The 72,089-nt window shown below is 39.9% G+C and overlaps 3 protein-coding genes and 1 long non-coding RNA gene across 4 annotated transcripts in view; 1 reads left to right on the top strand and 3 right to left on the bottom strand.

Moving 5' to 3' along the window:
* The window catches only part of rras2 (RAS related 2), a 45,628-nt gene extending 42,241 nt beyond the window's left edge, over window positions 1-3,387 (bottom strand). Inside the window, exon 1 of the mRNA XM_003225325.4 lies at window positions 3,067-3,387. Coding sequence (XP_003225373.1) covers window positions 3,067-3,171 — 105 coding nt within the window. The 5' untranslated portion in view covers window positions 3,172-3,387. The remainder of the gene's footprint in view (window positions 1-3,066) is intronic.
* Window positions 3,388-22,168: 18,781 nt separating this feature from the next.
* On the bottom strand, window positions 22,169-50,128 carry copb1 (COPI coat complex subunit beta 1). Its single transcript, XM_003225324.4, has 22 exons — window positions 49,950-50,128; window positions 45,103-45,252; window positions 43,199-43,428; window positions 42,191-42,360; window positions 40,689-40,803; window positions 39,041-39,133; window positions 38,163-38,300; window positions 36,771-36,890; window positions 36,072-36,179; window positions 35,708-35,854; window positions 34,740-34,885; window positions 33,486-33,582; window positions 33,008-33,168; window positions 30,603-30,723; window positions 29,729-29,956; window positions 29,395-29,574; window positions 27,297-27,441; window positions 26,638-26,757; window positions 26,263-26,408; window positions 24,251-24,340; window positions 23,043-23,198; window positions 22,169-22,494 (listed from the first exon to the last, which is right to left on the bottom strand). The coding sequence occupies exons 2-22, from the start codon at window positions 45,191-45,193 to the stop codon at window positions 22,435-22,437; spliced, it is 2,862 nt and encodes a 953-aa protein (XP_003225372.1). The 5' UTR covers window positions 45,194-45,252; window positions 49,950-50,128; the 3' UTR covers window positions 22,169-22,434.
* A 53-nt stretch (window positions 50,129-50,181) lies between these two features.
* On the top strand, window positions 50,182-52,945 carry LOC134295382 (uncharacterized). The gene is made up of 2 exons (XR_010001932.1): window positions 50,182-50,327; window positions 52,451-52,945. It is a non-coding gene; the product is annotated as an uncharacterized LOC134295382 (long non-coding RNA).
* Window positions 52,946-53,923: 978 nt separating this feature from the next.
* On the bottom strand, window positions 53,924-65,483 carry psma1 (proteasome 20S subunit alpha 1). The gene is made up of 10 exons (XM_003225323.4): window positions 65,349-65,483; window positions 61,961-62,005; window positions 60,799-60,900; window positions 58,763-58,866; window positions 58,094-58,182; window positions 57,190-57,260; window positions 55,857-55,986; window positions 55,560-55,639; window positions 55,130-55,234; window positions 53,924-54,271 (listed from the first exon to the last, which is right to left on the bottom strand). The coding sequence occupies exons 1-10, from the start codon at window positions 65,349-65,351 to the stop codon at window positions 54,215-54,217; spliced, it is 786 nt and encodes a 261-aa protein (XP_003225371.1). The 5' UTR covers window positions 65,352-65,483; the 3' UTR covers window positions 53,924-54,214.
* Window positions 65,484-72,089: the final 6,606 nt, after the last annotated feature.

Here is a 72,089-nt window from a genome sequence, read left to right as displayed (position 1 = left end):
CCAGACAGCACTATCTATAGAAGCTATACAAAGTCTGAATGGTAATCTGTGAACTGTGGCTTCAGCCATGCAGGAATAAACTAATTATCTCCATCCACTGGCAAAGATCCAACAGAAGGCCTAACAAAATAGGATTACAATTATTCCAACTCCAGCATTTTAGAGAAGGCAAGCTATTCAGAGGTTCGCTAGGATGCCACAACAGTAGAAGAAAGCAGACACTGAAACTGATAAACAAATCCAACATTATGTGTGGCTAGATAGCCATAAACAGTCTTTTAAATCAAACCAAGACTCAAATGTAAATGGATACTTTTATGACTGCACTTTGGCTCTCATTTTTAGCTTTATTAGTCTGGCACCCACAATGACATCAGAAGAGAGCCAGAACACAACGGCTTTCTGATACATTTACAACTCAGTTCTATGAGTGTTTTACTCCGAAGCAAGTACCAATGTGTTCAATGGAGCAGACTCCCAGGAGCCTGGAGACAAGTTTATACAGATGGTCCTCTGTATCCACAGATTCCATCATCCATGGCTTGAAAATATTCCAGAAAATCCAAAAAGAAAAGCTTGATTTTGCCTTGTTACATAAGGGATACAATTTTAACATGCCATTGTATATAAAGGGGCCTGTGCATCCATGGATTTTGGTATCCACAGGGTCATGGAACCAAAAACCCAGCAGATTCCAAATGGCTCATTGCAATCTAAAATATGGGTTTACACTGTTACAGGATAAGCAGCAACATTCCAAAAACTCTTAAATGATCAGTAATCGAATATGGCTTCTGTATTAATAATAAGACAAAACAAACATTTGACTTTACATAGAAGATAGAATTGTTTACCAAGACAATCAGATCTAAGAGTATATATAAAGATCAGTAACACAATGCCTAACAGCTGCCACAAAGCGGAACCTTACTTTTTTTTTTTTAACAACCTCAGCCAGTTTTGCTTTTGGGTCCAGACTATTTTAAAATTAAAGGTTTAATGAAAGATTTATACCCACATAGACAACAAATACATAGTGCCACCAACCCCATATCAGAAAAATAGGAGATCCAGATAACTAAACAAGCTTTTATAATAATAAATAATAATAAAACTTTATACCCCGCTCCATCTCCTGAAGGACTCAGGGCGACTTACACTGGGACAAGCCCAAAACAGTATTACATCAATAAAAACAGTAGCACAATAAAATCACAGTATAATAACACATCTTACAAATGTTAAAATAACTTAAAAAATAGACAGTAATCCCAATCAGTAGTCAAGCACCAAAGGGCACGGGCTTTTAGGCCTCAAGGTGTTTTGGAGTAGCATTTAAAAGGGAGCGAGATTGTTTTTCATTAACCCTACAGTGTAGATCAGCTTAAGCGGCTGAGGGGGAAAAAGAAAGGACCCGAGGCCAGGAATGGTGGGAGTTGAAGTCCAAAACACATGTAGGGTCGAAAGTTTGCCCATGCCTGATGTAGTGTATCAAGCCACACTCACTCCCATCTCAAAAGAAAGCAAAGGCTCTTCTGAGCAAGCCTTGCCAGGGAAGCCCTGCTATAGGTTCATCTTAGGTCGAGAGGACCCGAAGGCACACAATAAGAAGAGGGTGAGGGGAGAGCTCTCTTCAGATCTAAGGGGTGGGGTCTAAAAAAGAGACAAGATTGGCAAATCGCAGAGCTGGCTCGCCGGTGGCCAAATCTGGAGGGCGACAAGCGCCGCTTTCCAGAGGAGGCTGGAGGACCTGTTGCGAGGAAAACTCCTGGAAAGGCCGCCGACGCGGGTGTTTCTGTACCCACGGAAATTCCGGGCCACGCGCGGCGGAAAACTCCCCCCGCCCCCGGCTCCGCTTTCTCAGGAGGAGGCCACACGGATCTGGAAAGCCCTGCCCCGCCATATAGTGCCCCCGATCCAACAGGAGACCAGTGGGGAGTGTTTGCGTGGGGACTTCCCCCTCAGGCAGAGTTGGGGCATCGAGGGGCATCGAGTCCGTATATGGCAAGCATGGGCAAACTTCGGCCCTCCAGGTGTTTTGGACTTCAACTCCCACAATTCCTAACAGAGAATTGTGGGAGTTGAAGTCCAAAACACCTGGAAGGCCGAGGTTTGCCCATACCTGCTATATATGGGGAGAAAGGAGGGATAAAAAATAAACACATAAGAAATATTGAGGGGAGGCATCTATGAGGGGGAAAGTATCCCTATGTCATGATACAGTAAACAAATATCAATATTGAAAGGGAGATATGTATGAAGGCAGCTAAAAAAAAGCCAATGGGATTTTGGCCTGCATAAAGTCTAGGAGTCTAGTGTCTAGATCAGTGGTTCTCAACCTGGGGTCCCCAGATGTCTTTGGCCTACAGCTCCCAAAAATCTATGATTCTAAGGGGAGGAGGAATACATGGAGAGAAAGGCGGGATCAAAGGAAAGGAAAACACAGAGGGGAGAAATGTATGCGGGTGAAGGCACGTATGGGGTCTTTACTTCGGAACCAAAGCGGGATAAAGAGGAAAGAAAGAGAAAGATTGGAGGGTGAAGGCATGTAAGGAGTCCCTATAGCACAGGCATGGGGAAACTTGGGCCGTCCAGGTGTTGGGGACTGCAACTCCCACCATTCCTCACAGACGCCTCAGGCCCTTTCCTTTTCCACCTCAGCCGCTTAAGCGGCTGAGGGGGAAAAGGAAGGGGCCTGAGGCGTCTGTGAGGAATGGTGGGAGTTGCAGTCCCAATACCTGGACGGCCCAAGTTTGCCCAAAGCCTGCAACATAAGGAATGTTGGAAGGAGAAAGGCTGTATGGAGAGAAGAAAAGAAGGAGAAAAAGGAAGCAAAGAAAGAAAAACACTGGAGAGGAAGGCATGTATTGGTGGGGAGAGGGGAATCCACGTGTAGAGTGGCATGTTCCCACCCTAGAGAGCCCAAGAATAGGGGCCTCTCCTCGCAAAAGCGCGGGCTCGCCTTCCTCCTCAGGCCAGGGAGAAAGAGGGGCAGGCAGGCAGGCCTGCCTTTCTTGGAAGAGGCCCGTTCCCCAAAGGAGCAGGGGAGGAAGGGGCCCGCCTCACCTGGATGAACTGGATGGTGAGCGCCGACTTGCCCACGCCGCCTCCGCCCACCACCACCAGCCGGTACTTCTCCTGCCCCGGGCCGTCCCTGCAGCCCGCGGCCATGGAGGAAGAGGGCGAGCAGGGGGAAGGCCCGGGAAGGGGGGGCTCCTGGGGTTGGGTGGCCTCGCCGCTGCTCCTTCAGCCACGGAGGCCCAGCGCAATGGGAGAAGCACCGGCAAGCCAGTCCAAGCGGCTGCTCCTCTTCCTCCTCCTCCGCGGCGCACAGAGTGGAAGCCACGGGCGGCCCCACTCGGGCTGCACTACAAATGGCCGTCCAGGGGAGGGGCGTGGTATGCAAATGAGGGTGGGTATGCCTCTCTTGGGCGGGGAGAGTGGGCTTGTTGACAGGCGGGGAAGCAAAGGCGGGGCGTGGCGTGCGTGGACTGCCCTGGCTCCCTACTCTGCCACCCTGGGTTTGGCGGCTTGCTGAGGCACCACCGCTCTTGGGCAAAGAAGGCTCAAGACCAGTGGTTCTCCACCTTCCTAAGGCAGTTCCTCATGGTGTGGTGACCCCCAGCCACAAAATTATTTTCGCTGCTACCACAAAAGAGCACTACCATAACCTTATGAATGCCCAAGGGCTTCTCTCGCAAATCCCACAACAACAAACCAAGGAGGAGCTTGCAGCACTGCCCAGTCTGGAGGAAGTCAGCAATACCATCAGCCAACAAAAAAATTAACAAAGCCAGCAGACCTGATGGGATCCTGCCCTTGGTTTTATTGTTCTTTTGATCTTGTTTAATGTAGTGTATATTTTCTTTTATTGTTGTTGTTTTATTGTTGTTTAATATGCTATGATTTGTTGTTCTATTATATTTTGTTATATTGTATTGTTCTGGGCATGGTCCCATGTAAGCCGCCCCGAGTCCCCGTTGGGGAGATGCTGGCGGGATATAAATAAAGTTTATTATTATTATTATTATTATTATTATTATCCCTGCCGAAGTCTTTAAAGAAGGTGGACCTGAGCTGACAAAACAACGCCTTACTTACTTACTTAGGTGATCCCTCGTAGTTCAAGGATGATGGTCCTCCATGTGTAGTGTCTTGGTGGTGGATGCGTAGGTGGTTGTGGAGACCTATTCTTGACCCGCATGTTCTTCCACAGAATCATAGAATCATAGAATAATAGAGTTGGAAGAGACGCCATGGGCCATCCAGTCCAACCCCCCCGCCAAGAAGCAGGAAATCACATTCAAAGCACCCCCGAAGGCATCAGTTTCCAGGCAGAAGGCGGTCCCAGTCAGGGTTGGCTTGACATGCCTTCCTCTTGACATGTTTCTCCTTAAGCCCTCAATTTGTGCATCTTCGAATTCTGCAGCACTGCTAGGCACAGCTCACCTCCAAATATCCACCCAGAGGAAAAGTGTTCTTATCATATATCAAGGAAACTACTGACCGCATAGGGAAGCTGATGAAGAAACACAACCTAAAAACTATCTACAGAACCACTAAGAAAATCCAACAAATGCTATGTTCAGCAAAGGACAAGAAGGATCCTCTCACCTCTGCAGGAGTCTACCATATACCATGCAGCTGTGAACAAGTCTACATAGGGACCACCAAGCACAGCATTGCCCAAACAGGAATCAAGGAACATGAAAGGCACTGCAGACTAACTAAACCAGAGAAGTCAGCCATAGCAGAGCACGTGATGAACCAACCTGGACACAGCATATTATTTGAGAACACAGAAATGCTGGACCATTCTCACAACCACCATGCCAGACTACACAGAGGAGCCATTGAAATCCACAAGCATGTGGACAATTTCAACAGAAAGGAGGAAACCATGAAAATGAACAAAATCTGGCTACCAGTAATTTTTTTAAAAAAAAACTCTAAAATCAGGACAGTAAATAAAGAATAACACTGAAAACAGGAGAATTCCAGGTATGAATCAATCACGGTCAGCTAACACTTCCCAACAAAAGATCCCCCAGGCAGGAATCAGCCAGGCCTTGAAATTGCAAGGGTATTCAATGCTAATCAAGGTGATAAATTGCAACATCCACACTTGCCTCCAACAGACAAGAGTTCTTTCTGCCTCCCTGGACCTTCCACAGATATATAAACCTCACTTGCCTAGTTTCCAATATACCTCACAAGCTCTGAGGATGCCTACCATAGATGCAGGTGAAATGTCAGGAGGGAATGTTTCTGAAACATGGTCATACAGCCTAGTAAACTCACAGCAACCCAGTTGAATAAAATGTTTGCTGAAACATGCTGAACTACTCTTCTTTTCTATGGTGTAGGCACCTATCCCCTTTCCCCGAGTTACTTCTGACCCTGGTTCAAAATTTTGTTCCAAAGACATCGTGCCCAGGAACACATCTATTTCATTAACAGCAGTATATATGTTCAGGGTGGCTAAAGTATCTTTTTGGAGTCCTCATCATACATCTTCATTTGTCTTGATTATCCCAAGCTTGTGGTCATTAGCAGTGAGGATATTATCTTTTCCCTTCACTTCTTCTTGGACTCCTCACCACAACTTCATCCAACAGCATCTGGGAGTAATATTGTAGTCATATTTCTCCAGAATGTGCCCCAAATGTTTACAGCATGTTTTTTTTTTTAATGTGCTTCTGTCTCACACAATTGTCATGGAGATACAAGATTCCTAGCATATTTAACTGAACAGAATTGTGTCTACTAGATTGATCCTTTAAAACACGAATAGAAGTGATCTGTGCACATAGTAAGGCAAGCTTGGGGGGGGAACATTACCTGCAGTCATAGAATCATAGAATAATAGAGTCGGAAGAGACCACATGAGCTGTCTAATCCAACCCCCTGCCATGAAGGAAAAGCACAGTCAAAGTATCCCTGACAGATGGCCATCCAGCCTCTGTTTAAAAGTTTCCAAGGAAGGAGCTTCCATCATACTCCACGACAGAGAGTTCCACTGTTGAACAGTTTGTATGGCCAGGAAGGTCTTTCTAATGTTCAGGTGGAATCGTCTTTCCTTTAATTTGAACCCATTGTTCCTCGTCCTAGTTTCAAGGGCAGCATAAAACAAATCTTCTCCCTCTTCCTTATGACACTTTTTCACATATTTAAACATGGTGATCATGTCTCCTCTCAACCTTCTCTTCTGCAGGCTAAACATACCCAGTTCTTTACTCCATACTCTCACAGGGCATGATCTCCAGACCTTTGATCATTTTATGACCTTAGGCTGAGCAGCTGTTGGTGGTGCTGTTGAAGCACAGCAGCTCCCTCCACTGTCAAGGCACAGCCGTGACAAGCTTTCCTTCTCTTTCTCCAGTCTGAGACTCACTACAGCAGTCTCTTCAAATCCAGGAAATATATTCAGGATGGCCATGTTGACCATACAGCAGAATAAAACAAAACCCAAAAGGAACCACTCTTTTGTGGGTTTTGGATTTTGTTGTATTTTTCCTACATCTGTGACTCTCAATCTTTGTTTCTCAACATTTTTGACACTAAGAATCCCATACAGTTGACCATGCTGGCTCAAGTCCAAAACAATGAAAGTTAAGAACTCCAGCGACTACTGATTGGGATTGGAAAATAGCTCCGTCCCCATCCAGCATCTTGGAATGAGTGCATATGGTGCTTCAGCAGCCACACACTTGACCACTTAGCTAATGTTATCAGCTCACACACATTGCTTGTAATAGAGAGGAGAGAGATGTCCTCCTTCTTTCCATTAGCAGCAGATGGCCATTGCCAACCACATTGAACATTTGTACAGCAAGGCAAGCCAGGGAAAGAGCAATCTTGCACTAAGCCTGCAGATTTGGGCCAATGTTATCAAAAAAGTTCCACAAAGTAGAGGAAAACATTATGGGGAACACACCAAGGATCATCTTATACAACAGCATGAAAACGGTTAATCCTGATAGTGATTACTGTTATGGGAAGTGTACTCATTATTTGTGTTGAATTCCTTAGAAAGTACAATGTAGTGCCAGCAAAACCTGCTTTTTAAAGGGATAGATTCTATCTAAGTGATTTATGGTTGCTTGCGAAAACAAATATTTCTTCTTTTCTGCCCCAACACAGCATTAAATTCTGTCCTTTAAAAACGTGATGCTCAACATCTTTGTGAAAATTGATTTTCTTATATACATTCTCTATTATATACTGCCGTTGAGTCCCTTTAGGGGTTCACTGTTATTAAGATCAAGATTTTAGATTATGATCCTACTGCAATGATAGGAAAACAAGAGGCTGCCTTAGAATCAAGGCAATAAATCAAAAATTGGTTTATATAGCTCAGTATATACAGTATAACTAACAGGAGCCCCTGGTGGTGCAGTGGATTAAATCGCTGAGCTGCAGAACTTCCTGACAAAAGGTCAGCAGTTCAGATCCAGAGAGCGGGGTGAGCTCCAGCTGTTAGCCCCAGCTTCTACTGACCTAGCAGTTCGGAAACATGCAAATGTGAGTAGATCAATAAGTACCATTCCAATGGGAAGGTAACGGCGCTCTGTGTAATCATGCCGGTCACATGACGTTGGAGGTGTCTATGGACAACGTCGGCTCTTCGACTTAGAAATGGAGATGAGCACCAACCCCCAGAGTCGGACACGACTAGACTTAATGTCAGGGGAAAACCTTTACCCTTTTACTATATAGTAACAGCATTGGTTCTCCAGACCCAAGCAATATTAAAAATAATATAAATATTTGGCACAATTTAGAACCATCATAAATAATGAGCTTTGTAACTGACTCCAGTGGAATGTGGAAAATATTTGATGTGTACAGACCTGGCATTGTTTCAAAGCCTAACCAGAGCAGGAGCAGAATAAGGAAAACGATAAAGGTCAATGTGCATATCTAAGGCTGCAATCCTATGCAGCCTTAGTCCTATGACAGACTATACCATCGCTACCCAGATTTAATATACAGCCCTTTGAAGCCCCTCCCTCACATGGCTGTTCTATGCCTCATGGGAAGCAGGGAGAATCAATGAAAAATGTGGCTATGTCCTCTTAGATGCAAAATATTGCAGCAACTCTGAGAACATCTGAGATCTTCCAGGGGCCTTGCTTAATCATTTCACATCTGACTTCAGGGACATAGCCAAACATTTCTCCAATCCTGCCCACTCCCTGTGGGGGGCACCCATGGTGTGCCCAATCTAATGGCAGTAATATCAAGTGAATGAGCCATAAAGAATTAATCACCACAGGCAGAATTTCCATATCATACAAGATTGGGTCTAATGTAACATTAAATAATACAAATGGTAACTTCATTTTTGTTGAGAATCGTAAAGACCTAAATAAACAAGTGACAATATCCCATGCTATATGTATGTATGTATGAAACAAAGTTAGATCTTGGAAGATTGAAGTGTATGCTGTAGTGCTGTTTCCAAATTTATTTATTTATTTGCAGTATTTTTACCCTGCCTTTCTCACCCGAGGGGACTCAAGGTGGCTTACAAAAGTTGGCAAAAATTTAATGCCCAAAACACAGTCATTAAAATCAAAACAATACATAGAAATCAATTAATAACACTATTAAAACACATTATAAAATTTTAAAACATATATATAATTGAAATAATTCATCCGTAACCTCGTGCGTAAACCTTGATTCAGACCATGTCGACTCAAATGTTTATTCATTAAATGCTTGGGCACATAACCATTTCTTTAAAGCTTTTCTAAAGCCCAGAAGAATCGGGGCTTGTCAGATGTTGCTAGGGAGGGTCTTCCACAGCCGGGGAGCCACCATCGAGAAGGCCCTGTTCCTTGTTCCCACCAGCTGTGCTTGCGAGGCAGGTGGGACCGAGAGCAGGGCCTCTCCGGATGATCTTAGGGTTCTAGATGGCTCATAAGAGGAGATACGTTTGGACAAAACCAGCACTTTGAATTGGGCTTGGTAGCATATTGGCAGCCAGTGGAGCTGGCTTAGCAGGGGGATGGTACGCTCCCTGTATGCCGCCCCAGTTATTTATCTGGCTGCCACCCGTTGTACTAATTGGAGCTTCCGGACCGTTTTCAAAGGCAACCCCACATAGAGAGCATTTCAGTAATCCAAACGGGATGTAACCAGAGCATGGACCACCGTAGCCAAGTCAGACTTCCCAAGGTACGGGCACAGCTGGCGCACAAGCCTTAATGGTGCAAATGCTCCTCTGGCCACCACCAAAACCTGGGGTTCCAGGCTCAGGGATGAGTCTAGGAGAAGATCCAGACTGCGAACCTGTGTCTTCAGGCTGTAATCCTATACCCTGTTCGGCCTTGTGACTGACCAGGAGGATCTCTGTCTTGTCTGGATTCAATTTCAATTTGTTCGCCCTCATCCAGTCCGACACAGCAGTCAAGCACCGGTTCAGGACCTGAACAGCCTCCTTAGTAACAGGTGGAAAGGAGTGACAGAGCTGGACATCATCTGCGTACAGATGACACCGTACCCCAAAACTCCGGATGATCTCTCCCAGAGGCTTCATGTATATGTTAAACAACATGGGGGACAATACCGAACCCTGCGGGACCCCACAAGACAGTGGTTGTGGGGCCGAGCAGGTGTCCTCCAGGAAGGACTGGAGCCACTGTAAGACATTTAAGGCTCACTGGAAATTGCCTTCCCAAGTTCACCTTGTGAGCTTCTGAGGATGAGAAGGAAGATTAAATTAAGTCTCTCTATACCAGAATTTCTCAACCTGAGGGTCGGGACCCGGGGGGGGGGGTCATGAGGGGGGTGCCAGAGGGGTCGCCAAAGACCAGCATTTTCTGTTGGTCATGGGGGTTCTGTGTGGGAAGTTTGGCCCAATTTTATCATTGGTGGGGCTCAAGGGGCTCTTTGATTGTAGGTGAACTATAAACTCCAGCAACTACAACTCCCAAATGCCAAGCTCTATTTTCCCCAAACTCCACCAATGTTCAAATTTGGGCATATTGAGTATTTGTGCCAAGTTTGGTCCAGATATATCATTGTTTGAATCCACAGTGCTTTATGGATGTAGGTAAACGACATCTCCAAAACTTAAGGTCAATGCCCACCAAACCCTTACAGTATTTTCTGTTGGTCATGGGAGTTCAGTTCCATCATTGGTGGAGTTCAAAATGCTCTTTAATTGTAGGTGAACTCTAAATCCCAGCAGCTCCAATTCCCAAATGACAAAATCAATCCCCCCCCCCCCAAAAAAACCCCAACAATTGTCAAATTTGGGCGTATCGGGTATTAGTCCCAAATTTGGTCCAGTGAATGAAAATACATCCTGTATATAAGATATTTACATTGCGATCCATAATTGTAGCAAAATTACAGTTATGAAGTAGCAACGAAAATAATTTTATGGTTGAGGGTCACCACAACATGAGGAACTTGTATTAAGGGGTCATGGCATTAAGAAGGTTGAGAACCACTGCCCTAGACTAAGGATGTTTCCAAGTAACAGCTTCTTATTGTCTTGCTTCTTTCATTATTATTTGTGTGTATGGAAAGATCTAGATGCTGTTATACAACCTAAATAACCAAAAGACACCAGAGAGACAACCCAAGGAATCCACAGTTCTGAATTGTAAAACCTGAGCAGGGCTGTTGAAGACAGAATGGTTTGGTGGTCTCTCATTCATGTGGTCACCATAAGTCAACAAGCAACTTAAAGGCACATGTACACATACTGCTTAGTGATTAGCACCTCCTGAAATTTTCTTGCTACCTGCTTAACCTGCATTAGTTCTAAATAAATAGACTAGTATATAGATTCCAAGGCTATGTCCTCTAAAGGAAATTAATACCATTTATGGTACCTCAAAACTCTCCTGAATATCCCATAATTCAGAGAGAGAGGGAGAGAAGGGGGAGATGCAGATGACAGAAATTAACCTCACTTGCCTTTGAATTTGAAACAACTTTGAGGATGGATAACTCCAGGAGGTCACAGAGCTGATGACTTGATAACACTTCAGTGCCACCTAATTTAGCCATTGAGCTGCCCATTATGTTCATAAGGTCTCTTGGCTTAGATAGCCTTCTAATTCCCTATATGGCATCTCAGTCCAGACATGGCTTCTTGATCAGAAAAAATACATTTTCTGTGTGATTAATATTTCCTTCCATTTCTACATCTCTCCCACACAATTGGCAGAATGGCTGTTGATTCGTGCCATTACAGAAATAGTAGATGACATCTGTTGGTGTAATTCATTTAATTGATCATTTCTCTTGTTTTGAAGAGTATATTTGAAATCTCATCCCTGCAAAATTAAATTTTAATGGAGTTCATCTTCAGATGGCTAACATGAGTTCAGGGAAACACAAGGAGGAAGAGTGAAACCTTACTTCAAAGTTATCTTTCCAAAGCCTCAAAATTAGTTAATATACATTACAGATTCTTTAAAAATGGATTCTTCTTCTGTTTCTCATTAGTAACATTAAATTTATTATTTGTTACTTTTAAAAACTTCTGAATATGGCAGTACAAGAAACAGCATAAGCTGACTTGAATGCCACCATTTTGTGAGAACATATCCCTTAAGAATAAAAGTAGTTTTTAAAATTACAGATAACCGGCCAAAAGAGTGACGTTGTCTTTGTTACGTTGCAGTTGTAGTGTGATGTAGTTTCACCTTCATTATTGGGCAGGAGGATGGGATTAATTACAAATAATTTGTTATTTGTAAATAGTTCGATCTATGTTCTGTTTTAAAAGTGGCATATTTTAACATATTTTGGAACAAAACATCCCCTGTTAAGCTTCTGTCCATTCCAAAGTAAGATAAAATGATCAGGAGTCATAACTATGGTGCAATGTCTACTGATCCTGAATCTCCAACCAACCTTCTTCACTGAATGACCTGGGGTCCTAAGAGGGGAAGTCAAGCACCTTCCCTTCAGTTTCTCCATACTGTGCACAATTTGATATATCTGTATTGCATCCTTCTTTTTTTTCTGGGCTCAAAAGAAGCAAACACCATACCCTTTCCTCACAGAAGACACGTTTGAACCCCTTGATCACTTTGGGATCCAGATTAGGATCAAAACCTTAACCTTACTTAGAGTTTACATAATAATGTGCAAGCTTCTAGGATCTCAAGAATTCTTCATTGCACAAGATGGTAAATAAAACAAAGCTATGAGAAAAGGAAAGAAAAGGGAAGTATTGCTGAGATTCAATATTGGAATTTATACCTGGTTGCAATCTTGAGTAAGAGGAATTTGCCATTTTGGTTGTCCTTTCACACATTTTTTCTGAGACTTAGCAGCAAGAATTGTACATAATATTTCACATGCAATTGCACTACTGGAATATTGATACTGATACACACACACACACACACACTATATATATATATATATACACACACACACACACACACACACACACATACATACACACACACACACATATATACATACATACATATAAAGACACATACACACACACACACACACACACACAAACATATACAGTAGAGTCTCACTTATCGAAGCTAAACGGGCCTGCAGAAGCTTGGATAAGCGAATATCTTGGATAATAAGGAGGGAATAAGAAAAAACCTATTAAACATCAAATTAGGTTATGATTTTACAAATTAAGCACTAAAACATCATGTTATACAACAAATTTGACAGAAAAATAATGTTATGTTGTAATTACTGTATTAACTAATTTACCACCAAAATATCATGATATATTGAAACATTGACTACAAAAATGGCTTGGATAATCCAGAAGCTTGGATAAGTGAGGCTTGGATAAGTGAGACTCTGTGTGTATGTGTGTGTGTGTGTGTGTGTATCCTAATAACTAGAAAGCAACCAATATGTGGTGAATGCATGCATTCCAAGGAAGTCAAAGGGGTTGTACTACCTCACAATTTTTTTTTTATCTAAAATAGCATTTTTGCACCAGAAAAAAAGTCCAAAAGGGGAAAATGACTGGATGTCATCTTATAGCACAGATTGATTTTCTTCTGAAATTCTTTGTGTTACTCCATTATACAACATATGTTTGCAGTGTGATCCACAGTGCCTCTTCCTTTACTGAATCCTTCTTGGACATCTGGCATCATTCTTGGTCCATATTTGGTAAAAGTATTTGTTGTAGAATGTCAGACATCGCTTTGTATTGAAGATTAGTACAATGTTCCTGTGGTTTTATATATATATATATATATATATATATATATATATATATATATATATTATATTATTTATAAGTGAAGTAAATTCTATCTTTAAAACTCAAAGTGGCTCTAATGGTATACCATCTGTTCCTGGTGATTTATTTCTTCCAGGTGCTCCATTTCAGTTTTGGTCTTGGACTACTCTTTCCTTCAGCCATAACCATTGACCATACTGAGAGGGACTAATGGGTGCTGCAATCTAGAACTTCTGGGGAGCTCCAGAAATATCAGCTTCTAAGGAAAGAGAGTACACCAAAATCTATGGCATATTGCATTTGTGTAGGAATGAGAGAGATTCATCAATAAGAAAAAAAGCAGCACTGAAGCCAATACAATAAATTTTGCTTCAGAGAATATATTGTTCCAGAATAAATCATTTCAGTTTCTGCCAATATTGTCACTGGCATCCAAAATGGTCAATTAAAAACTGCTTCTTCATTGCCCTCCAGTTTGCTCCTACAGTCCATGGGCCAGTCTCCTAAGAAAACCATAAGCCTTCTATGATAAGATCATTTGGCACCTTGCCTCAATGTAAAATTATCCCTTATTCTTCTTCCATTGATGATCAGTCTCATAAATTGCTGGTAGGTGTATTTTCACTGTATGGTGGTGTGATAGTTAGTAATAGTACAAAAATACTGATGTCATTGTGAAGAGATCATTCATACCCAGTAGTGGGGAGAAAAACAACTTGGCGTATGACAGAGAGTGAACTACATTGTAAAAAGAATGCAGTTTGACACCACTTTAACTACCATAGCTCAATGGGGGTTACAAGATATTTAGTTTTCTCTGCCTAAGAGTGCTGAAGCCTCACCAAGCTACATCTCCCATGATTCCATAGCATTGAGTCATGACAGTCACAGCAGTGTCAAACTGCATTAATTCTCCAGTGCAGCTGCACCTACAGTCTCATAACCAAATTAACTATTCTAGATCCTAAGCAATTTTAATGCAAAACATAAAATATTGATATAAGCACCAGGAATGTTCTGGGATTCTGATGCCCTTTCACCTATCGTTTTAGCAAGCTGAGTTTCACCCAGCCTTGCATTAGAAAGGAAATAATTGGACAGTTTACAAGGATCTTAAAACTAATAACATCTCAAAAACAATAGTTTCACTTCCTCGCTAGTACTGTACAACCACATAATGGGCATATAAAAAGCACGGTATATCAAAAATGTACTTTATTTAACACGTTTCACCTAGATCAGACTACATAATTCATTGTTTCCCAATGAAGCCATATTATACAACCATTATCCGTTCATGTTCAGTAGTCTCATTCAGAATAGTAGTCTGTACTGATTTATGTTGTGCTGTTTAATGTTGCTTTTGAACGCTTCTTGATGTTTCCTGTCCCCTCTGTATCCAAATACACTCCTGGCTTAAAAAAAATACAACTTCAGTAGAAAGGCGGCACATTTCAATTCCTTTGTGCTCATCTTGCTTCTGAAATGGCCTGCGATGTTAGATGCAAATGTATACAACCTCCTCTCATTTCTCCCCAGATGTTTTTTTCCAGAAGAGTTGTAATCCTCAGATAACTTCCAATTTCTCACTTAGTATCTTATTTATGTTTTAAAATATCTGTAGAATAATAGTAAACTAAGCCACCATGGTGCAACGGTTTGAGTGTTGGACTACAACTCTGGAGACCAGGGTTCAAATACTCACTTGGTCATTGAAACGCACTGGGTGATCTTTGGCAAGACCTTTGTAGCCATGAGTGCCACACAATACTTCTCTTGATTTCATGTTCTAAAAAAAAGTATGTAATTCCATGAGTCAGTATCCCTATACATATCAAATCACTAGTTCATGTTGTTAAGATTTATACTGGCAGTTTTATGTAATCCAATTAATTCTTTTTATGGTCTGGATTTCTAAGTCATGATCAGGTGACATCTCAGAAAAATAAGCAGCTGAATAAATCCTTTTTACCTCTGAGGAAATTGTTGCTCAGTAGTAAAACTACTTTGCCTTTAGCAATGTTCCCTATTAAGAGCCCAATTGAAACCAATGGGGATAAGATAATGTTCGATGGTTTCAGGCTGCAAAAATGCACATATGTTTTGTGATTTTGTTTTTCACCCAATGCCATGTAGACCACGAACAGAATCTACAGTACCAGCAGTGGCCAGTTGTAGGTTCACTATTCCTATGCAGGCCCATCATTTTCAACTCGAGGTCCCTGGCCTGTACTTTCAGAAGTTGCTTGACAGATTTGAGTCTAATAGGGGAATGTTAGCTGTCTTAAAGTCCTAGTTTTGTGGAAAAGGTGAAGTATAAATAAAGAGGAGAACAAGTAATTGTTGTCGTCACCATGAAACCATCTGCCTGAGACTGTGCTCTGATTCATTATAAACAGTTTCATGGGAAACTGAATGCTTGTCTCATTATTACAAACACTAGTCTCCACTTGTGGATCATTTAAAAACTTTTAAGGACAAAACTAGGGTCATGATGAATTATTAAGCAGACAGTGCATTTTTAAAAGAAGTAGAAGAAGGAGATGAGAATAAGTGGAGTATAGTGATTTGAGCACTGGACTACAACACTCAAATCAAAGGGCCTTTCCACAAAGTCCTATATTCCAGAATATCAAGGCAAAAAATCCCACAATATCTGCTTTGAACTGAGTTATCTGAATCCATACTCAGATAATGTGGGATTTTCTGCTTTGATATTCTGTGATATTGGGCTGTATTGAAGGGCCCAAAGAGAGAAAGACACCAATATCATCTTTCTCTCCTTTTCTCCATTATTCCCCTCTATTTCTGGCTATTTTGCTTGTCGCTACAAGGCAGCTATCCATATGATGATCTTGTTGCTCAGACTGTCAGGACATGCCAATGAATGGGTGATACAGGTAGAATCTCTGGCTCCTACACAGCTTTATAAAGTCCCATATTTTGTGCTTTGAACTGGATTATACAAGTGATATTACATCAGTTCTGGGTTTGCTTAAGAACAGTTTTCAGCAAGGAAATTAAGCGATTTTGTGTGTTGGGGAAAACTACTTAGCCATGGTTTGGGAACATTTTAGGTGTTTTAAAGGCAAAGTAAGCATTTTAAACAAAAGCAGGGTTAGGAATGTGTAATATACTAAGGGCCCTCCCACACAGCCATTAAACCCAGAATATCAAGGCAGATAATCCACAATATCTGCTTTGAACTGGATTATCAGAGTCCACACTGCCATAAAATCCAGTTCAGTGCGGATTTTATACAGTGGTGTGGAAGGGGCTTAAGTCACCAAAAAAGGACTTTGTTGTGGAGTGTCTTTAAATAATTTGCTAAGCCTTTGCCTTCCTCTGAGGCTGAAAGAGTGTGACTTGATCAAGGTCACCCAGGGTCCTTCCACACAGACCTATATCCCAGAATATCAAGACAGAAAATACCATATTATTTGAGTGTGGACTCAGATAACCCAGTTCAAAGCATATTGTGGGATTTTCTGCCTCAATATTCTGGGATATAGGGCTGTGTGGGTTTCCATGGCTAAGCAGGAATCTGAATCTTGTTCTCTGGAGTCATAGTCCAATGTCCAAGTCACTACACATTGGCTCAAGTCACTACACATTGGCTCGCTTCTCTTTTCACATCCTACCTCACACCCCTTTTCAGTAGGGAGCACCTTTCTGGGTAAGTATCTGAGTAAGGATGAATGTATATCCACACCTTTTTTAGAATAATGAACAAAAATCAGCTCAATAACATTGTGTGTAATAACATATCTGGGATCTTTCCCTTGATAGTTGAGCGTTAATCTAAATTAAATTACATTGTTATAGGAAATCACAATTTCTGCTTCTTCAAATAATTGTCATGTGAAATGAGCTACAGCAGCGAGTGTATCCCCAGGGGGGAGAATTCAATTTAGTGACCCTATTATGAACCAGGACAGCACAAATAGGAAACCACGGTATTCATTAATGAATAGAAGCATTCGGAAACAAGGGGGCTAGCACCCGTTTAATGAACACTGATGCCATCTCAGGCTAGAAGCTGCCGAGAGAAATTTAACTGGTGAATTTAAATGAGAAGCAGGCATTTAAAGGTATGACTATTTTAATAAAAAAATATTTTAAAAACATGAGTCCAATTCTGAATACGGTATGGCCTCCATATCCACCGGACCAGTATCCACACCCAACAGAATATGTCCTCTTTAGGCATTTTCAATGTCTCTATTGTTTTCTTGGGTCAGAAGCCCTTCGTTTCAATAAGATTCACTAATAGTTGCAGTTTTGTATATTCATGCAAAGTCCAGGAACATACAGGGGTTGCACTGTGCATTCACTTGGTATAGAAATCAGGCTTATAGTCATGCATATGCATTGGAAGGATGTTGAGCTACCATCTGCAACCTGCCAATGGTTTAGTTAAAGACCCTCTTGATCAGACTTGTCATGCTAGTACCAAATAAAATTTTCCAGTCTTTGTGCAGTACAGCCCATCTGTAGCCAACAGTCCTCTGTATAAGAAGTGAAGACAGTGGTTCCAGAAACAAATCCTCTCCCATTTACTCTTTCCCCTAACCAGCATAATTCTTGATTCATCTTGTCAGACTGGCACACAGGTGCCCATATAATGCTGAGTAGCAAGTACCCAACCCCTAGCACATTACTTTTCTTCCTGTTGTGGTTGGTGGTTACCTTGACTCTGGCATGCATTATCCCTTGTTGCTCGTTTCCTGTTTGAGCATTTTCACGGCTTCTATTCTCCTGCACATGTAGGAAGCAATTGCTTAGGACCTACCACACAGCCATATAACCCAGAATATCAGGGCAGAAAATCCACAATATCTGCTTTGAACTGGGTTATCTGAGTGCACATTCAAAACACTGTTTTGAATCCCAGTTCAAAACAGAAAATGTGGGATTTAATTCAGCTGTGTGGCCATAGTTGGAGGTGTTCTGAAACCCTTCTGTACAGTCTCCTCAAAGTGACTTTCCACTAGGGCAGGTTTGGTCAAACTTCGGCCCTCTAGGTGTTTTGGACTTCAACTCCTACAATTCCTAACAGCCTACCGGCTGTTAGGAATTGTGAGAGTTGACGTCCAAAACACCTAGAGGGCCGAAGTTTGCACATACCTACACTAGAGTGTTATCTGTTACAGACCTCTTGATTTTCATTGGCATTTCATTGATAAAGTGAGTCAGTGGGCAAGAGGAGAAGCTGAAGGTTCAAATTCCCACTCAGTCATGGAAAACCATTGGATGACCTTGGGCAAGTCACATTCTCTCAACCTCAGAAGAAGGCAAAGACAACCTCTCTGAAGATATCTTGCTAAGAAAATCCCATGATAGCTTCAACTTAGGCTCACCGTAAGTCAGAAAAGACTTGAAGACACACAACAAGAACAATAAAGTCCAATGCTAAGTTCCACTCAGCGCATACAACAGAACAGACAAAAACATGCAAATGCCCAAACAAACAGAAAGATATTGCGCTAGTGCTCAAACAATGGTAATGTCAGGACCAATTGCATATCCAGTCAGAAAGTATTTCAAATTGAAGTCACCCTAGCTAAAAAGGTGTTCTCCCCTGTTGACATATAATGTACCTGACGTACTTAGAGAAAGGCCTAACTTGAAGATTTCATGACCTGGTATACATTAATCTCACTGAGGATCATATTCATCCTACTCTTCAACCACACTTTTAGCAACCACATACCAGGTATGCCGCATACAGCATCCTTCCTTTTCCTTATTTGAAATGTGACGGTGTGTGCTTCAAAGCTTGCAAACTGCTACCAACTTTTGTTTTCAAATAAAGAAAACAGTATTTACAGACAGCCCCAGTGCTTCAGATTTTCCTTCACGTCTAAAGATTTCTGTAACACATTTCGCTTACAATCTGGTATCAGAGTTATAATAAGGAGCAGTGCAAAACTGAATCATAGAAGGACAATGTGTTGTGTGTCATTGACCTGTCTTACTTCCCAAAGTAACTAATTTTGGAGAAATTGGAATGCACACCATTTTAATGATAAACAGAATATTAACTAGTTTCACTTGTGATTTTAATTTTAAGTGGTTACTTTAGAAAGCAATTTCCCAGTCTCTATTTAGAACTAGGAAGTGTTTGCAACTGGTATGGTCTAGGACAGGGATGGTCTGTAGGTCAGTATAGGTTCATGAGACATTTAGAAATTCGTGAGACATTGCTGGCCACACAAAATTTCCACGGAGGAAAAAAAAAAAACATGTTGCCCATGAGCACAAATATGTTTCCAGCCCAGTTTTCTCACACACCTCTATACCTGGCAGACCACACCACTGCACTGAAATGAAACCAGAAATAATACCGTTTTCTTTTGGGTTGATTTGCAGCTGGATTTTTTTTATGCATTTGGGTTTTTTGGGTGTTTGTTTTTAGTTATCAGGTAAGTGGGGGAAACAGAACCACTGCATCTTAAAGGCAGGTTTTGAGGTTTCCTAGACATTTAAGAGACACAAATAAACCAATCATTAAATTTTTCAAAGTGGTTTTGTGGCCTGGTGGACTTTTCAAAAGTCTGAAAAATTGGGTTGAGGTCATTCCTCACCCCAACATAAAACAAGCAACCCATGCAGGGGATTTTTTTTTAAAAAAAAAAAGGACTAAAGAACCACTGTTATTGCCAATTATTTTAAAGCAGAGAATGGCATCCTCTTTACAACTTGTGCAGCTTCTCTTTTTCCATCCTCACTGCTTTACAGAACCATTGCCACCATATTACCCAAAATGTTTTATTTTGGCTGATAACAGAGAGAAACCTTTTATAAAAGAAACACTTTATGTTTTTCACATACATTGAATACATTTGAATTCATCATCTCGGGTACACGTCTTCACTTCTCTCTTTAAAAAAAGTCTGGTACTGTGCATGTATCCTTTTCCATAAATAAATAAGATTAATGTCTTCATCTGCTCCTCATGGCAACCTGCTGATAGAACAGGTTTCTTTCACATTCCAACACATCATAATTATCCTCTCCGAAAGTGAGTGTTCCCATGACAACATTTGCATTTTATTATTTAAGAATTCACAAACCTTCTTAAGCGAGAATGTGTGTAGTATGGGTAAAAAGAAAATTTAAACTTGCCATTTATGGAACATGAGGCACGAAATGCCAGGTGCAGCTATCTGAAAATAAAGATGTACTAGTTGATCTTGGTAAATACCATCCATTTTTTAAAAATTCATATTCATTGCATGATAGTGTTAGTTTGTTTTCAGAGTGCTGAAGTGAATGTATAAACTTTGATAAAGGCCTGCAACTGATATAATTTTCATAGATCCAATGAATGTACAATGTTGCATTAAAGTAATAAAAGTTTTTCAGGCATGCAAAGCAAAGTTCAATTCTATTATTTTCTTCATTGTTGTGTGTACCTTCAAAACATTTCTGACCTATGGTGTCCCTAAGGCAAATCTATCACAGGGATTTCTTGCCAAGATCTATTCAAAAGAGGTTTGCTATTGCATACCTTGAAAGTTGAGAGTGATTTTCCCAATATCACTCAAGACTTTCATGACCAAGTGAGGATTTGAATCCCAGTCTCTAGAATCTAGTGCCCAAAACACAAACCAGAGTTATAAACACAACTCTGTATGGTTTAAAAACATTGCTTTTACATATCTTTAACCTTTAGGGGCATTTGAACAGCAGGATATTTGAAATGTACATTTAAATAATTCTTATCCCTTGCCAGAGACAAGAATGGTATTTTGCTACATAGCACTAAAGAAAACCATCAAGATTCAAGACTCTTTCAGTACAACCCAGAATTACTGTATATTGGAAGGATGCACCACACAATGGCACCACTTTAACTCCCATGACTCAATGCTATAGAATCCTGGGAGTTATAAGACACCAGAATTATTTGGCAGAGAAGGCTAAAGATTTCGTAAAACTGTAAGTCCCATGATTGCACAGCACTGAGCTATGGTACCTAACGTGACATCAAACTGCATTAATTTTACAGTGTAGGTGCAATTTAAGAGACACAGTCTTTTCCTTCACAATTTACTGTGTTAATTACTAGGTTCAGTATCAGCACCTAATAATCACATGGATAAAGGCTTGGTATCAATATATCTCAAGAAGGAAGAAATGACCTTCCAATGTGGCAGAAACGTCTCCTTCTTTTTACAGGGTCTCTCAGCCTGTCGAGCATATCTGATAAATCAGATCATTGTCCAAGCAAGCTTACCACATTTACAATCTAAGTCTCTAAAAGGTACCATAATACTGCCATCTTTTATACACAAGTACCATGTTGCTTCAACCCCATAAAATACCCTTTTAAAATGTGAATCCAGTTGTAAGACCTATGATTTTGTCGTACAGTATGTACACAGTATTCAATGGTTGGGGCGGTAGATTTTTTACTGCAGTATGAATGTATAGTCCTAATTCTTATTTTCATTTGATTAGCAAAAAATATTATTAGTGTATGCTTTAAGTTTGAAAGCATACTGAGTGCAACCATAAAGGAAAAGGATCTACATTTCACTGTATTAGTGTTACCACTTTGTAGCCTCACTCATATGGCAGAAGCCCAAGACGAAAGAGCTACATTATAATGACACTAGATTTAGAGAGTCTTAATCTGCTTGGGAAACATATCTCAACAAGAAGGGACTTACTGGTTCACAGGGATACTTGTTCATTTCAAAGGGGAGAGACTCCATGCCCAGAAAGTATGTCATGCAGGCTGTCTCTCTATTGAGGCAAACGCATAAGTCTTTCAAGAGCAGAGCTGTGTATACACCACTCCAAGCACCCCGAATGGAAGGATGTCTGAAAAGAAACACCCTGACTGACAGTCCAGTGAGTTTCACCTTCCTCAATAGTAAAATGAAATATTTTTTAAAAAATCTAAATAGTCCAGAAGTAGCGTGTGATTGAAACAGTCAGTCTAGTAGACAATTTGTTTCTGTTATTTTATTGAAATAGGACATATAGGAGACTAGACAACATGACTTCCAAGAGCATTGGGGGAAAATGCTGATTTAAAGTTTTATCAACACTGATCTTGGAGTGATAAGTAAAACCTACAAATTATTTGCTGGAATGCATTCAGCACAAGAAGATCAGCTTCTACAACCAAAGGAAAGAGAAGAATACAAGATGTTCTGAATCCAACAAGCAAAATTCCAAGCGCTTAACTATAATTAATCAGAAGAATCTTAAATTTATACATTTGTTTTCTTCTGCGAGAGGTTGATTTTGTCACCAAGGCTTAGTGCCATTCCCTGTAAAAAGAGATGAAACAGTACAGTATTTAATTTCATTTCGCAACAGGTAATATTCAACAAAATTGTATCTCCATTTAAACATCTGCTCTGAAACAACTGTTATTCATGGAGCCAAGCAGGATGTTTAAGATTAGTACTGCAGGGTGGCTTATATTCATAAGTGGTGGTTCTGACCTGTAAATTGTTTAGGTGGCCTGAAAGTTTATAATATGATGGAATATCTTTTCTGTAGAGGGGCTCATCCATCCCCTAAGGTAATTTACTGGGGCTTTTCTCCAATAGCCTCTTCATTTTGAAGCCCAGAAAGGTCACTTACTTAAGACAAGGCCTCTCCAGTGGTGTCCTCAAAAATATTTGGGCACTTTTCTGGAACTGCCAGGATAATTGACTGAGATCAAAGCACTAATTTACCCTTTTACATTGGAAGACAATAACCAGAACACTTGCTATAGCTATCTTAATGTAGTGGTCTTCAATCAAAAACTCCAAAATGGGGTGGGATGTTCACAATTTAAAAGGAGGAGGTTAACAGAAAGCACTGTTACCTGACTCTTTGCACGGATCCTTATGTGTCCTGTAACTGGCGCATCAGGTCCAAGATGAATTGGTTTTTCAATGCTGACATTTGCAAGGGCATCTTCTCCGAATATGGACCGTGCATAGAGATTGGCAGCCATGAAGCCACAATAACCAGAAAGAGCCTGGAAAGATAAGATTTCAAGATTTCCAAACCTTCATTTTGTAAAGGAGTTTTTCTCTACAAGCACCTTAACACAATTCTGCCAGTTTTGTGTGAGAAGAGCAGTTCCTGGGTTTCCTGGCCTTAAACTGCTCCTGACTCTTTTTCTGACAGAAGAAAGGATGTACATTTTCTGGAAACCTTCAGAGTAGCAATTCATAGCTTGTAGGTCCTTTACAATGGATTTCTGAGTGAGGTTTTTTGTGTGTGTGTTTGGTATTTTAATAGTCTGTGTAGGCCCTTTATGTTACTTGGATAGAAAACTGGTCCATGGGCGTGCTGCAATTGCTCATTCCTCGGTTCAAGTTTGGTCTTTTCATTGCATAATTTTTTAATCTCTCTTTCTCTCTCAATGTTAAGACATAAACATACACAGTATATGCACTCCATGAAGAGCAAAAACCACAAAATTATAACCATAAATATCTGAAGGGATGTCACGTAGAAGACAGAACAAGCCTGTTTTCTGCTGCTCCAGAGACTAGATTGCAATGGGTTCTAACTCATAAAAACGATTCCACCTAAACATCAGCAAGAACTTCCTGACAGTAACAGTTGCCCAATAGTGGAATAGACTGCCTATGAAAGTGGTGGACTTTCTTTCTTTGGAGATCTTCAAACAGATGTTGGGTAGCCATTTGCCAGGAGTGCTTTACTTTTATATTTCTGCATGGCAGAGAATTCAACTAGATGGTCTTTGCAGTCATTACAATTCAATGATTCTATGAACTCCCAAACTTACTGAATGTTAATTGTGTTCAAAAGATACAGAAAATACTTAGTGGTTTGGATGTCATGCTGATTTCCCATCTTCTTTGGAACCCTTATCCTATCTCCAAGGTTATGGAACCATTTTCTTTCAAAGGGGAGTGCAGCAGAAAGCTGGAAAATCCAGTTCTATAACTATAACTCCTTCATAGAAAGTGAATTAGCCACTAAGGCAATGTCATCAAAACAATTGATTGTATTTGTAGTCTGAAACTGGATTTGTAATTTAGTAGTAAATGTGCTTACCTTTTCTGGGGTAAGGCATTTCATATTAGTTGACTTCAATATATGTTGTAAATATTCATTCAGATCCACTATATTTGTATTAACCGTAACCTTCAAAAAACAAAGAAATACAGGGACAATTATCTTTCCTAACTTTTTTTCTCTCTCATAAAATTAAATATTATAATATATAGTACAAAGAGTTGTCCAGAGGATACAATATATAGTATAGAATACAGATATTTGTCCAGAGGATTTTACAAAATCATAAATCTGAGCTATTTATTTACTATATTTATACCCCACCCTTCTCACCCCGAAGGGGATTCAGAGTGGCTTACAAATCCCAGAGAGAATGAGTGAAACAACATTTAACAATATTTTTGAAATGACCTAAATAGCACTTGCGGGGTAGCTATTACCCTACAACACATGCTGAGACTCAACAGCTAGTATTCAATGTATACTAACTATAATTCAATAATTACATGTGATTGTAATTCCCTATAATATAGTTCCCAATTCCTTTAATTTGGTTTATCATGAATTTATTTTTCAGCATTTTGAGTACAGATAACAGATGTGATGCAGTATTTTGATATTTCATGTATAAAAATACTACATCAATGATTTATACTAACACCTAACTTTTTAGTTTCTGCATTGTAGTATTTTTCCTATTTTATATTATGAGACTGTATACATTAAAATACTATACACAATATACAAGGTGTTTCAAAATTGTATATTTCCCAATGGCAATATATTGCAATTACATAAAAAATTATGAACCATTTCATGAGTTTTCAACTTTTACTAACCACTTTGAACCAGAAACAAATCTAGAATTGGAGAATATCTCAATAGGCCATGTGTTGTAGGGTCACCATCTTGTGAATGGCTGAGCCTGGGGGCTGTTTGTGCACTTGGAGAGGCATCTAGCAGCAATCCTTTAAAAATCTATGCTCCACCCTTTCAAGTGGTAAGAGTTTCATTCACAGGCAGTTTGTGGTTGCAGAGATATAGTGATTTCATATATTTTTCCTATTCCAATTCTAGTCTGAGAAACTAATATGTAAGCAGAAAGGAGTAATGTGAAGCAAACCTACCTCTCCCTCTCCCTCACACACATATACACACAAACTCTGTCCTAAACTCTATGTGTCTCATTCTTAAATGTTACAATTTATTTAAATGGGACCACTTTTATGTTGAATGTCAATTCCATAACAATTGCACATAAAAACTAATGGGGATTTCTTTTGTAAACGTAAAATTGTCAGGAAAGAACAGAGAAATCCCAAAGGTCTGTGGCCACATTGGCACTTTGCAGATCTCTGAGGAGCTGCTTCTCTCATTTCAGCCCTTCACTACTAGAATTCCTTCCTCCCAAAAGAAATTGGATTACATTTTTCACAACTGTTTCACCACATTTTCCCCATGCTGTTTCAGGACTACAAGAGAGTTTATGTAACAAAGCAGTAAACCAGACTCCACTGGCCAGTTTACTTCCGTGTGAACCAACAGGGCCTAAAACAGTGGAGGATTCTCCAAAAATCTTGCACATAATTTTTTGGAACATTGCTTTTGCATGGGATAATAATTGCCATGTAGGGCTTCGGATGTTGGGACTACAGTTCTATAGACCAGAATACCTGCTTGGTCACGAAAAGCCATGTGGGTGACCTTAGGCAAGTAACACTCTCTTAGCCTCAAAGTATATGGTTTTAAACAAAACTTGTACTGATCAAAACTGATGGTTGGGCTTGTCAGGAGTAACTTTCAAAATATTTCTACAAAGCGATTACATACAAGAGCAGAGTGACACTTAAAAAAAAACCCCAGTATGTTGGCTCAAATGGAAAGGCTGTATATGGTGTTTGATTTGTTGAGGATGCTGCTGCAGATATTCCATAGAAATCTGCCATGGAGGGTAACGACAGCTGGCAACTACCCCAACAAATATTACATAGTAAAGGTTTCTTTAAAATATTCTTATTTTAAAAGCCAGTAATCATAAATAGAGAGCTTACTTTGTTTTCCCACTCAAATTCTGCCCACATCTGACGGAACTCTGCATCAGTACAAGTAGCAGGCTGGATGTAATCCATTATATCGATGTGAATGTCACTCAGAACGACACAGTTTCTGTCACTGGCTGCTCCAGAAACATCATACACTAAAATATAAACATGAACATGACATTATCAACAATATTAAGGTTTCAATTTGAATCAAACATATACATCTTCCAATTTAGCGCAAAAAACACCATTCTCTAATGTTTTAAACCCTGCATTTTCAAAACCTTTCTTGGATTCCATTTAACCCACTCACATCCTCACAAGAAGTTAAAGCATCAGACTTTCAAAGTTCCTTGATTCATGCAAAATAAACAAGATGCTTACCAATATTACCAAAAATGATTCCATTCTCTGTAGAAGCTACCTTCACATTGGCCTTGATATTGGCAAAGTCATGGGGGGCAAGTGTCAGAGGAGACGGTTTCTCTACAAGCTTCAAATCACCTGTTTAAAACGGTTTACGTGTTAGTCAAGGAAACCACTGAATGTAAAAAATGACTAATTGTACAAAAGAAAGCCAGTATGGTGTAGTGATCTGAGCACTGAACCAGGATTCCAGGAGATCAGGACTAGAATCCTCAGTTATTCATGGAAACCCACTGGACAATCTTAGGCAACTCACATTCTCTCAGCTGAAGTAAAAAAACAAAAAAACAAAAAACAAAAAAACAACAATGGCAAACCTCCTCTGAATAAATCTTGCCAAGAAAACCTAAGTACAGGGTTGTCATACACTGCAGTCAACTTGGCCATACATAAACAACAGAACCAATTGTCTTGAATACTGATCAGAAATTATTAGGAAGACCGGGTTCACATTCATGGATATCCACTGGTCAACCTTTGGCAAGTCATGCTCTCTGAGCTTTAGAGGGGAAAGCTATGGCAGACCTCTTTTGAATAAATCCTAGCAAGAAAAAAACACTAGTAAGCATTTTCTTATGGTACACAACAATGACAAAAACAAAAGTATTGTTATTTACCCAATGTAGCTAATTCAAGAGTGCAGTTCTGCAAAGTATCGCTGGTTTGATTGACCACAAGCACATCCAATACTATATCATATTGGTTGACGTGAACATAAGCTTCAGCATAAACTGGATCTGAGAAACCTGTCAACTGAGTCACCTGCCAAACAAAAACACAGTTTTAAGCTGCAATCACACACATCTGTGATGAGAATATCCTAACTGGCCTTAATGAATGAATAAAGTAGATGTTTTTTCTGTGTATTGCTTCTTTAACAGCTAACACTCTACTGTATTATTTACTGCAGCCAAACTGCTGCAATTTAACACTGGACGTCTGTGTTTTTCCAGCCCTGTTTTACCAATCTCCCAGTGCTGCTGCTTGCTTAAAAAACAACAAAAACTACAACAACCCTTCAGACAAATGACAAGGAAGGAAAAGGGCCTGGAGATAGGTAAATAGGAGATTCTTTGTTAGGTAAATTGTGCTATTAATGTTTTATGAAAAATCTGCAGTAAAGGGAGGAACCAACTCAAGATGCTTAAAAAAACCCCACATTTGTTTTATTTCAAGCTAAGGATGGTGCACCATGGTCAGTTTTAGTTTGCAGCCTTCTGAAAATTAATTTTACCTAGTTTGTCATCTGCAGATATTTGCAAGTATGCCAACTTTCTTTCACTTAACAGTGATAAAAGAGGCCTTTTGCTTGGGTTCCTTAGTCAACAGAGATAGGGGTATAGACTGAGTTGAAGACCCCTGCACCTTTGGCTTTGTCTGTATTCCTATCTCTATGGGCTAAGAAGCACGAGTGTGCATCCAGCAACTTGGTGCCGCCATCACCAACCCCCTCTTGAATCACAAGGTCACTGAATGCAGTTTCACACAACAGGGCGTGGCGGCAGCAGCAATTTGTCAAATTTCCTCTCCTGAAGTCCGAGGTTCTTGTGGGAATGTGAATGTGGTAAACTCAGGCTTAAGGAAAAGTTTGGAGGTGGCAGCAGTTCTATGTGCTTTCCCCTCCTGAAGGGCAAGGTTGTTGTGTGCAGATTGATGAGGTGGCCTTGAGTTTTGGAAGGGGTGGCCCTTGGCGTGAGCTATGCTGAGAGGAACCCACACTTAGTGCTCCCACCAACCTTCTGGAGCCCCCAGGGAACCTTGCCCCTGCCTTTACTGCTTCTCACTGAATTTGCAGTTTTCCCATTTTTACAGATTGTGGCTCATTAGGATCTCCGAAACCTTTATCGCCTCAACACAATAGTGACCTTAGTTCTAAGAAAATCCTGAAACATGCTACTTAGAAGCAAATAAACACACACACTTTAGTTGCTGATTATTGTGTTTAGGAGCTGGGAATTTCCGAGATTCTTTTTGCTTTAATGAAACTCCTGAGATGCCCTGAAATAAACCTGTGCAAAACCATTTTGGTTTAATCTTTGGATAGAACATAGATCCCTTTTTAGCTTCTTCAGATGTAGTTCACCAGTTCTTAGTGCTTTTTTTTAAAGTATCCATTATCAAACAGCTGCTTAATAAATATTGAAACTGAAAAATCATTATTGAACATTGTTTTATTCTCTCCAATGCATTTTTTCATTTAGGTAAATAAGCCAGATTTAAGTTCTCCTACACTCCAAAGCAATTAAGAGTATAAATCCCCAAATGCCATTAGTTTCTTCAGTACTGCAGGCAAATGTTCAGGGAAGTATTAAGCTCTAATGGACTAAAGTGTCATAATTCTAATATCATTTCCTTGCTTTTTCTCAGTAAAACCATTTCTATTCACTATCTTGTCCGTTTTCTTAATTCAAAGGAAGTATTTCTGTTTCCAGAGTTTCCCACCTAGGCTTTCATTATTGATTGGTAAAGATAACAAAAATCCTACAGGAATCTAACTGGTTATAAGAATGTCACCAAAACATAGGAGGTTTCGTAAATTTTCTAATGTTGCAGTACAATGCAAAGGTAGCAGTGAAATGTTAACTACTTGCTTTCTTTGTTGCATAAACTATATGGCTGCATTATGCAAATTTTAACTATGTCTTTATTAAAGAAATCGATGGAAAGTACAAATGACTGTAAAGTGCTTCTGGGAAGAATTAAACTTTGCATCACCTTGTTAAGCTTGGATGCCAGTGGATCAGCAGCTTCTTTTCTCTGAGTATTCCCCATAGCTGCTAACAGACTGAGCTGAAACTGATCCTCCTTTGAGCTCATTTCATTTTTAGCAGTGAGCTGCATAAAAGAAATGGGGTCATCTGGCTGAACTGTCACATTCCTCTTCTCAGACTCTTTCTGTGGTAAGGGGAAAAAAAGGTATTTATTAAGGTGCACTCAAGACATGTAACAAAGTGAATCTTTTATTCTTCTCTCAAGGATTGAACCCAGCTCCGTCAAGAGTCAAAATCCTGGAAAGGTCCCAAGTGCAAAGGTGCCTTTGGGGACCTACCTTCTGTGAAAGCTTCTCCTCTTCCAGTTTGGCAGATAACATGTGAGAAAGGGACTGCCTACACTCCTTGTTGAAAATGTCATTCATGAGAGGGGAACATTCTGAGAGCACCTTGAGGCACAGAGAAATCCGATCAACATCATCATCTGTAATTGGCTTCTTGGGAAGAGATGACTTGCCCAAGTGGAGGATTGTGGCCATGAGTAACATTGCCTCAGCTACAAAAGACTAAATGAGAAGGGAAGAGAAGAAAAAGAAAGAAACAGTCAGGCTTCTTGTTTTCTTTTCTAATTCCATACATTCCAAGACTGTTCCAATGGTAGTTTACTATAGCACCCCAGTTAGGAAACCCTCAGTAGAAACCCAGTTAGTAGACCCTCTGGATTGTTTTTAGGATTCATTCAGCACTTTAAGTATTACACCTGCTGTATAATTATCCCTCCCTGATAACTTGATATTGCTTTGCACCTTGGCCTGGATCTTTTGACCCAAATCGGGATTTTAATATTATTGTCTATATTGACTTTTATGACTGTTTTTAATCATGTTGAAGTTTTACTGCTCAGTTTAATGTTTTATCTGATTTGTGCTGTCGTGTCTGGGCATGGCCCCATGTAAGCCGCCCCGAGTCCCTCCGGGGAGATGGGGCGGGATATAAGAATAAAATTATTATTATTATTATTATTATTATTATTAGGAAACTTCAATAGTTATTCTGAAGACCAGCTTATAGACAAATCAAAGCTGTTAGATGCACAAAGCAACTTCAGTGAATAATAACTGCACAAAAGTACTTAGACAGTCAGACTTCCTCTTACAAACTGTAATATGGCAAAAAAATACCCCATGAATGCTTCAATGAAAAATAACTTACATTTTGTTTCTTTTTTTCTTGAACCAGAGCCACATAACGTAAAGCAATCTTGGTCAGAGTTGTGGCAAGAGAAGCCGCGACAAAGAAATCCCCATCCAACAAGAAGCCTCTTAGTGGAGGTCTAAAAAAGAAAGGCAATCTTGAAATTCAGGAAAACAATACATGGCATCCCCAAACGTATTATTTTAGCCAATTTATATGACATACATTTTCTCCTGCATAAAAATGCAAAGTTAGCCAGCTATGTGTGGTAAACAGAAAAAACAGCATCCATATTTAAATCAAAAATTCCTGGAAGACTATATTGAACATGCTACATCATATTGTGTTGTTTTAAAGCTTCACACAACACATATCAAATTTTAGGCATAATAACAAGTCACTTTTAAACAAAATTTTGGAGATGGGGCATGCATATAAAAAAAGAAAACACATGATCATACTATCTGCTAAAAGGTTGGCTGTACATCTGAACTGGGTTGGAATGTTAAACCTACCCAGCCAGTTTTAGTCATGAATTTTAAACTCATGACTTGTATTTTAATCATTGTTCTATGTATTTTAATATATGTATTTAGTAGAAATATGTTTTAATATGTATATTAAAACATATTTTATGTCAAGGTGCTGACATCAAAATTCTATATGTATGATTCACTCTGATTAGTTAGCCTCAAGTTGAGTATTACAGAAACAGCTGAAATAAGTGTGGTGGGTTTTCTGAAAAACATTGAACTGGAAACTTTTCACCTACCCTAAATTGACTTTTAGTGAGCAAAACTTGAAAATGTGCCTTATTGGTTTTATCTGCTGAATGTCTCAAAACTTTCTCCAGCTGTCCAAAGGAATTTTATGAAGAGTATAATTACAGGGGGAGGTGGCACAATAAACCACATTTATTGCACAGACCTATTTTTATCTTCACAGAATTAAGCCCCACTAGGTTCAGTAGGGTTCACTTCTGGGAAATGGGTAAGAGAACTATTGCCATAATATGGTTTAAATCAGGGGTCCTCAAACTTTTGAAGCAGAGGGCCGGTTCACAATCCTTCAGACTGTTGAGGGGCCGAATTATCATTTGAAAAAAAAAACAAAAAACGAACTGATATAAAATATTATATTATAAATGAAGGCGGGGGCCAGGTAAATGACCTTGGAGGGCCGCATCCGGCCCCCGGGCCTTAGTTTGGGGACCCCTGGTTTAAATACTGTATAGATGGGTCCCCTGGTGGCACAGTGTGTTAAAGTGCTGAGCTGCTGAACTTGCGGACCAAAAGGCCCCAGGTTCAAATCCCGGGAGCTGAATGAGTGACTGCTGTTAGCCCCAGCTCCTGCCAACCTAGCAGTTTGAAAACATGCAAATGTGAGTAGATCAATAGGTACCGCTCCGGCGGGAAGGTAACGGCGCTCCATGCAGTCATGCCGGCCACATGACCTTGGAGGTGTCTATGGACAACGCCGGCTATTCGGCTTAGAAATGGAGATGAGCACCAACCCCCAGAGTTGGTAACGACTGGACTTAACGTCAGGGGAAACCTCTACCTTTACTATTGTATAGAAACAGATCCAAAGGATTAATGGTATGCTATTTCTATTGTTTATTGCATCTTATGTAGTTCAATGATAGTGAATTCCATGTTCTCTCTCTATCTGTCTCCTCATACTTTTGCACAAGTGATCCTGGGTAGTGGATATAATATTATTATATTCATTGGTATCCCAACTTTTTCCAAATAGTGGGACTCGAGGCAGCAAACAACATATTAAAAAAATATGTTTAAAGCAATACAAAAATCAGAATAAAAATACAAATATACACTTAAAAAACAATTAAACTATTTGTAAATTAAAACACATAAAGACAATCCTAAGAAGACCAGTGGAGGAGGCAAAAGAGCCCATCCCAATTGCTGACTGGAATAATTCGTATGTTTGCAGCATGAGCAAAAGCTTCTTACAAAAGGCATCACTGTGTGCTTTGTAGAAGCACAGGGTACATGTCCCATAACATTGCAAACAAGGTTTTCTAATGACTCAGCAGGGCTTGTGGCCAAATTCCACATATCTTGTGTGAACTCAGTATGTCTGCAGCCAACAATGCATTTTTGACTTCTTACTGCTTGCCAAGAAATAAATCCCACCTTCTGGACTTGTGTAATGGAGTATTTAGCTTTGAAACATAGCAAAGTATGCTCAGTTCTGAGCAAATACCAGTAAGGACAGATAACTTAGATTCACTGCTAGTTAACTGCGGCTGTCTGTACAAATAAAAGCTCTTAGGTATCACACTCTTAATAACAGAGCAGATATGAATGCAGAGCTATAAAATAAAACCACACAGGTAAACTCTTGCATTAGAACAAAGACATACATATATAAACAGCTAACAAAGAAAAATTAATCACCTCTCTTCTTCCTTTTTGGCAGGCCTTGAGCTGCTAAGGGCACTCTGGGTAGCATATGTTCCCATCTCAGTAACCAGCTTTTGGGCAGGACCCACAGTAATTTCCTCCTCAGGTTTCAGTTCTCCAGCTTCTTTCTTAATTTCAGATTCGACTATGGGGATCTGAAAGTGAAACAGTAACAGAATTATTTTTTTAAAAAAATACAAAGCATAAACTTCAGCTTGGAAAAAAAACTTGATTTTTGTCACTTTGTTTCTGATGCATTCCAAAGAATACAAGGTATCCAATTTCCTTCTGCAAGACGTTTCTTTCTTGCGATACAAGTATTCTTTGTCCCATTTGTCTATTATAACTAAGGAGGCAATTAGCTGCTACACTGAATCAACGAAGCTTTGATTCAGAATTTTCAGGGGAGTTTTTTTCCTCCCATTATGAAATGTAGGGAAAAATGTATTTGATTAACAATGCAGTTTAATACCTCGCCCAGTGATCTACGGACTTCTGTCATCACACTCTGTATATCTTCCTTTGTGCTGCAGTATTCTCCGAGGATCCAAAGAGCTCCGCGATAAATTCTACAGAGTGAAGCAGAAAGTCACTCCTGTTAATAATGTGGATCATGAATTTGTACTGTGGTTTTATGCATTACACAGAATCATTAGTCACTCCATCTCATAGGAATTAAAAGCGTACAAGAAATACATTTGTCATAGTGGTGCCATAATTTTCTACTCAACTGCTCAAAGGCATGCAACTGAATGGTAAAACAAGCCCCATTTTAACATCACTGTTTCAGGCCCCATTACAAAATACACAGAAGTAACATTCATGGTATTCAAAGGAACGTACTCCCAGGAAAGTGTGTGTATAGTTGCAGTCTCAAGTGGCTTTAGTATTGCTTCCAGCTTTTAGGTTCTAGGATTATTACACCTACTCATCATATGTAAGTCATGCCAAAACACTGTGTATATTTAGGCTTCCCTTCCAAAAATCAAACCTTTTTTAAAAAAAAAACTGAAGCAGCAAGATTATTGGTCGTCAGTACAGTAAACTGGTGCACAAACTGAAATATGTATTTTAAAAATAGACATCATACAATCATAGGACGCATAGCCTGTCTGCATAGAACAACCCAATAAGGAACGTTAAACACCCCTGATGGGTAACCACATTATTACAATCCCATGCTGCTTCAGTTATCTTTGCTCAATCATTTCATTTCACATTTAGACTTTCTTATGAGTGGTATTATGTGATAAGTGCAGAAACCACATATAAATCTCTGAAAACAATTTAGATTTATCTAGTTTTATGCTGCAGATCAGGAGCTACTTGCCCAGAGACAAGAAATTATAATACTATCAGGCAACATGAATTCCTATTAGATTCCCCCCCAACTAAGTTGAACTTACATTATCTAGCATCTCATAACAATAGCTCTGATAGCATAAAGAACACAAAATCTTTGGCCAAAATTCAGTAGGGAGATCCACAGATGGAACTGCTTCTGTCAGAGGAACCAGAAAGGGGAGCAGTCTCCTTTCCCCATAGTAACCTCTCATAAATATCAACCCCCAAAACCTAAGAGAATTGAAAAATGCCACCCCTCCAATTGGTTTTTAAGTACCACCACAGGAAACAGAGTGTAAGGAAAGGAAGAAATATCTGAAACATCACTTGAGATTTATTTAAAGTGGGTTGTAGTTCATTTTCAGGAGTTTGCTTTGCTTACTTGACAGATTTAATAGCATGGAACACTTCCAACATCTTCTCAACAATAAGCAGCCTGAGATTTTCAAAACGTTGGATGGCTTCACGAACAAATTCCAAGACATCAGCAGCGGCAGCTTCATTGTAATCACTGAGGAACTCCATCAACTAGGACAAGAATCAGAATGAACTAACAGAAACATCACATAATCAGGAAGAGACCCCCACCAGCATAACAAATAAGGCAGAAACTGGCTTGACTGTGCTTTGGACTCAACTTTTTTCTGATATAGCGAGGTCAGCTATGTTATTGCAAGAACACTGTATCTAACGGGGCATAAAAGCTGTACAGAGAAGCACATGGTTATGATATTGGCACTGCTCCCATTCATTTCAATATAACATGTAGAAAAGAATCTCCCAGTCAATTGTATCTTAAACCCAGTTAAGATGAATGACAAAAGCCTCAGAACAAAGTTAAATGCCAAATCCTTGTTTATGATCCACAAGTCTGAGTAGAGGCTTTCTGGATGAATATACTAACTGATTTAGAGAGTACTCTTAATCCCATCTGAAATCCAGATGAAGGGAGTTAGGAAGACTGCAAGTACTTTTGTGTCACTCATACACTGGGGAAAGTGTTGTAGGTGGATAAGGACTGCTAGTAGCATTGCCAATGACTGTAAATCAGTCCAGAGTATAGTTTGGCACTTTTAGATCCATAATTCTTTTGTTTCCTGATAGGGCCTGTTCTCTTCAGTAACCTGAAGATAGCCTAGTTCCCCTCCACTGGTATCAATGGAATGTGACGAACAGAGGAGATTTGTCACTTTCAATTGTTTTGTTACTGTTAATGTTTGTCAGTAACCTACAGGAAGCTTTTGCACTGAATGGTTGATACAGCTAGTCTACAGAAGGTGAATAATGATTACAAGGTAGTTGCAAGAATAACTCTGAAATAGTGATAAACAAGTTAATTGAGTTGCATACCACAGGAATGACATTTGCTGCCATATCAGGGAACCGAACGCTACAAGAATGCAATGTCCGAACAAGCAACTGTCTGTATTTATCAGTGTCTTCATGCTCTGTCACATTATTTGTTTTAATTACTTCTTTCTTCAAAACAATCACCAGCTAAACAAAAACAAACACAAAAACAATCATGGCAGTATTGTTGTTGCTTTTTAAAAAGAAAAAAATACATGAAGATGAAAACTGAAATCCTATACACATGTGAGTAGTAGCAAAAACTAAGAAAAGTAACTTTCAAGAAATTAGACACAATGTTTCACTGTTTTTTCAAAAACAGGAGACAAGACAAGAAAGAAATACAGAGTAACATGTGTTTTACCTCTTCCACATTTCTTGAAGACACAAGATCAAGGGCCAGCTGTAAGGTCTTTTTGCGTACTTCCAAATCTGGAGTACTCAGAACTCTTAGTATGTCCATTACTAGATCCTGAAATAAAATACACCTTGTTTGTAAGGATTCAATTATCAAGATTTTAAGTGTAGCTATTCTTATGTATAATTTAAGTTATGAATTTGTAAAGAGAATTGAAAGTAGTATTCTCTACCAAGGGAATGCATACTAGATGATATGAACAAATATAATCAACTAACAATTTGTAAAAATGGAAAAACAGCATTGGAAAAGTACAATTTGGAACCAGAGAATGAGGGAAAAACATGCCTAGCTCATTTCCTGATATTGGCCTAATTCACCTGTTTTTCCATTCCATATTCTTTGAGGCAAACACACAAAAGGAAAAACAGGGTGAAGGTAGGGGAAAATCTGAGCAGAAAACAACCATTAAGAAAAGGTTAAATAGCTTATTTTTTCACTCCACAAGGCATTTTAAATGTAAAAACAACAGACAAAATTCTATGAAAGTCATACATTGTTGACTTACAATAGTTTGGACATTGTTACAACTGTAGATAAAACTCCATAAACAACAATCTATCCACTAAAATAATTATTTCATTTAATTACAGCACACTTCTAAAGTTTGCTTCATTGTTTTAAATATATTAAAGTAATACCCACTTGCAAAACTCTTTCATGGGCAGGGTGATCCTTGAGTTCAATCAAGCGATCCAAGACAATGAGCTTCACATTGTTGTCACTTTCTTTGATAATCAGGTCAATATAGCACTGAGCTGCTGCCTTCAGTTGAAAAAAAGATTTGTATATTTAATATAATTCCATTTGTAATTTTGTGAGGCCACAGAGATTGTAAAAGTTAATCAGGATGCAGCACGTTTTAAAGCAATGCCAGACTTCAAAACCTTAGGCCTGCCAGATTATAAACAGTGCAGTCCATTAGCACACATAGAACAGATACAAGACTAATGTCTTTGATGTATGGTCTCTCAACCTCTCTCTTCAACTCCAATGGGACTTAGTTGGCCAAGGAAAAGTGGGATCTATTTGGCATTCCCTAGCAATTACAGCATTTCCCTAGACAGCTCAGGCCCAAGCTAGTAAATAATTATGCCTGCCCTCATTAGCTTCTTCAAGCTTTAGAATCTTAGGGGGAAGTTCCTCTCTTGGTCCCAACACCCTCACATGCAAGTTTAATGAGACTACGGGAAAGGGTCTTTTTTTATGGCTGCTTTCTGAATTCTCTTCCCAGAGAGCTAAGATGCCTCATTTCTTACTATCCTTTCATTGGCAGGTGAAGATCTTCCAATTCCAGCAGTTGTATTTGTTTAATTTATAAGCCACCTTGAGTCCCATTCATAAGGTATAAATAAAGTGACTGATTGATGTTCACTTTCAGAACAAAAGCCTACTTCTGAAATAAAAAAATCTGCTCTCTTCTTCCATCATATTTTGCATAGGTAAAAGTCAAAATATGTGGCTATATTGCATTTCACTTGAAATCTCAAATACTGATGTGTTTTGTTACCACGGTCTCTGAACAACACATAGTATGCCTCACTTTTTGTGAAGAACAAGACATTTACCAAAACAATCACAATGGAGATTGAAGTGAATATGCCACACAGCTTTCAGATAACTACCACTTCACTTTTTTGGAGTTCCTCTTTTCACATTTTTTTTAAAACAACAGAACAGCAGCTTTGATTTGATGGTTATCTTTACATACTTTCTTCCATTGAATGCACAAACTAATCATTTCCACAATTTAAACTGGTGTCCTTTTCCTGTGGGAACTTATGCAGTTTGGTCCTAACCTGGAAGATCATTAAGCCACATAAAAATTATCTAGCTTCTGATCACACAGAACTTTCAAAACCGCATGCATGATAAATCATAAATGGGTCAATGATTCATGCAATCCTCATACCCAGTTGGCAACAATCAAAAGATACAAAAGTACTTCTGTAAAACCTTTCCAACCCTCAGAACCAAACTAATAATAATGAGCTGCACAATATGAAAATATTTTAAAATGTTACATTATTACAGTACCTTAATTGCAGTAGGAGCACTGGAAAGTGTAACTAATGTTCCCGCAGCTTCATATTTTACTGCAGGGCTTGAGGACTGTAGTAAATTGTAGATGCAACGAATAAACCGTGCTCTTTCTGATGGATTAGCGTGGCAAACCTGGGTTTGGAAATAAAAGATGCAGAAGCAACTGAATAAAGATTTGATTCTTCTGCTTCCTTTTTTTTAAAGCCTTCAATTGCTTATTTTTCTTGTCACTCTTACCAGTAAGTAATCTCTCATAAGCATACATACATACCAACGCTGATGAGGAAATACAGGAATGTTACATTACACATTAGTAACATGGAAAATGGGACACTAGGAGATGAGGTTATAATACCCACTAAGCCATGAAAGTCCAATCAGTAACTTTGTCACAGTTTCTCAGACTTAGAGAGGAAGACAAGCGCAAAACTTTTCTGAGTAAGTCTTGTCTAGCAAACCCAATAAGAGGGTCACCATAAATTGGAGTCCACTTGAAAGCAAGTAACCACAATAAATGGAGAATATCACCACCAAGAAACTCTATTAAATTGGTTGAGCTGAGTGTCACTTTCCTGGCATTTGTTTCCTGCCCTCTAAAGGTAATCTTAATAGAAACCCGCTGGCTTTCTGCAGATTAACGAAAGGTGGCAATTAACAGAAATTACAGATCCACTCTTTCAATTTGATGAAGGCATCAATGGCCCCACAAAAGGTTTTGCCACAAACACATTCCACACTTCATATCTTACAGCAACTCACCCCCTCCCCGGTTATCTCAGGGTTTTAGCTGAACTGCAATGCTGAAGGCAATTTAACATTTCTTCTTTATAGACCATTTATTTCACAATACAATATTTATTTGTCTTGTTTACCTTGTAAATTAGTTCCACAATAACCAGCTGAAGAATATCACCAAATGTCTGGACTTGATCGATGCAGGTACTCAAATAGTCCAAAGCTCGATCCTTCACAATGAAACACAAGTATGAGTTTTGCCATGTCTTACTTTTAATATCCACAATACTATTGGTGCATTTTACATTTATATCCTACTTTCCAGTCTACATGGGCTGAAACAATCACAACATGCATATCAGGATTATGATTATTTATATGAACCTTCAACAGTTGAAAAACAATTAAAAAAGTGACCCCTGGAAGGCTGAACATGTTTTTGTTTACTTATCCAAGTCCTTTGCTTGATATTATTGCTTTATTTCACATATGCATATTGTTAGTTTTGAATAAAAAGTTTGAACTGCTATTTTTTTTCTAATGTAGAAATATATTTCCATGTTGGTTTTGCCTCTGTACCAAAGTTTCAGTTAAAAAGCACTGCCCAGCAACATGGCTATCTCATTAACTGAGGTATAAGAGGAAGTTAGAAGAAAAGGAGTAGTAATTTTGAGTAAAATGGATCTGCAATGGTCACACAGAGATCTGCTGGGATATAATAGTGGGCAAAGAAGAAGGAAATATCACTGTCAAGTTCACAGGAAACAAATGTCAAAACACAAGGTAAAGCCAACACTGGGGGGCAGTATTTTTGCGTGGGCATGGTCGACTGTCCCCGCCGTATGCTTGTTAACAATAAACACACTGACAACAATAGCTTTGGGTAAAACTGGCCACAACATTTTATTGGTTACAGAATAAAGGGTTGGCTGCCTGCATGGGTCCCGGATCAACGATCAAACAGCCCAATGCTGTCTGATCCACAAGAGTCACGGCATAACCGACACCTGACCCGGTAGTCGGTCTCCAGCGCCACCTGGTGGTGGCCAAAATATCCCTTCCCCCCCCTAATGCCAATGAAAAGGGGGGGGTGGAGTATTTTACGAGATCCGCGACCCATGTCATACGCCACCAACAGTTGTGACAAACAAAGTAACATGCAAAGCCAGCAGGGTGGGCGGGATGGCAAGCTGCAGCCTCAGAATGGCTGCTGAAGACCTTGTTGGGGGCGGAGCCTGGTGCGGCCCCGCCCACGAAGGGCCCTGACGGCGGGAAACTTTCCCGCCGCGCCGAGGGGGCTCCTGGGAAGAAGAAGCCCCCTGGTCGCCGCCATGTTGGGAAGGGGGGAGCGCCCTTCCCAGCAACCTGCAGGGCCGGTGAGTCGGGCCCTGCCCTTTGCGTGGGCATGGTCGACTGTCCCCGCCGTATGCTTGTTAACAATAAACACACTGACAACAATAGCTTTGGGTAAAACTGGCCACAACATTTTATTGGTTACAGAATAAAGGGTTGGCTGCCTGCATGGGTCCCGGATCAACGATCAAACAGCCCAATGCTGTCTGATCCACAAGAGTCACGGCATAACCGACACCTGACCCGGTAGTCGGTCTCCAGCGCCACCTGGTGGTGGCCAAAATATCCCTTCCCCCCCCTAATGCCAATGAAAAGGGGGGGGGTGGAGTATTTTACGAGATCCGCGACCCATGTCATACGCCACTGTCAAGTTCACAGGAAACAAATGTCAAAACACAAGGTAAAGCCAACACTGGGGGGCAGTATTTTTACCTGATCAGCATGAATAAGCATCATGAATGCATTTCTTTTGCAACTTGCATCTTTCTCATTCACCAGGAAATCATGGATCAGTTCAGGGGCATCAGGTATAAGATGCTCAAAGTTTCTTTTGAAAGAACAGAGAGAAAACTGACAAATTTAAAACTCAATGTGATGCAAATGGATTTACTATGGATGCTACAATCTCAAGGTGGAGAGATTCTTTCAAACATGTTCAAACGTCAACAAGATTTCAACTACCCTGTTTCCCCGAAAATAAGACGGTGCCTTCTATTAATTTTTGCTCCCAAAGATGCGCTAGGTCTTATTTTCAGGGGATGTCTTATTTTTCCATTAAGAAGAATTCACATTTATTGTTGAACAAAAATTTGAACAATTATTTTATACTGTACAGTAATTGTCATCACAAACCAGCATGACCAGACAAACTGTGAATCCTATCAAGAATTACTTGTTACTACCACTATTTCCATGTACAACAATCTATGGTACGTACATTTACCGATCTTGCATGTTCTGGTGTTCTGTTCGGCAGGCATGCTTCCAAACAAAAACTTTGCAAGGTCTTACTTTCAGGGAAAGCCTTATATTTAGCAACTCAGCAAAACCTGTGCTAGGTCCTATTTTCAGGGGATGTCTTATTTTTTGGGAAACAGGGTATTTTGTCTGATGCCATTTATGCAGGAATAGTTACATATTTTCCTGTGGCCCTATAAAGCTGAAATCTATAAAACTGGAACTATATCCAGAACAGTTGGGAGGAGGGAAGTGGCATCTTGCAAGGAACTCATAATAAGGAGAACTGCTGACTTTTGTTGTTGAATTGCTTTATTTCCCAACATTTCTTTATGCTTGTCAAAGCACTTTCAATTCCAAGAGCATTTTTGTAAAGTACTATGCTCTATTGCTAAGGAAAATAAGCTCACAATGTCATGTCATTTTTTTTTCTTTGTCAGGAGCGACTTGAGAAACTGCAAGCCGCTTCTGGTGTGAAAGAATTGGCCATCTGCAAGAACACTGCCCAGGGGATGCCTGGATGTTTGATGGTTTTTCCATACTTGTGGGAGACTTCTCTCATGTCTCCGCATGGGGAGCTGGAGCGCTTTCCTCAGATTCAAACTAGCAACCTTCAGGTCAGCAACCCAACCTTCAGGTCAGCAGTTCTGCCGGCACAAGGGTTTAACCTATTGTGCCACTGGGGGCACCATCATATCATGCTAAGTCAGGGATACACTGCAACCCTGGCTTACTATGAATGAATAGCTCCCAAATCATGCCAGGCTGCAGAAGAGCAGCAGAAGAAATGCTGGATCTTTGGGATCTATTAACAGTGACAAGCAAATCAGCAGGAAGGCACCTCTCTGGCTTATTTTCCTCCAGAGAGCTGGAAAATATATAATTAACTCCTGGGTTATTTCTCATTCTTATCAAGGAAGAGACAAACCACAATTCTAACCTTGAGTTTTCATTTTGAGGAAATTCACAGAATTTACCTGTAAATGGTATAGATTGCAAGGACTGCATTCCTGCGGACATAGCTGTGACGATGTTCCAGACAAGCACGAATAGCTGGCATCAGTGGTTCCAGAAGCTCTGCTTCTTTAAGCTTACAAAGAAAACGCAGAGTGGAGCCTCTGATGAATTCATTTGGATGTTGAAGATCCTGAGATCACAGAATCAATACGTTAGTAATTGGATTTAGGATTGCATCAAACAATAAAAAGCACAGACATGTATCTACACACATTATCATATATATTTGACAGCTATTCACGACATACTTGAACTTTGAGGGGAGCATATTTACACAGATATAAGCAGTTACATGTTAAAAAGAACTTATTTATTTTGCTGCCAAACTACTTTTTCCTGAACTGTGTGAGAGAATACTACTGTATAATTTGTGACATTTGTTTAGCTTTGATGCATCTTTCTTAAACTGGCATCTTAAATTTACTAATCTGAGATATGGATAAACTTTGTGTAATCCCTTCATTCACCTCCTGGCACACCACAGCTGAAGACTTCTATACTGAATTAAACATATTACATTAACTGAAATCAGAACAAAACAGGATAAAAAAACTTCCAAGTCATGATTTAAGTTTCTGATTATTGCAATCCAGGTAATTACGATTCCCTAACATGAGCAAACTCTGGTTAATAAACTCAGGAAATCCTTAGTTGCAACACACTAAGGCAGGTGAAGTAGAGAAGCAGTATGTGGAAAAAGTTAATGAAACAAAGCTTATGCACTTCTGAAGATTAATAAACCACACTATATACCTCTATATTGAGGGGCATTATTAACATTAGGAATATAAAACATTCTATAAATTGTACTGGTTTGTGCTGCAATGTAATCTCACCTGCTGCTTTCATGTCATAGAATAACATGAGGCTGCTAATTATCTTCGTATCATAAAACTACAAGTTGTGTTATTATTGTTGATCACACACTTCTGAAGTTGTGGCATACATGCAACAAATGAAATACTAACCTTTCTGTAGGCATCACAAACAAGGATCATTTCTTGCAAGAGTCTCCCATCTGGAGTGGTCTTGGGAACAATCTCCCAAAATACCAAGAGCAGTTTTTTGATGGTGTGGTCTTGAAGTGGCAACACAAATCGAATAATGGTCATCAGAAGTCCTGGCAACTTTTCCCCATTTAAGATCATTATGATTACTTTCTTCAAGGCCTCTGTTTTGGATTTGACATCTCCTTTTTCTGTTAGATAAAATAAGTTGCTTCCTTTAAAATGGAGCACAATATGTACCAGCAGAGCATTTTTAAAACTTTGTTTGATCTCAGACCACTGTTCTGACTTGTATGGTCTTTACTCACCATCGCTACAAGTCCCATGATTGTCATGACAGCCATGAAACGCCCTTGCCACCTGGAGCACAGGTGCTATATATTTCAACCAAAAGAGCACAAATACAGAGGAGAAAGGAGAAGTATTGCTGTTAAGGTTAGATTTGTACATCCAATCACCATCCAGGGGTTGCCTGAAAAGTGATAATATGGCACCTCTTTTGCGCATTGACTGTAATGCACAAGACCATGGCAATGTGCAAAGTTCGTACATGCTATTCAACAATGTTTGTACTTTTTTGTGTTTCATTTTTTTCAAGAGGACTGCAGGAAAATGCAGAAAAAGTTGGGATGTAATTATTATTTCATCGGTGTTAAAATTACTGTTTTGCACATGTTCTTTTGTCCAGATGGGAGATGAGAAGACGAACCACTCTGAAGAATGCGCTTGTCTGTCTGAGCTATTAGCCAAGTGTGCACTCTCCCTCTCGTTCTCTCTCGCTATTCAGAGTAAATAGTGAGTTTTCTAGGGTATGTGATCCCTTTACTGCTTTAGTCTCCTCTGTATGGCTTTTTACTTCAGTGGGAAATACAGCTTTATAGCTTTTCAGTGTTCTCTATTTTTTTGGATCTGCATTTTATGGTGTTTTTTTTCTTTTCCTTATATATATTTTTATACTTTGATAAGGACACATTTTTCATTTTCCTGGTGAACAAACTGGAAACTTTGGGAAACATAAGGAGAAAAATTCTAACTAAATATTTTTTGAGAATGAATAACATGCTCAAGACACCTTTTAAATAGCTCAGAATGCCATAATCTATATGAAGCTTGTAAGACTGACTATAGCAGATATGAGAAATGTGTAGCTCTCTCAATGTGTGGAAACTTCTATCTTTCCTCCCCAATGATGTGTAGGGCATATGGAACATGCAGATACGTGATTCCCACCTTGGCCTAAACAATCACTCCTGTGCCTGCTGTATAGAACATTCAGATCCCAGAGGTACATTTGCTCCTCTCAGATCTTTCCAATTCATGTACATTTCAAGTCCTCTGAAGTCCATAAAGACAAACATTAAGACTCAAATTTAAGAAATTGTGTCTAAATAAGATTTGTGATGCTAGTATTCTCAAGGATATGCTTATTGTCTAAGAGTGACTAATTTTATTCACTATTAATATGTATTTACTGCTAAAGGAGTGATATGTTTATGTTGATATGAAAACAAATATTCAACATATTTCACTTTTTCAGGGGGAGGGGGACATGTCTCTCTACCCATGACTATATAATTTCTACAAATGTTATATCTCCATATATGTAATTTAAGTATATAAAATGTGTGGTGCTAGACTGTGAAGATCCAGGTTCAAGTTCCCTCTGAGCTCTGAAACTCACTGAGTGAATTTGAGTCAGTCATTCTCTCTTTGCCTAACCTACCTCACAGGATGGTTGTGAGGATAAAGTGGGGAGAAGAAGAACCATGTCTGTGGTCTTGAACTGATTGCAGAAATTACAGGATATAAATGTAGTAATTCAATACCACTGTTTTTTAAAAAGGACACCTAGACCAATTACTTACCCAAGTCATTCTTTAGACTTATTTCAGATGGTGGTTCCGAGTCCATCGGAACTATAATTAATGTATAACATACATTCTCTGCAGCAGTCATTGTGCCTCTTTATCAAAGACTCTCTCAATGTAATAATGTTTAAAGATGCCTCACGAATCCTAGAAAATATATCAATTAATGAAGTTAATAAATGACTTACTTCTGCATGTAGCACAACAATGGCAACTACAAATACTAAAAAAAACCTTAAGTCTGTATTTAATGAAATATACTGAAGGTTATAACACAACACGCTGTATTAAAAACTATGCACCAATAATTTTAATGTAAATAACCCAATTAATGTGCAATACAAGCATATAACCTAACACTAATGAGAAAATCAAAGCTGCAGCCTAATGCAAACCTATTCAGAAGCAAGCCCCATTAGATTCAGCAAGGGATACTATCATGTGATATATTCTCAGATAAATATGTACACAATTCCAGTTTTTATGTCATAAGCACATTGCATAAGTGTTAAAATATAGTAGCAACAGAAAAGAATCAGCTTTATATTATTACAAAGCTACATTAATAAATGACTACAAAGCCTTTTTGTGATAAGGAGTGCACACATAAGGAAGATACTACAGAAACGTAAATGACTGTACATCTTATTAAAATAAAAGGGCAGAATCAAAATTAAGCACCTTATGATCCACCGTTTTAATAGTTAGAATAAAATACATACAGTACTTAAAATTTCAATGGATTTAAGAAACCACTGTGGATGCTTTATTTAAAAATATATAGCTGTGCCAACTAGGAAAGATGGAAGAAATTCAACACATCCGGAAAAGCTCAACAAATTCAGAGGGCACCAGGCTTGTGATGGCGAAAATAACTTCTGAACTTCTTATGGTTTGGTAAGTGCTCAAAAAAAAACTTAACTGTTCAATAGGAATGAATTGATATTTCTCATGATGGACCCCTAAAGATCTCTACTTATACCAACATTATTGTACTTGTTTAATAATAGTCCAGGTTTGTACCAAAATGATCAAGCTTGCTCATGATATCAAATGATGCAATATGGTGAAAAATGGGAAAAAAGCATTTCTCTAAAACTGCTTGCTGCCTTGCCAAATGAAATTCAATGTGAATAAATGTAAAATGATAATACCAAGAAGTTCACAAAGTTGTAAAAGAATCTTGAGCCTTGGGAGCAAAAATGTATTGCTCGTGTATACCTTATATGTATCTTCGAACAGTCTGTCGACTTACGAAAAGCCTATGAATTTCATAGTGTTTTCTTATGAAAAGAATACTCAGAGGTGGGTTTGCGAGTTCCTTCCTCTGAAATATAACTAACAGCACCTGGCATTCATTGGAAGTCTAACTCAAGCCCTAACTAGCGCTGACCATGCTTAGCTTCCAAGATTAGGTGCAGTTTAAGATAGCTAGGCTTAAAGAAAGAATGGGGAACATCAAGTCCTGGCCTGAATCCAGTCATCCTGTGGTCCCAGACATCCATGCCTTCTTCCCATGAAAACATGTATTGTCAGCCTCTGTACAGCCTTTGTACGAAGTTTCTCCCATTTTAAAGAGCTAATTTAGCTAAAAATTTGTTACTATCATTGGGAGCTTTAAGATAAAATAGTATGACAGCTTGGTCCCTTCCTTTTGCCTGCTACCTCTTCCACCCATGGAATCAGCCCACTGGAATGAACAAGTTGTCCACTCAAAGGTGGGGAAATCATTGGTCCTCAGATGTTGAAATTAAACTTACCGCACTCCTTAGTATTATTCAGCTAGGGCTGATGAGTACTGCAGTATGACAGAATCTGGAAAGCTACATTTTACCCAACTCAGAGCCCTCATAACTTGAGTTTAGAAACAGCCAGACAGCCCAATGATATTCCAAGTAGAATTGGTACATGGGAGAAAACACACACAGTTTCTTTAATTCATGTAGCGATAATAAAATTAATTAACTTTAACATATATTCATCCAGCAATGAATATCTAATAACATCTTGGGATTCCAAATCATTGCTGGGGTTGCCAGGATAAGGAAGGATCTTTCTTTCATATATGGAGGGCTTTTAAGAAGGTGAAAAGCAATCAGACTAAGATCTGTATGTTCATTCAAAAACATTTAGGCTAGCACTTGTTATATCTCAATAAATGTTTCAATCAGACATTACTAATAAGGAATTGGGACAGAAAACATGGACTACGCCTTAGATATATGATATCTCCATTGTGTGACCACTGCTAAAGTACTCAGTAAAATTATAATCCCCCTTCGCAGAGAAAAAAAGAGCACCACCGATTTGGAAAAGGTGCCAAAAATGGAAAAGGGAATTGAAGCAGCTTCTTCTTTTTTAAAAAAAAAGGATAACACACATTTGTGATTGCTAGTCTGAAAACCATCAAAACAAGGACAGTAGAGTAGGTTATAAGAAAAATTTATAGTATAAAAAACATTTTTAGGCTCTTCATATTATAATACTAGAATTCAAGCACTCAGTTAAATTGACTGGTAAAAAATTCTGAATTTTAAAATGCATGTCTTCACGCATATCTTATTCTTACTGAATCCAGTAACACAAGAAACATTAGACATTTTGAAAAAACAACAACAAAACCTTGGACATTCTTTGGAAAATATTAATGAGCTGGATTCAGGATAATTTTGTTCCCTGAGAGAACAGAGGTCCAACTGAAGCATGGAAGGAAGGAAGGAGAAGAGAAGCTATCTTCACGACAAATTCACTCTTAGGCTGGATCTACACTGCCATATAATCTAGTTTCAGAATGCAGATTAATTGTTTTGAACTGGATTAGAACAGTCTCCACTGCCATATAATCCAGGTCAATGCAATTAATCAGCATTTAGAAACTGGATTATATGGCAGTGAGGATGGGGTCTTAATCTCCCCTCCCACACTGTTCTGAAGGGTCATCCAACTGCATATGGAGAAAACTGATTAAACCGATATTATACGCTCTTTGGTGCTAACAGGAACACCCTGTGAGCAGAGATCCATCCACTGGGACATCAGTTCAAACCACCTATATTTTTAACGACATAACACATCTCTCTTTCGAGAGTCAGTGTAACAGAATAACAAACTAAGGAGACTGGGCTAATTCATAAAAGATAGATCTACCAACAAATATTACCCTAGCTACTCTGACACTGAGACAAGGTGCCACTGACCTGAGCGCAACCACATGGAAAAGCTACTGCCCACAGGCCAGATTTTGTGGATTTTCCATCTAGTTGGCTACTGTGAAAAACTGGATACTGGACTAGCCAGACCTTTGATCTGAGGGCCCTTCCAGACAGGCCCTATATCCCAGGATCTGATCCAATTTTCTGCTTTAAACTGGATTATATGAGTCTGCACTGCAGTACCAGATAATCTGCGATAAACAGAAACCTGGGATCAGATCCTGGGATATCGGGCCTGTCTGGAAGGGTCCTAAGTGAGCAAGTCATTGCCTCTGAACAATGAAACCAATATGCAGTTTACCAACCAACCATGTCCTTCACTAGAGCAAAGGTGACCAGTCTCCCTCTTCTCCCTCCCAAGGAATATTCTTTGAGAAAGTAATTAAAACACAAATGGTTAAATGCAGAGAGGGATCTTGTATGGGACACGTTTGATGCTTGTATTGACCAGAATGGTGTAATAGTTTGAGCTTTGGACTAGAGGTGCCTTCATACTGTTGAGTTAATGCAGCTTGACACCACTTTAATCATGGAATCATGGGAGTTGTAATTTCACATGGTCTTTAGCCTTCTCTGCCAAAGGGTGCTGGTGCCTCACCAAACTACAACCCCAATGTATTGTCAAGGGCTTTTATGGCCAGAATCACTGTGTTGCTGTGAGTTTTCTGGGCTAACTATGTTCCAGAAGCATTCTCTCCTGAAGTTTTGCCCACATCTATGGTAGGCATCCTCAGAGGTTGCGAGGTATACATGGAAACTAGGTCAGTGAGGTTTATATATCTGTGGATGGTCCAGGGTGGGAGAAAGAATTCTTGTTTGCTGGAGGCAAGTATGAATGTTGTAATTGGCCACCTTCATTTAGCATTGAAAAGCCTTATAGCTTCAAAGCCTATCAAATTCCTGTTTGCAGGAATCCTTTGTTGGGAGGTGTTGGCTGGCCCTGTTTGTTTCATGTCTGGAATCCCCATTTTCAGAGTTTTATTCTTTGTTTACTGTCCTGATTGCTGCCAGACTTTGACACTGCAAGACTTTTCAACGCTAATCAAGGCGATTAATTGCAACATTCACACCTGCCTCAAACAGACAAGAGTTCTTTCTCCCACCCTGAACTTTCCACAGATATATAAACCTCCCTTGCTTGGTTTTCAACAGCTCTCACAACCTCTGAGGGTGCCTGCCATAGATGTGGGCGAAACGTCAGAAGAGAATGCTTCTGGGACATGGCCATGCAGTCCGGAAAACTCACAGCGATCTACAACCCCAATGTTTCCACAACACTGGTTCATGAGAGTCAAAGCGGTGTAAAACTGCATGAACCCTACTGTCTAGACTCTAGATGCACCCTGAGCACCTGAAACGCTGGGCAAGTCACTCTCTCAGAAACGACTCGGAGGCTCCCCGCAGGGACAATTCACGGGATTCAGCGGACAATGCTCCAAATAGCGGGCCCTGTGGGTATTCTGCCCTTGGCCCTGGGTGCAAGGGATCTGGCTTGGCTGGCAGCTCGTAGGCCTCACGAAGCCGGGCCTTCGGAAAGGGAGAGTCGGCCCAGAGTTTGTGTGTGTGTGTGAGAGAGAGCGTGAGCCCAGGGTCCGCGGCCTCTCCTCCCAGTCAGACGCGGCGGCAACTCACCGCTGCTCTGCCTCTTCCTTGTGGGCCTGCGCTCGCCCAGGGCGCCTCCGGGTGGCTGCAGGTAATCGGGTGGTGGTATCTCCCCGCGGCGGCCGCCACCGTCCTCCCTCTTCCTTCTGCAGCTCAGTTCCCCCGCCGCTCCCGCCGCCTTCCTGCTCCTCCGGACGCTCCCGACTCCTCCAGCTGACGTGGAAGCAGCCCTCCGTGCATAGGCCACATCGGAGGTACGGCGGCCCGAATGGGACACGCCTCTTCCGTTCGCGGAACAGGCGTGCTGCCTCCGGATAGGGAAAGCGCGACCTCTTCCGCGTCCCTCAAACTCGGGGCGGGGCAAAGCGGGTTATTGCATCCAGTTCTGTGTTGGAAAGATTTGTAATGGTAGGACTGTATAAAATAATCTTTACATATTGTCTCCCCTCCCCCAATATAGCTTCTGTCAGGGTATTAGGTTAAAGTTCTTCTGTGTTTTAGTTAGTTTTGATTAGTTACGCACTGGTTTGCTGTGAGTTTTCCGGGCTGTATGGCCATGTTTCAGAAGTATTCTCTCCTGACGTTTCGCCCCCATCTGTGGCAGGCATCCTCAGGGGTTGTGAGGTCTGTTAGAAACTAGGCAAGTAGGCTCTATATATCTGTGGAAGGTCGGGGGGCGGGGAGAACACCTTTTTATTTGAGGCAAGTGTGACTGTGTCAATTAGCATTTAATGGCCCTGCAGATTCAATCCCTTGCTGCTTCTTGCCTGAGGGAATCCTTTGTTGGGAGGTGTTAGCAGGCCCTAATTGATTCATGCCGGGAATGTTTGTTTTCTGACTATTCTTTATTTACTGTCCTGATTTTAGAGTTTTTAAAAATACTTGTAGCCAGGTTTTGTTGTAAGCAGAGAAATCAAGCCATAGTAGAGCACTCATGAGCCAACCTGGACACATGGAGACAGCATATTATTTGAGAAATGCTGGACCACTCTCACAACCACCATGTCAGACCACACAGAGAAGCCATTGAAATCCACAGGCACATGGCTAATTTTAACAGAAAGGAGGAAAACATGAAAATAAATAACATTTGGCTACCAGTATATAAAAAAGACTCTAAAATCAGGACAGTAAATAATAAAAAAACACCCAGAAGTCAGGGGAATTCCAGACAAGAAACAATCTCAGCCAGCCAACACCTCCCAACAAAGGATTCCGTCAGGCAGAAATCAGCCAGGCTTTGAATCTTTAAGGCCATTAAATGCTAATCAAGGTGGCCAGTTTCAACATTCACACTTGCCTCCAACAGACAGGAGTTTTTTCTCCCACCTTGGACCTTCCACGGGTATATAAACCCCACTTGACTGGTTTCCAACAGACCTCACAACCTCTGTGGATACCTGTGATAGATGCAGGAGAAATGTCAGGAGAGAATGCTTCTGGAACATGGTCATACAGCCTGGAAAACTCACAGTAACCCATAGTCTTTACAAATTGTATTCCCACCCCTTTGTTACAGCTTCTGTCAGGTGATTGGGTTAAAGTTCTGTGTTTTAGTTAGTTTTGATTATGCACTGTTTATTGTAATACATTTCTATTTTATAAGGGTGTTATATTAGTTTTGTGTAGTTAAGTTTGAAGTATACACAGGAATTACATCTGTATAGGATGGACTTGCTTTCTCTTATTTTTTGTCATTTCCCTCGTTTATTTAATGTTGATGGTTTTTTCCCCTTGGCATCAATTTCTATGAATTATTCTGTGAATAAGGAATATGATGATGCTCCAGTTGTATACTACAATGAGTAGAAATGATATTGATGGAGAAATATCAAACACAGCTCAGATAACAGTATCCCTTACTGTTACACACATGCTCAGCCATATATATTGTAAAGAGCATACATGTTATGATTGAGCCTCATGGCTCTGTTACTGACAGACGTGGGCGTAAGACTCCTCGAGAGTCAGATACTCTCGAGGAGCGAGAGAGAAAAAGACTGCGACATATTTGCAGCACCATCTGACGAAGAGTCTTTCGAGGGGTTTACGGAGAGAATGGAGGAGGGGCTGGTTAGCTCGGAGGAGGATGAGATGGATTGGACTCGGGTAAGGGAGGAATTGGGTGCCACTGGCCATGATGGGATAGAAGATGAATGGGGACCTTCAGGATCAGACCCATGGCTTAGCTGGAGGGATGGGACGGGATCCACAGCTGGAGATGCTGTTGGGCGTAGTCAGAGGTGTTCCAGCTCTGACGAGGAAAGTGATGAGGAAACGCCCGGGTTAAGGAGGACAGCTGACAGTGATGAGGATTTGTAACTGGCATAAAATGGGGCTTGGGAGCAATTGCAAATTGCGTTGGGCAAGGTAATCTGGGCAAACGCTTGGGATCTGTGTGTGTGGGACGCTTTCCTGAAGACTGGTGTGTTTTCCTGTGCTGAGACGTAAGTTGTTTGGAATCCAGGGTCAGACGGCGGGAGGAATTGTGTGGGCATTTGTTTGTGCAAACCTGTGCTTACTCTTATTAGCTTGACCTTCCGTCGTCTTCTTGACGGACGCCATCTCCTGCTTTGAAAACTCGGACTGAACTGACCACGGCTTGTCTTCCCCCCTTCTTGGACTTGGAAAACTACAAACGTCTGCTTCTGGCTTTGATCTACGGAACGGAACTGGTCTACTCTACTGCTACAATCCCTGGCTGATCTGTTCGTGTTGGAAATCCTGTCTGCTGTGTGTGTGGGAGCGACGCAAGTTACTCTAAGCACAGTGTTGGCAGCAGAGAGGAATCTGCTGCCAATTAGTTGCATTCTTTGTATCTTTTGTTCCTTGGCTTTCGTTTTGTTTATATTCAGGCTGAAGCAAGCAGTTTGTTTTTTACCCGGATTAAACTCCGGTTTAATCCGGTTTATCTTTTGAACATTTATTTTGTCCTTTTTTTGCTCCTAAAGGCAAATACTGCCTGGCCCTTGTGTTTTACGGGCATGTTTTGAGTTCTGTAATCTAATAAACTCTGTTACTTTGAATCTTGTGGCGTTCTGTCCTTGACAATACATGTTTATACATGTATGAATTATGCACCAAAATCAAAACAACCAAGTACAACGAAACCCAAAAATTAAAAAACAACAATAAACATGCAGGTCAGACCAACTAATATAATATAATGATTCTACACCAGGTACTGACCAGTCATGCCTCAATGAATAGTCCTACTGATACCAATGACTTTTACATTCAATGAATTGTAATATACACTTACCTGAAAGTAAGCTTACATCTGAATAGTCACATACAACACTAGGTCTGAATCATTAATGTAAATTAAACACACTGGTAATGGTTCAGTTCTTTGTGTTTCTGTATAGCAGCTCTAATTCTATATCATTCTTGACATTGATGAGAAGCACGGGATTGTTAGCCATTTGGATGCGATTCAAGCATGCTCATTTTCCTGTGCTGTTTGTGAGATAGGAAAGGGCACAAGGCTACCTAATGAACACAGGATCATCCAATTATAGCACTTGGGGTGTGAAAGAGAGCTGAGGGGAAGAGCAAGAGGCTGGCTGTTTGTCATGAGAAAGGAAGCAAAGAAAGAAGATTTATAAAGAAATGGGCTGGTTTATAAAGGTTTCAACTGAAAGAATTGCTCCAGGCCATTCAAAATACTCAAACCACTGTACCAAATGTGTTCTCATAAGAAGGGTTTAGAAACAGAAGAAACAGAAGAAAAATAAAGACAATGCAGCCATTCATTACTGAAATCATTGGATCTTTAGCATGAAACAAATAGTTAACTCTTTTTTATGCAAGTCAAAAATGCTTAACTATATTTGAATTATTTAAGTTCTTAATCAATATTGTCTGGTTTTTGAAAATCACTCCCTTTGTGAAATGAAACAGTTTCACAAAACCAAAATGAACACCATGGTAGTAAGAATTGTAGTATCAGATGACTGGTTGTTACTCTGACTAATCAGATAAAAATAAGTCAAAACAAAACGTTCCAAGAAAGAAATATTTATTCACAGATGCCTTTATGACATAAAGCAACTTTTTCATATAAAACAGTATTCCATACTTTAAGAAAATGACATCTTTTATTTTCAAGAGAAATGGTCAGTTTATTAATTCTCCACTGCCAGTATCAAGATTTTTGGCAATGCATTTTGAAGACTGACTCACTATAACATGTCACTACAATACGCATTTATCTCAGAGTTAAGTTGCCAGAATACAAATGAAGATTCCAGCATTGCTGCAACTGGAATAAACACATATTTCGTGCGCAGTATTTAGTGCTCCATTGGTTCCTCAGGCTTTTCTGCTGTTTCTTCAGCAGGTTGAGCAGTCTTAAAAGGATAAAAAATAGGCAAGTTTTACACTTTTAAGCATCACTGATTTCAAACTGCAAAAGAAATTCTCATACCAAAATGCTGAAATCTTTATTTAATATAGAAGCTACAAAAGTGAATATTAAGATCTAATCTTCAGTTTTCCATTTTTCTGTATTCAAAGTCAAAATATGCTTTCATTTTTGAGTGGGGTGAAGAACATATTTGACAGTATTCATTTATTTTATTCATAAGCTTGAAAGTCATGCAGTACTATTTTAACCAAATGTTTAATGTCTAATAAAAAATATTGAGTGGAAATTCAACTTGTCTCCCACCAAACATTTTATTGATCAATGTGCTTTTGTGATTGAAAAATCCAATGAAGACAGTCCAGAATAACCTGTTAGTGTTTAGCAATTGAAATGTGTTTACTAACCATTTCAGCTTCTAAACTGTGGCATCCAACACCCAAAATGTGCTGTCAAAAATTGGGGTATCTCTTCAGATCACGGGAGAAAAAAGAAGTCTGCAATTTCCTACTGAATTATTAAACAACAGACCAGTTGTGGACACCCATTTCATCAATGTTTCAAAAATGAGAAAAGCTAATTAAGCCTAGATAAAGGACAACACATTTGTCTGGTGCAAAAAACACTAGAGCACTACCCTGGATAGAGCATTTGGCAGAAAAGATGCTGCCAACATAGAAATATCTCTGCTATCATCGTACATTTAATCTTTGACAGATGGCAAATCTGGGCAGATCCAAATATTTTAAAAACCCAACAAACAGCAGATATTTTGAATAAGATGAGTGACAAACATAAAAGGAAAATGTATTCTACAAATTGTGTTTGCATTAAATTGACATACCTTTCTCTGTGGCCTTTCCTCAAGACCTTCTAGGAATGGTGCTACATCATCATCATCATATATAGTAAACTCCATATCCTTGCCAACAATCCCAATAGAAACATTCTGTTAAATTAAAATTGAGGAATTAAGTTCACCTTCTCTTGTGATCTCTGCTTGGCAAACTATCAAAATTATATGTTAGAGCTACCCCTCCCTATGCTGGATTGTGGTCATTATTTACAAGCAGGCACACATAGTCACTTTAATGTTTTCATATGTAGCACATAACACATAATTCATTTGCTTCAATTCTGTATGTTCTGCATTCTTGGAAACATGTTCACTATTTACAAATATATGAATATTGTCTCCTGCTTACCACTCAAACTGAACTGAATATACTTCCATACTATACACAACTACTGCTAAATTATATTACTGCACTTGCCTTGGTAGTTAGGTCCTGTTCAGCAGGTAGTGTCTCTCTCAAAGCACGCAGTCCATGTTTAACCAACTCATCCAGAGAACCTGCAAAATATGTACATGCATGACCAGTTGAGAAACAGAAATTCTTTCACTTTTGCTTTTAGTGAAATACTGCCACTATCTGGCATGTGGGTGATAGCTAAACTTCTGAAAATATGCTCAGCAAAAGGGCACCAAACCGCACAACACAAAAAACAGAAAAAAAGATGTATGGAAATATGAGCAAACTACAGTCAGACAGAAGAGGCCAAACACTTACAGTCAGCAAACTCAGTCATGCGTCGTTCCAAATAAGTTCGAGCTGACTGGGATCTTGCACCAATAGACATAGCTTTGCAATCAAAATAATTTGCAGAAGGGCAGGTCTGGAAGATATGCGGACCCATATCCTAGCAAGACAAAATAACAGTTTCTACTAGTAGGAGAAACACCACTGGATGCCAATAACATTTTCACTGTGTTCTGCACACATACAACTATAAAGCTTATGCAATACAGGCATATCTCAGTTAACAATGTATTTGGCAAAAAAGTTCATTTTTACAAAGTGTTTTAACGAGAGCCCAGGCCACTCCTGTATCATCTGCGAATTTGGTAATGGTATTGCTATGGTGGATGGGGGTACAATTATATGTGTACAAAGAATAAAGCAGAGAACTCAACACAGAGCCCTGCTGCATCCCAGTGTTGAGAGTCGCTGTACAGTACTTCCTTAGTCATCCAGGGTTTCTGGTTGGGATAAATCCGGATGCATTTGTCCAGTGACATTATCTGTGTAATATTTGTTGCAGCTCAGAACAGCTGCAGTATACTCTTCCAGGTCTGGGTGATAAAAATGTCCCAGTTTCCCCTCTCAAAGCAATCCTGAAGTTGTTGGGAAGCATCTTCAGAGCAAGCTTGACCTGGTAAAGAATGGGATTCTACTCTAGATTATGTTAATGATAACCCAGATAATGTGTTTACCTACAACAGGCACGATAAACAGCTTCTTCAGTCTCTGAGCATTTGTGAAGAAGAAAACAGAAAGAAAATGGGGAAACAGATTAGCCTCCCTCACCAGCTATACTGGCACATCATATAAGTTTTTCCAAGAAAATAAAAATAATAAAAAGTGGAGGCTGTTGAAAGAAAAAATCTTATGCATTTTGGAAGGAGCTTTGAAATGATCACTGGAAGGTTCAAAATGTTTTTGTTTATTTGTGCACATTCTATCTCATCTGGTTATTTCATTTCATATGTGCATAATATTAGTTTTGGATAACATGTTGACTTGCTTTCTTTTCGGGTGATGCAAGAATGTATCTTTATTCTACTTCTCTTTCCATAATATTTCTACTCCTGGTGCCAAAGTTTCTGTCAAAGAAGTAAAGCCCCTCAACACATCTACTTCATTAACTGACACATGCATGTATCGATACAACAATCTTCATGTTTCCTATGCAAGGTCCACATATAAGATATATATACCATATGCTGTTACGTAACCTGTTAGAAGATTCTGATTATTCTTCTTTTTACTTGTTTGGAGATGGAGAACTCCAAATAGAATATTTTTTCTTACAAATTCAGTAAAAAAACAACCAGTTACTTACATCAAAGCCTGCAATGAGAAGTCCCACGCCATATGGTCTCCTACCATATCGTTGTGTTGGTATTTGTGTTTCTTGAAGAAGCTAAGGATTATGTCTGAAATGCCTAGTTCAATCATTTACATTTGGCTTATCTATGAAATATATTCACTTTTTAGTCTTAGAAAGACACCTAAGGCAGATTACAAACACAGAGAATGTGAAGTAATACAGTAGAGCCCCGGTTATCCGAGATAAAGGGGCGGGCCCCATCTCGGATAACTGAACAGCTGGGATAGGGCGAAGGCTCGCCGAGGGACATCTCCCCGGATCTCCCAGCGGCACGCTCCTTGTTTCTTGGAGGGACAGGCCCTGCTGGAGCAAGGGCCTGTCCCTCCGAGAAACAAGGAGCGTGCTGCGGGTTTTCCTCGGCCAGGCCTTTGCTGGAGGAAATTTTTTCTTCCAGTAAGGGCCTGGCCGAGGGAGATCCGGGGAGACGTCCCGCAGCAGTGATGGCGAGGCACTTGCCTGGGCCGAGGTCTCGCTGAGGGAAGTCCCTCACGAGCCCTCGCCCCTTGGGAAGCGCCTCGCCATCACTGCTATGCAGCAGCTATCGCGGGGCGCTTCCTCCCCCCTCTCCCTCTCCCGAACTCGAGAGGAGAGCGAGAGGCGCCCCCGGTGGCGCCTTGGATAATACGAAGCCTCCAGGGCTCTACTGTAGTTACACTATAGTTGGGAGAGCTTTTAAAAGAATCATAAGCTGAAAGTTTCAAAAAAACATCAAGCTAAACCAACCGGTCAATGAATACTCAGTTTCCCTGAAGAAAATATACCGGAAAGTTAAGAACAAGACACCATTGTTCAACTATTGAATATTATTTTAGCAATTATTCATTTTCCAAGACATCTAGCTCTCCAAAAAGGATACTACTTCCAATCAGAGATACTAGTCGAGACACTGGAAGAGGCCTGTCAAATACAAATCTAGAATCCAAACATTCTTGACGCATGAAATTGCTGCAAAATAAATAAGGGGGGAGAGGGAGAAAGCAACACACATCAACTTGGTTCTCTTTTGCTTACAGCTTTACTCTTTTGAAAGATTATTCTTTAAAAATCTAGAATAACCTTGCTTGAATACAACATAGCTCCTAACCTTCAGGATGCAGTATCCTGTTCAAATTCCACCTCAGCCATGAAATTATTAAATGCCTTCAACCACCTTACATACAAGTATGTACATGTACTGCAGGAACATGTAGAGAAAGCCCATGAACCACACAATTTCCACCTTGTTTGTAAGTACATATTACAATTAGAGACTCTCAACTTTACACTAGACTACAGCCCTGCTGAATACATTTGTACTCTATTATTTGGAGCTTTATTGAGCATCTAAATATACTACTATGCCAAAATAAGTAAGAACTGAAATAAGTGCCTTCCAACAAGAAATTCTATACCAAGGAGCAAGGGAACCCAATACAGGCTCACAAAATGTGATTACAGTTTAGCATTATGTTCACATCCTATTGTAGCATTGGCACTTTTACGTTGATGTAAACATCACAGAAAATAAAATCAAATGCAATTTTACCATAGAAGCCGTGCATCAGCAGTAAGTCCAGCAATTGAAATTCCAATATGGTTGTCAACATAGAGGATTTTTTTCTGATGAGCTGCCAGTTCTGACTGTGCCCTCTAAAGGAACAAACATGATTGTGAGACAAATAAACATTTATGACAAGGGCAAGAACTTCTAGTTCACATTTCTCTAAATAATAGGATTAATTCATTGCTTATATGGACACATTAAACTGCTTTACACTATGCAACAGCTGACAACTTTTGACAACTTTCCTCTTATATACCACTCTACTTCCAATTGAGTTCAACCTTAAGGATCAATTTTCCAGGCATGTAGAGAAAGGGAGTGATGAGGAAATCCCTTTTCATGAATATAAACTCTATCATTCATGTAAGAATGATGCTACCTGGCCCTAAGAACATCAATTCATACCTTAGCAAAAGAAGGAAATGTCATGCAAATTGAATTACTTTATATATTGCAAAATGTATGTTCAGAAGCCTGTCGTTTCAGCAGGTTTTTCCTGGAAAGGCCAGACAAGTGTATATGTGGTTGAGCATCAAAGACTTAAGGTGAGGGGCACTTTCTAACAGCGCTGTTCACCACATCCCTCACTTGTTTTTCCCACTATGAAGCAGAAAGGACCAGGAAGTTTTGAGGAGGTTGGTAGTCTGGCATGGGATGGCCAAGTTTTTTCAGACATTTTTGCCAATCAGCCATCAAACAATCCTTATCTTCCTCCCAACAATGAAGCTTCCAAGTCAGCCAGTCAACACACTGTCACAAAACAGCATCATGCTCACTGCTATACATTTACTGAAGCTTAGAAATAATAGCTTTTGAGCATCTCCAGAATGGGCCAATATATAGGGAGGCTGCTGGATAACATGGAATGTGTTGCTGTTCTGTTCATGTTTGTTTGTTTTTAGTATACAATATATCTGTTGTCCTTGACTATTTTCTGGCAAATTCCTGCCAAGTGTGTGTGTTTGGGGGGGGGGGGGGGTATCTTTTTTACTCAGAAGCATATTGGAACAAGAGCAGGGCTCTTCTCTCTCTCTTTCTATTAAAAACTAGATAGAAAGCATATATAAACAATACTTGTATTATAATACTGAAGAAAATCAGAGAGAAATAAAATTGCCCTATAGATCATGTCAATCTCAGCAAATCATGCAGTTTTTACTCTCTCACTTTCTTCTAGTTTCATCCCAAGACTAATTTAAAGACCAGGTGTGTGTATTTATTTAGCACTGAAAACTAAATCCCCATAGTTACAAATAATTCTATATGGAGTAATACTATACTAAAACTTTTATATTAATGATGATAGTAATAATAATATTATAGCTGTAGTATTAAATTCTAAGCTTGAAGGCTTAGGATCTAGGCTTAGGGCTCCTCCAGACAGGCCCAAAACCCATAATGGGACCCGGATTAACATGAGCATCCAGACAATGCCTCAGGATAATCCGAATTAATCCAGGGTACACTGACATTTTCTGATTTACTCAATTAAAAAAACACCTCAAAAGATCCAAACCTTACAAAAAGTCTGGATCTTTTGAGGTGTTAGGCCTATGTTGGAACTGACTCTTGAGACCACCTTCCGCAGATTCTAAAAACCCGAGGGAGCAGTATGGCATGCCCCCCCCCCCCATTTCTCCTCTAAACTTATCAGAGGGCCCTGGCTGCATCCTCAGGCCCTGCGGAGAAAGCTTCTGATGCATCAAAATGAGCCAGGTTTTTCCAGTAAGTTTAGAGGGGAAATGGGGGGCTAGTTAGATGCCTTCCCAGGTAGACCTCTGATCGATTCAGGAGGGCATGTAGCCCCCTTCCTCCCACTCACCCCTAGGAAAAACCTGTAATTTGGGTCCTTTGGTGGCCTAAATTTCTAAAGGAATCAGAATTTTAAATCCTGTTACCGTCGTGATTTGGCCCTGTCTGAAAAGCCCTTAGAACACTACACCTGGAACTTTTATAGGCACACACATTTTCAATTATTTTGTAAACAAAAATGTTCCCAAGTCTACTCTCAAGTGTACCTTTAACGCAACCAAGACAGCATGTGTTTTGGATTTCAGCCCAACAGTTGCAGAGCCTTGCTTGACAGCCTCCATTGCATATTCAATCTGGTGAATTCGGCCCTATAGAGCAAAAAGCAGAATATTCTTCTTTAGAAAAACAAGGACTCAGCAAGTGGATTGATTACCCTCTAATAATTGTGATAAAAGTGAACAAATAAATTGTTCAAATTAACTAAAACCAGTTTTCTTGCTCTGCTCTGCTACAGATCATAACCCTTAAAGGTTAATATTTAATTATATTTTCACCAAGTATTAAAGTATTTTACAAGAGCTCTTGAGACTTATTACAGAAAAGTATAAGACATATTCCTTATCACTACACTTGCTCCTTAAGACTTGCTTGTGCTGACATACAGAGAAAATCTAAATGCACACTAACTTTCAGTAATGATCTATCTTTATTTAGGAATTTTTAAGTTAACATAGTTCAACATGGCAGTTTGAATTGCATCTAAATGAAGAAATCAACCTTTCAGATCCTGATGAAATACCATTACCACTCACTACTGGCCAAACTGACTGAGGGGAACTGGAGCTCAACTACTTATACAAGTTCACATGTTTCCCAGCTTTGATTTACACTTTCAGCCCAGATTGGTGGACACTTTGCAAGGATCCACCACACTGGACTGCCAGAAGTCTTTTCTTCCACCTTCAAGTCACCTGTTAACTTATGGCAATTCCATGAATTTCATAGGATTTTCTTAGGCAAGGAATGCTAAGAGGTGGTATGCCAATTCCTCCCCCAAAATAAGCCTATAGCACCTGGTATTCAGTGATCTTCCATCCAAGTGTATATTATTATTATTCCAAAATTATGCTAATAAAAGAGTACAAGTGGCTTATGATATTAATCAGAAAATTTATTTCATATTACTCTGCGGACATGCTTATTTTTCTTGTGTGCATTCTGATCTTGCAATCAGATTGTTTATAAATAAACAGAACACACATACAGACACAAACATTTTAAACCAGAAGAAGTATATTAATCTTTATTGCGCCTGCTACAGTGTTTGTCATTAATATGTAGAACTCTTCACTATCACAGTATTTTGGCTGCAAAAAAGTACAAAATAAAATAAAAAGTGAATATATAATTAGTAAAAAAACAAAATACCTGAGGGCTCCAAACAGTGACATCATTGTCATACTGGTTACGGAACTGAAAGAAAAAGAACAGTTAAAAATGAGCAGCCACAACAGTTTGCTTGTCTTTTCCCATTGCTTCTGCAACTGAAACAGATACTGTTTAGCAAAAAAAAAAAAACCCAAAAAAACTTTAAATCTTTTAAAAATGAGTTCAATTGTAAATGTAATGAAATACCTGGTATTTTAAGCTATTTCAATAGCAGACATGCAATTTGTAATTTTGTAAGTTTCCTAGAAGATGTGCACTATAAACCAAGAGTGGAGATCAAAGGAAACCATTTAAAATACAGGAAAAAAGAAGCCAGAATTGTTCAGTGCAACTGTACACAAATGTAGCTTGGACACACAGTGATTATTATAAATAAATGGCATAAATGGAAAATCTTGAGAGGACATTTCATAAATAATTGGTGATCAACAATGCAATCCTCAACATAGGAATCAAAAAAGGGTCCACTTCCTGATATATAATAAGCCTGTTAAAGCCTAAAGCTGTACTCCTTCGTTTTCAAATCAAGGAGGTTTTGCTTTCATTTTCAACAAGAGTGACACTTGAAATATCAGATCATATTTAGCAACACATGATACCTTCAAAAGGAAAACAAAGCAATATGAAGAACGTTAACAGTCTTGTTCTAATTATGTGTGTTGAAAATGATATTATTGCTAAGGCTTGCTAGGAAAAATTCTAATCCTTTCCCAAATAACAAGTCACTATGAAATGTTCTTGCTCTTGTTTTTGACTACAATATGTGAGCTATCCCTCTCCAAGGCTGTTCAGAAACAATTACATTTTGTGGTAGCACTACAAGGTGTCTGAAAATGGCTAATGCATCTATAGATTTTTGAAACTCTGGAAGGAAGTTTGGAGGACACTGGATACTGTGTAGAACAAAATGCTGAATCATGTGATAACAATGAAGAATGTGGGCCTTTAATAAATCATGGCGGATCATTGAATGAAGATGGGGAAATTGGGGTGATGAGGAAAACGAGTGTATTACAAGAACAAACAGCAAAAAGCAGCTACAGTGACAAATCAGAGTAAGTGATTAGCTCTTGCATTGTTCTGAGAATAAGCACAACTGGGCAGGGATTACTTTGATTAACTGAATGTTAGGGTCTCTTTCTTATTTGGCACACATCTGAGTCCTGACTAGGGTTGCCAAGGGAATGTTCCTTATTTGATAAGCAGAAATCCTCTCCCTTATAGGACTGGCTAATGTCCATTATTATAGGATGCCACTGGGTGTTGTAAAGATTTTCCTTTTATATAGACTGTATGAGATGCCAAAATTTTCTGTATTTTGGGGGTGGGCTTCACACACAGAGAAGTGAGCCCATTATGTAATTTATGACTGTTGCCAATTTACAGATTTTACAGATAAAGATAAGGCTCTGTTAACTGAAATCAATGCGTCTTGTTGGGATTTCAGCAGAATGCAAGCTGTTAACAGCTACGTCTTGATTGCCAACCCTACATATCAATCTCTTATTGATACAGGTTGAGTATTCCTTATCAAATATGCTTAGGACCAACAGAATTCTGGATTTTGGAACACCTGTATTTCCATATACATACATAATGACATACCTTGAAGATGGGATCTATGTCCATACATGAAAATCATTTTATGTTTCATACACACCTTTTATACACACAGGCTGAAGATAATTTTATAAACATTTTTTTTGTTTTTTTTGTTTTGTTTGTTTTTTTGCATGAAGTAAAGTTTGGGCAGACTGAACTATCAGAAAGCAAAGGTGTCACTATCTCAAACACTCAACTGGACAATTTTGGATTTTAGAGGATTTGGGATTTCTGAATAAGAGATACTCAACCTGTATTCAGGAAATCTGACAATGCTATTTCCAACAGACATTGGGGGATGTCTGAGTAAGGGGGGAGCTGAGAAGAAGAATCCCAAAGGGACTAGAGAAGGGGGACTTTTAAAGCTCTAGAACAGCGTTTCTCAACCTGGAGGTCAAGACCCCTGGGGAGGGACGCAAGGGGGGTGTCATAGGAGTCACCAAAGACCAGTATTTTCTGTTGGTCATGGGGGTTCTGTGTGGGAAGTTTGGCCCAATTCTATCTTTGGTGGGGTTCAAGGGGCTCTTTGATTGCAGGTGAGCTATAAATCCCAGCAACTACAACTCCCAAATGTCAAGGGCTATTTTCCCCAAATCTGAACAGTGTTCAAATTTGGGCATATTGAGCGTTTGTGCTAAATTTGGTCCAGTGAATGAAAATACATCCTGCATATCAGATATTTACATGAAGATTCATAACAGTAGCAAAATTACAGTTATGAAGTAGCAATGAAAATTATTTTTTGGTTGGGGGTCACCACAACATGAGGAACTGTATTAAGGGGTCACAGCATTAGGAAGGTTGAGAACCACTGCTCTAGAAAAGCCCTGCATGGCCAGGGGTTGAAGCCACTGGGTGAATTGCAAGTCACTCTCTCAGTCCCAGAAACTCATATAACAGGGTTGCCTTAGAGTGCATCACCACAGTAAAATTAATAGTTTGACACCACTTGAATTGCCAAGGCTCAACGCTATGGCATCATGAAAGTTGTAGTTTGGTGAGGCACCAACACTATCTGGCAGAGAAGGCAAAAGGACTTTTTGAAACTCCAGTTCCCAGGATTCCACAGCACCCAGCCATGGCAGTTAAAGTGGGGCCAAACGGCAATCATTCCGGGTTGCTGTGAGTTTTCAAGGCTGTATGGCCATGTTCCAGAAGCATGTTCTACTGACGTTTCGCCTGCATCTATGGCAGGCATCCTCGGAGTCTGTGAGGACTGTTGGAAACTAGGTAAGTGGGGTTTATATATCTGTGGAAGATCCAGGGTGGGAGATATATAAATTCCACTTGCCTAGTTTCCAATAGCTCTCACAACCTCTGAGAATGCCTGCCATAGATGCAGGCGAAACGTCAGAAGAGAATGCTTCAGGGACATGGCCATACATCCCGGAAAACTCACAGCAAATCAGTGATTCCGGTCATTGAAAGCTTTCGACAACACATTGCATTAATTCTCCTTTAGAACCAGCATGAGTTGGAAATTATGACTCGAAGGCAGCAGCAGAGGAAGATTCTATATGCACGGATTTGCTTTTAGGAAACACTGCATCGTATATAGGGGTCACCATTTTACTACATCGCTGTCAAGAGGGCGGGGAAGCCGCGTCTCCCCGGGCCGCGAGGCGCCCGCCATCGCCGGCCTGTGCTGACTCATTCCGAGCGGCTCTTACGGCGGGGAAGGTGGCCTCTCCGCACTCCTTGCCACCGGCCTCGTTCCCGCCTCGCACCTACAACCCCTAACAACCCCTTCCGTCTCTCCTCTCACCATGACGACGGAAACCAGGTGAACAGCAAACCAGCCAGGAGGTCTTCTCTGAGATGCGATGAATAACTCGGCAAGCAATCGATTTAGGCTTGGGCACTTCCTTCCGGCCCAGGAAGAGGAGTCGATCTCCGAATCTCAGATGAGAGCGGACCTCTCGCTGGCGGCCGCTTTTCCTCCTCAGCAATGACGTCTCACCAGCGTTCAGTACGCATGCGCCACTTGAAGCGCTCTGCTTCTGAATGTCTGTGAGGCCAGGCCGATAGATCTTTTCGCTATTCTTCTTCGCCTCAAACTGCGCATGCGTACCGAATCGCGGCTTGTTAAATAGGGAGGAAACGGGCGGATGTCCAACTCGCCGGTTTTGCAGCGTTAACTTGGAACAATGGCATCACTTTGACACTACTTTTGTTGGAGATCGCAACCTTCTCAAGCCTCCTCTATTTAATGTATTGTTTGCTGTAGAATGTGTCGGTTTATTTCCTGAAGTGTATGTCTTCTTTCTCCTGCCAACCTAGCAGTTCGAAAACATGCAAATGTGAGTAGATCAATAGGTACCGCTCCGACGGGAAGGTAACGGCGCTCCATGCAGTCATGCCGGCCACATGGCCGTTGTCTACGGACAACGCCGGCTCTTCGGCTTAGAAATGGAGATGAGCACCAACCTCCAGAGTCGGTTACGACTGGACTTAACGTCAGAGGAAAACCTTTACCTTTATGTCTTCTTTGGTTTACAGTTTTCTTATCTCTATATACTTTAAGCAGTGGGACTGGTTGCAGACCATGTGACTGTTTAGAATGTTCAGTTTTGAAAGGATGACAGAAGTCAGTTGAGGCTTGGGTCTGTTTGAGTGCAGAAGCCAGTGTTAGGAGTTAGAAGACAGTTGAGGCTTGAGTTCCTTGGAAAGTAGACTTTTATAATAGAGAGCTGTGAAGAACAATACAGTTTTGAAGAGGCTGATAAAGACTATAAGGACTTCATCACACTAGAGCTTGGATCCACTTTAAATCCACTTTAGGAGGGAGCTTTAAACAGCACTACAAACCCCAGAATTCTACAGGAGGTAGAAACCGGATTTAAAGTGGATTCATGCTCTAGTGTGATGAGGCAGTAAGTTAAAGATACAAACGGAAACGTTTTGAAGCATAACCTGACAAGAAATGTACTTGTATATGAAGTTGTGAGTAAAACATGAAGTTGTGAGTAAAACATGAAGTTGTGAGTAAAACAAACTTGTTATTTAAAAGAAGCCTACCTGAAGAGAGTGTGGAATAGAAACAAGATATTATATGCCCAGTGATAATCCATTACCCAATAAACTAAAGAAACACTCCGGAAACTTTGCTACCCTATAGGTTATGATCCTAACAGGTCATAATCTAATACCCCAATAGGTTATGATCCTAACAGGTAGTAGTAATACATTATACCAATAATTTTAACTGCCCTGGCTCAATATTATGCAGTCCTGAGAGTTATAGTTTAGCAAGGCAGCAGCACTCTTTGGCAGCAAATACTCTAGAGACCTTGTAAAACTGCCACCCCCATGAACCCATACCATTGAGGCTTGGGGAAGCTAAAGTGGTGTCAGACTGCGTTAGTTCTGCAATGTAGATGTCCCCTAGAGCTGGTATCACTTGGTACAATAATGGCACCCATGAGCCTCCTCCTTGACCAGACCAGGCCAGAATATTTCAGCTGAAATATCCAAAAATTTCACAAAAAGTAGCCAGAATTAAAAGCGCATGCAGACAAAACCATTTGATCCAAGGCTTGATGGCAATTGAGTAGCAATGACAGCTTTGGCCAGAGCAAATAAAGTTAATCAGTTTTATCCCTGTAGGACATGTAACCTGGACTTACAAAAACGTTTTTGTATATTAAACATTATTTTAAAAACATTTCTGCTGTAATTTTATAGACAGTCATTTTGGTGTCACCTCACTGTACCCTGTAGTGACATCACGGACTTATAACATAACCGCATTTCTGCTCAATCTCCCTCTCTTATCTCCTTTATATATGATGATATGCAACCGCTACAATGTCTTAGCCTGTGCTCATTGCAAGGAAGAACAGTACATGAACATAGTAGAGTGGACTATGGACACTGTAAAGTTGTCAAAAACATAGTAAAAGGGAAACTACCTGCGTGCTGTATGAAGTGATTTATTGACAAGGATTTGCATTTCAGTTCTGTGTTTATGGTGTGGGCAATCCCACTATCTTTGTTGATCAGTACAAAATTTCTCTTCATTACCTTTCCCCTTTTTGTCTCCATCTCCTTTGCACAATTTATCTTTATTTACAGTAAACGTCTTGTGCTGGGGGGCTTGGTTATTCTTTTTTACTACTTACAAGTTTCCCCTTGCTCTTTTAAAAACAGGCTTGGGCCCCTTCCACACAGCTGAATAAAATCCCTTATTTTCTGCTTTGAACTGGCATATATAGCAGTGTGGATTCAGATAACCCAGTTCAAAGAAGATATTGTGGGGTTTTCTGCCTTGATATTCTGGGTTATATGGCTGTGTAGAAGGGCCCAGTGTGTTGTTGTTATAATAATAATAATAATAATAATAATAATAATAATAATAATTTATCATGAAGCATTACTGATCAAGAAGTTTGAGTAGGTATGTATGGGATTGCACTGTGAATCTACATTTCTTTTACAGCTTTATACTTTTCTGTTTCCTTAAAATAAACTAGTATTAAATTAAACGAGCCAAAACCCGAAATCATCAAAGCATTAAAAACAACACAGAAGGACTTGGTGCAAAACAACATAAATTAGATGTGTTAAATATTTTAAAGCCTGGGAAATATATGTGTCTGCTTGGCACAGACATGACATCAATGTCACATAAAGTATATCCAATCCTTATTTCACAGTAAACACCTCAATTATTCTTTTTCTGGCAATGCTTGTATAACACCCTATTAGTACTGCATCAAGTTTGTTTTATTCACTGTCAAGCTTCACAGAAGGAAGTATGCTCCAACTGCATCATGAACCACACTGCTACATCATGTGGTTCATGATTATGTTTGGTCATACCTCATTCTGGGAAGCTTGTCAAAGCAGTGAACAAAACAAACTTGTTTTATTACGTTTATAGATGCAATGATAAATTATTACAGATAACCCTGTAAGGTACATTCTAAGGTACATCTGATGACTGGAAGTGTTGTCATTGGGGAATTTAGTGTTATAATTTTACCATTCCAGGGAAATCTCTGGCCCTGAGATACTGTTTGTGTATTTTATCCACCATCCACGTTCATTGTCCATGATGGCTAAGACTGATGGATGGTAAAAACATCAAAACATCCGGCGTCCCCTGGGCAACGTCCTTGCAGACGGCCAATTCTCTCACTCCAGAAGCGACTCAAGTTGCTCCTGATACAAAAAAACAAACAAAAAAACCTGATGGAACTGGAATCCAACATTAACAGGAAATTTCCCACTCATCCCTTGAAGCCCTTCACACTTCTTATTACGAAACATTCACTTACATTAGGTATGAGAACAATAGATGCAAAAATCCCACATTTGAAGAATAGTATCTCATCATTTTTAAAAGTTTTAAAAGGGTGGTTATTCCTCTGCAATCAGGAATAGTATTCAATTTAGTTGCTCCAAAGCATCTCCCTGTTGTCGACCGCGCTTTAGGGGATCGGGCCCTTAAGGAGAGTCCCGATCCGGTCCTGAGAGAACGGACCTTGGCGGAGCCAATAGGAGAATATGAGCCGCAATACAACCTGAAGCCGAAATGAAGAAGGTCCGCCAAAGTTGAAGGAAAATCCGCCAAGGAGTCTTTATTGAGCGATTCAGCTGAAAAGGACTCTAGTAGTGATCATTCAGTCTACTAGGGTACCACATAATCAAAATAAAGCCATATTTATACAAAATTTCAGTCTGACAGCCCTTTGAATTTCCCGCCCCGCTCCCCCGCCCATCTGATCGCGGATAGGCTAGAAGGTTGAACGAGGCGGGCTTTCGTTTCCCGCCTTGCTCTGTTGGCCCAATAGGGAGCTGCTTCTTTGTCCCCACTCGAGCCAATCAGGAAGGAGAAGGCGGGAGTTATTGAAACAATGAAGTGACAGGGCAGGAAATATCGGATTTAATTCCTGCTAGACCGATTTCTAAAGGGATTAATGGCAGCAATCAAGGATGTCCTGGGTTTCTGTCACGTATACAGATTTTAGATATGCCTTGGGGTGTCAGAGGTGGAAGTAATGATGGATGATGATGAGCCATATTGACAGGCTCTGCAGGGCGCCTTCCTGAGGTGTCCTGGATTTTCCTTTGGGTGAGATATGACAATGTTTGCCTTGGGGCGAATCACCTTTAGGACAACACTCCGAATTCGGCGACTCAAGCCCTATATTGTCCATGCAATCTGAATTTGATTGGGTTAAGCGGTGGCAGATTATCCTTTTGTTTTTGGGAAGGGAAGCCTGGGTCATAGAAAATGGGATGGGTTCTGGGGTTCAGGTTGAGTTCAAAATATTTCCTATTTGATTTCATGACTTGACAATTATATGAAATAAAATGAAAAATAAAATAAAGTTGGAATATAAACCCTGCTGGGAAAAATACATATTTTCCGGGGATCCCAAAGAGTACAAATACATATAGGCAGACAGATAGATTTCATGGAAATAAGGGAGAATCCATAAAAGGGAGTTACATTGCATAAAGGGGAATCATGAATGACATAAACAATTGAAAATATTCGATAAGAACGAAGTTCATAACATCTGGGGAACCCAATATGGAAATTCATAAAAGTGGAGTTTTAGCAGCATGATTTTACAATTCATGAAGTTGTTATCTCTTGCCTCAGAGTGCAGGGATAATCCACAGTAAACTCCAGTAAAAAGTCTCAATCACCTTCTACTATAAATATATGGAATATAGAACATAAAGTCTTGATTTTTGAACTATCTTTTACAAAGTCCTGGGGGGGAGGGTGGTCACCTCGATCACATCCCTATCAATTGTGGCCTAAATATAAGGAATAATTTTGGTGACTATAATCAAAGACACCATGTAGTTCACTGTACTGTACTATATTTTTTCCAGCCAACAAAAACATTACATTGATATGGCAATGTATCTTTACATAAAAATTTGTTTGGAATTTCTTTGATATGTGAAAGGCTAGCATTGAGTGTGGCTGGTTTCTAGTATGCTACTAGATGGGAACAACTGCCTTTATTATTTATTTAATCTATTATTTTCATTATATCTTTGTGTAACATATGTGTGCTGTCAGAGCTGGCCAGGAGCCTTGTCCGGCAAATAAGCTTTTCTGTCTTTGATATCTTATTTGCCAGTTGTGTTTGCTCATCCATTTTTTCTTTTAGTTGTCAAGCAACACAAACCCAAACTACATCCTCTGTACTCTCAGCCACCTAAGGGGAACAGCAGATGGCTGAGCTACAGAACCAAAGAGTGGCTTTCATTCTTAATTTTGACTCCTCCACTCCTTTCATTAGGGAATTCTGTAATGGAATATTTGACCTTTAGAAAGATCAAAATGTAAATACGGGTCTTTGCATGCTGTTATTTAATGTTATTTGACTCTTGAAATGGTTGCAAAATGTCTACTTTAAAAATATTCTTGCTGGCAAAATGTATCCTTTTTCCTTCTTGTCAGGTTCTTCACAGCACAAGAAGAGGGAAGGAAGGAAAGACAGATAGCCAGATTTAAATAGGTTTGCTTGGTGAGATATATCAGATAGTTCTTGTACTCTTGGTCAGAACTATAGAGAAACCGATTATCCTTTCCACCAGAAGCCAAGGATGCTGTTTTGGTCCTAAACCATTGCCTGTCATCCGTAACAGACTGGATGAGGGCAAAAAATGGAAACCTAATCTAGGGAAGATGGAAGTGCTTCTGGTCAATGGTGGGACAGATCAGCGAATAGGATTCAGTCACCTCAAAAGGAGTGTTCACAGTTTATATGACACACACAGACTTTCAGTAAGTATCTCACGTTTTTTGCCCTTAACCCACTTTAAGCAAAGTTGGAAGATATTCCAGAGTTTGCAAGCAAACTCCAGAGTACCTCCAGGTTTAACAGCTGTCTGGACAACTGAATGAGTTCCTTGTTTGTCCCAATAGACATTGCTGTTCTGCCAACACCTTTTCCCTGCACTGATCAGTGCAGGGCAAGAGAATGGGTCATCCCAGTGTGTCCACTACTGCTCCCTGCTGGCCACAGAACTCCTGTGAACACCTGGCTGTTGTGGTCATCGCTGCTGTTAGAATTGTGGCTCATGCAACCAGTAAGGAGGGTGTCAGCTGCAGGGCTGATTGCAACAACACAGAAGACAAGGGGACAAGCCAGCAATAGGATGGTCTATATCATTTGGACACAGAGCTCCAGATTCAGTAGCTCTGTGCTGGATTTGGAGCACCTCCAGGGCAGAAATACCCCAGATTAATCTGCCCCATGTAGATGCAACCTATGCTTCATATCACACTTAAAAATCAGAAAAAGTGTCCCTGCTGGTGGTCAGACATTATGCTCTGTATGTGTGTGCATGCTCATTTTAAAGTTGCTTGTTGACTTATGGTGACCAGGGGAAACCTTTACCTTTACATACATTTTATAGGGTTTTTTAAAGGCACTAAATACTCAAAGGCGAGTTTGGCTGTTCCTTCTTCTGAAATATAGCCTACCTTGTATTCATTGGCAGTCTCCCATTCAAACACTGATGAGAGGTGACT

This window comes from Anolis carolinensis, chromosome 1 (assembly GCF_035594765.1).
Source record: "Anolis carolinensis isolate JA03-04 chromosome 1, rAnoCar3.1.pri, whole genome shotgun sequence".
NCBI classification, from domain to species: Eukaryota; Metazoa; Chordata; class Lepidosauria; order Squamata; family Dactyloidae; genus Anolis; species Anolis carolinensis.
The sequence above is the reverse complement of the archived record's forward strand: the minus strand, read 5'-3'. Positions and strand labels throughout refer to the sequence as shown.

Coding starts and splice junctions, on each gene's coding strand:
- psma1 (XM_003225323.4), bottom strand. Junction 58,867..60,798: donor CTGTCTTGGTTGCGTTAAAG/GTACACTTGAGA, acceptor TTGTTCCTTTAG/AGGGCACAGTCAGAACTGGC. Junction 58,183..58,762: donor GCTGATGCACGGCTTCTATG/GTAAAATTGCAT, acceptor TTTATTTTGCAG/CAATTTCATGCGTCAAGAAT.
- copb1 (XM_003225324.4), bottom strand. CDS start 45,193: ATGACTGCTGCAGAGAATGTATGTTATACATTAATTATAGTTCCGATG. Junction 43,429..45,102: donor AAGTCTAAAGAATGACTTGG/GTAAGTAATTGG, acceptor TTTATCTAACAG/AAAAAGGAGATGTCAAATCC. Junction 22,495..23,042: donor GGATCCGTGCAAAGAGTCAG/GTAACAGTGCTT, acceptor CTCTTTTTACAG/GGAATGGCACTAAGCCTTGG.